Source organism: Phoca vitulina, unplaced genomic scaffold (genome assembly GCF_004348235.1).
Source record: "Phoca vitulina isolate PV1807 unplaced genomic scaffold, GSC_HSeal_1.0 scaffold26, whole genome shotgun sequence".
Taxonomy (NCBI): domain Eukaryota; kingdom Metazoa; phylum Chordata; class Mammalia; order Carnivora; family Phocidae; genus Phoca; species Phoca vitulina.
In genome coordinates this window covers 1508699-1580787 of record NW_022589729.1, presented here as the reverse complement: position 1 = coordinate 1580787, position 72089 = coordinate 1508699, and the positions used below count along the sequence as shown (strand labels likewise).

General features: G+C 39.4%; 1 protein-coding gene across 1 annotated transcript; it reads right to left on the bottom strand.

Moving 5' to 3' along the window:
• Window positions 1–29042: 29042 nt before the first annotated feature.
• NUF2 (NUF2 component of NDC80 kinetochore complex) lies at window positions 29043–59233 on the bottom strand. Its single transcript, XM_032422291.1, has 14 exons — window positions 59130–59233; window positions 55503–55642; window positions 54239–54313; window positions 53140–53216; window positions 52377–52438; window positions 47801–47898; window positions 46545–46618; window positions 45097–45193; window positions 43600–43662; window positions 40882–41019; window positions 38709–38849; window positions 37618–37793; window positions 36572–36707; window positions 29043–29432 (listed from the first exon to the last, which is right to left on the bottom strand). Exons 2-14 carry the CDS (start codon window positions 55623–55625, stop codon window positions 29298–29300), a joined length of 1395 nt encoding a protein of 464 aa, XP_032278182.1. The 5' UTR covers window positions 55626–55642; window positions 59130–59233; the 3' UTR covers window positions 29043–29297.
• Window positions 59234–72089: the final 12856 nt, after the last annotated feature.

Below are 72089 nucleotides of genomic sequence, written 5' to 3'. Positions count from 1 at the left end.
TAACCAGATGACTTTGCCCAATCAGATTAGACAATTACCCATGATACCTGGATCTTGGAAGCAATCTCTGGGTTGGTGATCACTGTAGTGGGTATCCTGGTGTTGGTGATATTCTAGAGGTGGCTGAGCATAGCAGTATGGCATCCAGATTACTCTCTTTACTAAATCAAAATTTGCTCTGGTGACATATGCAGTAAGACATCAAAATTCAACTAATGGAAATATTACTATAAAGTCAATCAACATTATTGCTATCGCTATTCATTTTTTCAGAAGTATGTCTGTTGAGTGTGTTCAACTAGGCAACTGAGGAGACACAAAGATGGATTAAAACATGAATTACACTCAAGAACATTATGGATTTTTCTTTTACTAGGAGGGATAAAACAGACTAGGCAGGAAATAAGTGAATTAATATATGTGAAGTTTTTAGAATAGTGCCTGACCAATTAAAATTCAGTAAGTGCTAAGTAAGTTTCAAGTATTAGGTATTATTAAGAAGTGATACATATATGTGACTTAAATGAGAGATTATTTCCATATGAAGATATAAGGAAAATTTTGTGGGGAAAATGGCATTGCAGTAAGGCTTTGAAGTATGTTTTCAGCTTAATAAATAGAAATGGTCAGAAAGTATAATTCAGGGAGAAATGCAAAACCTTCTCTTTGGCATGGGCAGAAAAGAGTAAATTTTCTGGGTGTCTGTAAGAAAATGGAGGGGAGGAGCTCATATTGCAAAGAGGAGAAAGCCTATTAAGCCAGGCTGAAGGGTCTAAAACTTCTCAGGAGAAGTGACACATCTGGTAAGTTGCTGACTATTTGTGATGCATCACAGTGTGCTCTGCATCCCAAATTCAGGGTGGCTCTACCCCAAGAACCCTCCTAGACAGAGCTTGGTCTTCCTGTAGAATGAACCCACAAGAGAAAAAGGAGAGCAAATATGGGAAAGTGGTGTTGGGAGGACCAACTGATCTCCCCAGGTCCTGAGAATCTGCAGAAGTATCTGGCATCTAAGTTTAAAGAACTGAGATATGGGCAGGGGATGACCTGCTGGCCACTGTGCCACTGGCCCATGCCTATCGACATCACTATTTCAGCTTCATCACGGACACTGACTCCGACCCTGTGTAGAGCGCATGGCAGCTGAGCCTGAGCCCAAAGAGCTAATGGAGCAATGTCCCGAGGAAGGAATAAAATAAATAGCCAAAAAGAGGAATAACATGGCAAGTGCAAAGCACAAAGTTCCTACTGGTGAAGAAGTCTTGGAGAAGATGGCAATGTGAACAAAATAATGATGATGGTGATATTATAAGTACTTAAGGAAAGTGAATTAAAGCACAGACACTTTCTAGAACTTGAAATACAGGTTTCAAATTTTGAAATTCAGTAGATGCAACCCAAGAATTCTATATCCAGCCAAGGAAGAACTCATCTATCTATTAAGAGAACGAGGGGCAACTGGGTGGCTGAGTCGGTTAAGCAGCTGCCTTCAACTCAGGTCATGATCCCAGGGGCCTGGGACTGAGCCCCGTGTCAGGCTCCCTGCTCAGCCAGGAGTCTGCTTCTCCCTCTCCCTCTGCCCATATCCCCACCCCTGCCCATGCTCTCTCTCTCTCACTCTCACTCTCTCAGTGTATAGATAAATAAAATCTTTTTTTAAAAAAGTTAAGAGAAGGATATACAACAAGTTAGAAAATACACCATTCACATACTCTGAGAAAAATATTAATGGAAAGGGCTTTAAACAGCAAACGAATCCCAAGGAAGAATTTAAGTTAGGGGAAGATACCTTTGAGATTTCCTTTGAGAGTAAAAAGAAGCAAGGGATAAACCTGGCAATATGTATAATTGAGTCCAAAAAAATAATGACAGAACGATTGATCAGGAGCAGCGTCACTGTGAGACTAGAATCCCTAGAATAGAAAGCACATCTTGCAAAGAAAAACCTAAATATAGTTTGAAATTAAAGGTATAACACGACTTCAGCAATACCTGGGGGTTGTAAATCTTGGGGATGGGTGAATGAATTATGAAGATATCACCTACTCGGGAAAGAGAGGAAAAGAAAAAACAGTTTAAAGATCTCATTTTTCTGGGGTGGGGGAATCAGCAGATGAACAGCGTCTTGGAAGGAAGAAATAGTTGGCATTTTGTTTTCAAAGAATAGCGAAGAAATACACTCAACAAATAAGTGTAGGCACTTATTAAATATTTGTTGAAGCAATAAATTGTAGGTGTTGAAAAAGAGAAAATCACCATGAGTTGAACAGAAAACGATTTTAGAACTTCCAAACAAGAGGAAAAAGTGAATAAATAGTAACTTCATTCAATTAGCATAAAAAATGAAATGCTAAATTAAATATAAAGTAGAATGGAAAGATTAAAACCAAGTATACACATTGTTTTCGCTGAATGTGAATATGCTGAGTTCTCTTATTAAATTACAGGGACTAAGACTTTCTTGGTGAAAAAACAAAGCTCAAATTAAAAAAGCAAATAAACAAAGCTCAGCTATATATTGTTTACAACCTTGTTATTCAAAGTGGGGGGAGCAGGCAGCATCAGCATCACCTGGAGCCTGTTAGAAATGCAGAATCCTAGGTTCGACCCAAGACCCACCGAACAAGAACAGTAGCTTAATAAGATCCTCATGTCATTCATCTGCACATTAAAGTTTGAGGAACATCCTTTTACAAGACACATATTTAAAACAAATTTAGAAAAGAACACTGAAAACACAGAGGTACGCAAAGAAGTACCAGACGAATGCAAACAAATAAAAAAATAATGTCAATATTAATATCAAACAAGGTGATGTTTAAAGTTAATTAACAAATGATCAAAGAGGAAAATTGTATGTCAATTGTTTTAAAGCCCAATTATTAAGTTATTGATGTAATACTATTATTAAAATTATTTTTATTTGACCTCAGGCTCCCAAAAGTGGATTATTTATAATTCCTAGTTCTCATCATTGGTCCATTCACAGCCTACTTTTATTTAATTAGTTGGATATTTCATTCATTATTTTTAATTATATTACAAACCCCTGAGAATTCCTACACACAATTACTGGTAAGAAAGCAACAATCACCTACATCTAACCATATGTCCCTCCTCTAGCCCACCTCCTGTTTTCACCCACCTGACATAAATATCACTCTGAGTCCTGAACTTATCACACATTTGCTTCCCTTTTTACATAATCTCCTCCTATTTATATTTTCCTAAATCACATGCACACACACTCATCCTTAGTTTTATACAAATGAATTCCATGTATGAAATCTTTGAGGAATTTACTTTGTCACTGCTATCTTATTGCTAAGATTCACCCCTTTTGCTGTGTGTCCTTACAGTTTTCATTGTCATAGAATATTCTACCCAAACATAGTTCATCCTTCCATTCTCCCGTTGGTGATTTTGGGGATTTTAGAAGTGTTGATTTTATCAACCAGTGCTGCTATGAACATTTTGTACGTGTGTCCTGTTAGAGCGATGGCAAGAGTGTCTATTGCCTACATATACATGGTACGTGACTATTTAACTTTCGAAGATGATACCAAACTGGTTTTCAAAGTACAGAGCACCATGTGAGAGGTCCTGCCCATATCCTCTCCCACACTTGATGTTGTAGACTTTTAAATGTTTGTCGGTACAACAGGTATAAAATGGTAAGTCATTGTGATCTTGATTTGCACGTATGATGGTAAACATTTCTCCATATTTGTATTGGCTCTATGAGTCCCTCTTGGGTAAAAGCCTGTTCATGACCTTTACCTATTTTTCTATTGGTTGTTTGTACAAAAAGCACATAATCAAACAGATCTGGTGGATAAAAGTATATAAGGCCATGGGAACAGCATGATACAATAAAAAGTTAAGTTTCACCCATACACAACTCGTGTGTGTGTGTGTGTGTGTGTGTGTGTGTGGAGAGAGAGAGCAAGAAAGAAATTTACATCTTTAAAAAAAGGAAAATGTAAATTTATTTCATATTTCCATGGAATATTTACAAAAATCTACCATGTAACTGTCATAAAACAATTTTAACAATTCTCATAAGAGAAATTTTTATAATTTATTTCAATAAAATTAGCATAGAGATTTTAACTCTTAAGAAATTAAGAAAAGTAGTCCTACAAAGCCACTGATCCAAAAGGTGGTCAAAATTGAAATTCTGAGTAAAAAACTAGAGTATGATTCATATTATAACCCATAATAGCTAAAAGGAAACTTTTAGTAAATGTTATTTAAATATTTATTTTAAATTTAATAAAAATAAAAACTTTTATTTTTAAATAAGAAATAATAGTGACAGGGGCACCTGGGTGGCTCAGTCATTAAGTGTCTGCCTTCGGCTCAGGTCATGATCCCAGGTCCGCCGAGCAGGGATCCCACTTCTCCCTCTCCCACTCCCCCTGCTTGTGTTCCTTCTTTCACTGTGTCTCTCTCTCTCTGTCAAATAAATAAATAAAAATCTTAAAAAAAAAAAAAAAAAGAAAGAATAGTGACAAAGGAGCTTAGGATTCAACTTAAGAACTTTAAAAAAGGAAAAAAAAGGGCGGTGCCTAGGTGGCAGTTAAGCATCCAACTCTTGGTTTCAGCTCAGGTCGTGATCTCAGGGCCATGAGATTGAGCCCCGCATCGGGATCCATGCTCAGTGGCAGAATTTGCTTGAGATTCTCCTCTCCCTCTGTCCCCCACTCTGCCTCTCTCTCTAAAATAAATAAATAAATCTTTTTAAAAAAGGAACAAATGGATTCAAAAGAAAGTAGGAGATAATTAATACAGATAAATGCCACAATTAAATTAAAACCAAAAAGTTAGAGAGGATTCATAACTCCAAAATCTGTTTGAAAGAACTATTTTTAAAAACTCAGCTTCCTGAAATCCTATTTAATGGGAAAAGAAGGAGAAAGTAAAAATATGAAAATCAGAAAATGAAAAAAAGACAAGAGATTTTGAAAATTAGGAAAGAACACAATCTGTGCCCTGTGGAGCCTATTTGAAAACCTAGAGAAAACACATAATTTACTAATAAAATATAAATGAATAAAAAAAGACCTGTGAAGAAATAATTTGAATAGTACCAGATGTCACAGAAGAATTTGGAAAATGATTAAATTCTATCCTTTATATTCAGTATTATTTAAGGTATTTTAAACAATAAAAAAAATGGGAAGCTCTGTAATTTATTTTAAGGAGACAGTATAACTTTAATACTAAAATCTGAAAAAATATTACAGAAATCAAGACCTGCATACATTGTTGTAACTTTTGGAATTTTGTGAAGAAATAACCCCATGAGCTTCCAGTCAGGAAAAAAACAAACAACAAAAAACTATAACAACAACCAAAAAACATAAATACATAAAGCCAACAAACTGTTGACTACAGAGCGTGGGTGGGGGAAAGAACTTGGCATATTCGCAGAACAAATCAAGTCTGACAGAACAAATCAACCTATCTGGTTGGTAGGAACCAGATTGTAGGAGTTCACAGGCTTTGCTAAGGGTCTGGGATTTGGTCTAAAAGCAATGGGAAACCATTGGAGAGTATTAAGCAGGACTCCTCAGAGCCCTTAAAATACTAATACAAATTGTAATTCTCTAAGAAGATGCATTTCTTCAATTTATTTGATTACAAAAACTACTTTTTGTACAGTATCTCAATAGGGCTATTATTCTATAGAACATATTTTGGGAAATGCTACAATAGGGGAAAAAGTTATTAAGGAAAACATCTAAGTAGAAAAATAAGAAGGAAGCATATAAAAATAAAATAAGACTTTATAGATTAGTTGGGTCCATAAATATATATGGATTAAGTTTTATCATTAAAGGAAAAAATTCATATATTGGTTCCAACCCCCAAATCCAGTGTTGTGCTGTCTATAAAGATTAATCTAATAAAGCTCCCAGAGGATACAGCCTCTCCACTCCTAATTATTTACCCAAAAGGAATGAGAACATATGTCCACACAACCACTTGTACATGAAAGTTCATAGCAACTTTATCTGTAATAGCAAAAACTGGAAATAACCCAGATGTCCATTAGGGGGTGAATCAATAAGCAAACTGTGATGTATCCATACAATAGAATATCACATAGCAATAAATAGGAATTAACTACTGACATATACAGAAACTTGGATGAATCTCAAAAATCATTATGCTGGGGGCGCCTGGGTGGCTCAGCCGTTAAGCGTCTGCCTTCGGCTCAGGTCGTGATCTCAGGGTCCTGGGATCGAGCCCCACATCGGGCTCCCTGCTCGGTGGGAGGCCTGCTTCTCCCTCTCCACTCCCCCTGCTTGTGTTCCCTCTCTCGCTGTGTCTCTTTCTGTCAAATAAATAAATAAAATCTTTAAAAAAAAAAAAAATCATTATGCTGAATGAAAGAAGCTAAACACAAAACAGTATATACTGCATGATTTCATTAATAGAAAATTCTAGAAGATGCAAAATAATTTACAGTGTCAAAATAGAGATCAGTGGTTGCCTGGGGCCAGAGCAGAAGAAGAGATGGAGGGCAAAGAGGCACAAGGAAGCTCTAGGGAAGGATAAAATGTCCCGTATCATGACTGGGATTGTGGTTTCTTGAGTACACACATTTGCCAAAATTCATCTAACTGTGTGCTTTAAGTGGGAACAGTTTATTTTATGTAAAGTTTATCTCATTAAAACTATTAAAAATTGAAGAGGAAAAAAAAGATAACTCTAAAGCAGGGAGCGTAACTGTTTGGTTGCCACTGTGAACCTGGTACTTCGTATATGCCCAGCACATGGTAGATGCTCAGTAAATAAGGAAACAATTGGTTAACACATATAGTGCATTTGTTTTAATGGATATATAGAAATTTATATCTTACAGAAGGAGAACACATATTTGTGCAGTTGGCCCCAAAGAAAGTAGACTCCAAGACTCTCTTAAGAACAATGCCATGAAACTAGGAAATAACAAAAAGACACAGGCAAAGCTGTAACAATTTGAAAAAAGTTTGAACACTTATTTCAAAAAGGAAATAAATGAGAAAAAAGAAGGGGAACAAAAAGATACAAATTCAGAAGCAAGAAAGGTTTACAATTACAGTTAAAACTAAAATATTTTTAAAAATATATAAATGATGTAATCTAACAATTTGAAAAACGTACCTGAAATGGACATATTTCCAGAAAAAACTAAATTATCAAAACAGTCCAGATGAGATAGGAAATTTGAATAGACCAGTATCAGGAGAGGATATTGTGTACATTGTCAAAGATTAGAAAAGGTACAAGCAAGCACAAAATAGAACTTATAGCCCAATATCACTTACAAATTTAGATACAAAAATTCCACCTAAAACATTAACAAAGAGTCATATAATGCATTAAAAATTATTCATGATCAAGTGGAGTTTGTTCCAAGGTTAAGTGGGAGGAAAAGCAGCAATAAATGATATTAGTTGTGTTATTTTTGTTAAGTGCATTAAAAAAAAGCTATTGTTCAGTGGTTTTTCACCTTAAATATGTTCATGTTATTTAAAAGAGAAAAAACATTGAACAATGATTGTAAAAAAAAATATCTAATTCATAACAAAAATTCTAATTAAAATAGGATAGGATGAAAATTTATAAAAACAGTAAGAAGCATGAAACAGAAGTTCATAACAAATGTAAAATTATATGATGAGCCAGTGGATGTATTTCTCTAAAGCCAGAAATGAAAGAAATGCCTGCAGCCATCACCAGCTAAACAGTATTCTGGGATTAATAGCTAATGAAATAAAATAAAAAAGATATATTTTTTTTCAAGAGATTCAACTGAAATAAAAATAACTATTAGAACTACTGAAGAATTCAGCAAGTGGCTGGATACAAGATTAACATTAAACGACTTTCTCTGATACTAACAAATCAGCTGGAAACTGTAATTGAAAAAGATATCCAGTGCTTACACATCAGCAGAAAAAGTATAAAGTATCCAGAAATAAATATGTAAGGAAATGTGTAGGATTAATGAAGAACAGAAGATTGTATCATATTTTTGTAATTCTGACATTTATGCTTAGTTCTTTTGGCATTTACTTTTATCCAAGGTACAAGGAAGGAATTTAGCTTCTATAGGTAAGTAGCCTCTGATATCTACACTGTCCATTTCCCATCATTTTAAAACATCACAGTGATCATCTAATACATTCATATATATTTGACCCTTTTTTCTAGGCTACTTACACTATGCCACCAAGTTGATTTATTTACATATTTCTGAAACCTGATAATATAAATACTTTGAAGAGAAAATAATATTTGCTAGAAAATTCCAATCTATTGGTTAATAACACCTCTTGTAAAACATAAATGAAAAATTATTGGATTGTCATTAAACAGACTTCAGAATTCTGGAGCCAGGTGGTTTTCCATTTGAGAAATCCTGTGTGCATTATTCTAAGAAAGTGGATTCTTTCACTGTCAGCATGCCCCCCCACTTCATCTTTGAAACCGTTATTAAATATAATGAGAAGTTGATCTTAACAGAAAGTTCCCACCTTCTCTGTTCACTGACCTAGTTTGGAGCCCAGCAAGTTGTTGCTCAGCTTTTAAAAGAACTGGTGATTCTCTCCGGGGGGTTTTAAAATACTGGCCAGGTGCTGCACATTCATACAAAGGCATGGCTCAGCATTTCCAGGCGATTCCAACCCTTCCCTAGGCTGAAGCTAGCAGTTCTGTCAGTCTGTCCCCAAGGTAGCTAGGGATCCCACCAGGAAAGAAAAGAGTCTTGCTTATTTAATTTTCATTTGCTTTAAAAAGCAAATACACACAAATTTTAGTACGGGCCTATGAGGACTCATTTGTTAACCTGGTAACTATTTCATTGTGTAAATATATGTGGGCATCATCCTTCCTGTTTCCAAGGAGATTTAACTGTACCCACAGACAAAAACACAGGCGGATCAGAAAGACTCCCTTTTATGAATCTGATCAGAACTTTTTCTGTTTTGACCAAGGATTTCCAAAACCTTCCACAGAAATAACGGGTATAATCTGGCCTTCTGAAAAGTTACAAAGGTCAAAATTGGACCAACTTATGGTGAATTTAAAAGCAGGGGAATCACATACAATTTTTAAATGGGCATGGTAAAATGAATCACCAGTTTAATGTATCATTATGTTAGCTTGATGTTCTCTGAAACATAGCTTTGGACCTTATTTTCTAAGCGACCAACGGATCAAGAAACTTGGACATAGGTCTTGTCTTCAGTAACTAAATTTAGTTTTTTTTTCCAGAACAATTTTTCAAGGAATAGTTGGATTGATCATTAACAGTTTTTGAGGGGTGGGGAAAGGAACCATCAATGTACTTTTGGCCAAATTCCTGTCATATGGAATAGGGTTCAAAAGTATTGTGAATGACTTTCTACTTCAGGGGTTCAAGATCATAGGCTTTTGGGGGATGATGAAACCCGGTGATATTTATTTTCAATCATGATTATAGACCATGGATCTGGCATCAGTTGCTCCCTCATTCTGGGAAAACAAATTGACAAAGTAAAATAATCTAATGTAATGAGCCTGCTTACTGTATAACATCTGGTTGGGGAAGGGGATATTCTAATATATGTAACAGCCCATCCGACAAAAATTTTGGCCATCAGGTTATCAGTGTTAATGTGAGAGCAAAGAATTGAGATTGACAAGTGTTTATGGGATGTATATCATGTCCAAGAACCACGTTAGGTGCAGGAGGTATAAGGCTATGATGCAACCATAAGAAGTTTTACAGTCAAGTGGGAAAGACAGATGAACCTGTAAAGAAAGAATCTCTATGATGTGGTAACAAACAAGTTAGGACAAAACAAAATAAAACAAAACAAAACAAGAAACACCTTGCAAAACTGTGATGAACAAGTGAAGTAGTAGTACCCAAGGATAAAAACCAGACTCTAGAACCTGGGCCTCCTCTGTGTAAACTTGAATTTCTCCAGGCCTCAGTTTTCCCATCTGTAAAAAGGGGAATACTACAATTTGCCTTGAAAGACTTTTTTTGTGAGGATTTAGATGAGATATTTTATGTGTAATGTTAGCTTCTTAGTAGTCATTAAATAAATAGTAGCTATTGCAATATATGCTGTTAATATAGGGGACGTGCAAATCAATGCCCAGCTACCAAAAAAAAAGAAAAACAAAAAACATGCAGGAAGAGCCCACTCACAAAAGAACAAAGTCAAATAGCTAATAAAAAAAGAATAGCATTCCAACTTCCCACATAAAAAAATAAAAAAGAATGAGATGCATTTCTTGACCACCAAATTGACAATTTATTTCAAAGTAACACTTGACTGGGGCAAGATTGGGGTAAAATAAGCTGTTTGGGGCAGCGCCAGTGACTGCACAGAGCTGTAATCTTTCTGCAAAGGAATTGGTCAATATGTATCCGAGGCCTTCAAAATGTTCATATGGCTCTTAGCCTGGTACTTCTACCTCTACTTTAAAGATGTCCATTATGCTGCTTTCTATTATAAAGATTTTTAAAAACAATCTAGATATAAAAAATAGGGAAATAGTAAGATTTCATTCTACATCCATAGAGTAGATTATCATATAGTGATAAACATAATGCTTGGCCAGAAATTTTCTATTATGATTATGATTAAAATGTTAAGGGGAAAGAAAGCTATAAATTTATTGTAATCGTGTAATCTCTACCATGTAAAAATATGTATCAGTAAGCTAATGCTGCATAACAAACAGCCCCTCAAAATTTAGTGACTTAAAATAACCATTTATTTAGCTCATAATTTTGCAGGCAATTCAGGCTGGGCTCACCTGGGCAATTCTTCTCATCTGGGTTAGCTGGTCAGTTGGGAGCTGGCCGGTGTAGGATGGCCTCCACTGGAATAATTCATCCATTCTCCAAATGTCTTTTATTCTTCACCAGGCCAGCCTGGGGTTGTTCTCATGGTGTATTGAGGTTCCAAGAGAGAAAAGGGAAGGGTACAAGGCTCAGAACTGGCACATTATCACGTCTGCCATAGTCCGCTTTCCATATAAGTTCACAAGTTCAACCCAGACAAAAGGGAGGGAAAGTCGACCCCCCCTCCTGATGGAAGGAGCCACAAAGACATATTGCAAATGACCAGAATACAGACAGAGGTGGAGAACTGAGGAAATGTTTTATAATTAACCTATCACCATAAACATAGAAAAAGGTTTGAAAAGTAATACTAACAATATATTAACATTGTATTTCTGAGTGGTGGAATGACTGGTGATTTTTAGTTTTTTACAATTTTCCCTTTTCTGAAAGCAAACTTTGCTTTTAGAAGCAGATAGAAATTAATATGAGAAATGTATTATCTAGTGTACATGCATCTAGCGCTGTAGACACATCAAAGCAGGTGTGGGATCACAGCCTCGGGTGGAGGTCAGAGCAGGCTTCTAGAGGGAGTGGCATTTGAGCTGGAGGTTGATGGAAGTATAAAGAGGATTTGGCCAAGCAAAGGAGGGAGGGACTTTGAAGGCAAGAGAATGGGTCAAGAAGAAAACCCTTCGCGGGTGGGGGGAAAGAGTACCGAAATGAGGAGGGGGATCAGGTGGGAAGGTGGTACACGGAGGGGGCTTATTTTTTACTGTCTGGACACAAGCTATGAACATTTAAACCCAGTCCTTATAAACTCAGAGCTGGATCATTTTGAAAGGCAGTCCTCTTTTAAGGTTTCAAAAATATTAAATTATAGTCATGGGGACACTGGTGCTGAGGAAGAGAGGTTGCTTTCAGCTGAGATCAAAACTCCTAAAGAACAAGGGTGCAGAAGTAAAAAGGACGACAATCTATTTTCTCAGCAGTGCTGACCAACCCCCCCCACCCCCTTCCCCTTTTGAAGTGTAGGGAATCTGGGCAACTGCCTGCTAAGGAAGCTTTTTAAAGCAGGATTAATCAGCACCTGCTGATTAAATTTTGGGCTATAAAATTGCAATATAGCTGTCACAGTTCTAGTGACAGTAGTCTATGTTATGTGTTTTCCAATGAAGTGCTTAATTAAAACGAATGCTTAGATATTTAAATTCCTAGAGCCAATCAATCAGCTCGTTGTTTATGACTTCTCAAGGGACCCCTCATGGTCCCAGTGTAATGTGGGCTATTGCCCCGCCACCGAGAGACGTCACCTGTTCCGAAAATCGAGTTCACAGCCTCATCAGTGCCTGACTTACCAAAGGAGAAAAAAAATGCAACAAAACACAGCAAACTGCCACACTAGCAGAGATATAAATGGAAGGTCATGTGTGGAAATCCAGTCGCCACCTCGACAGACACCACCTCACGCAGGAGGCTGTCAATTCTTTTCCCTTCTTAAGAAGCCCAAGGAATGTAACGTGTGTGTGTTGCCTGTGACAGCTTTTACCTTAGTAAAAGCTCAGGGAAGTTTCTTTACTTCCCTGTCTAACTTTCCGTGGCTTTCTGTGATGGTGAGTAGAGACAACCGGGAGAAACGTTATTCTTCTTGTAATGATGAATGAATTTTAATTAGGATTGCTACATTTAGCAAATAAAAACTACAGGATGCCCAATTACATTTGAATTTCAGATACACAACAAATATAAATGTAAGACATACTTATACTAAAAAAATTACTTGTAGTGTATCTGAAATTCAAATGTAATTGGGCATCCTGTATTTCATGTGCCAACCCTGATGTTAAGTGTTTGCTGGGAGGGCAAAGGCCCTTCTTCAGAGAAACAGCGGGACTCTGAATGGGCACAGGAGAACCCAGACGGGAGGCCAGGTGTCTGAGTCAGCACAACTATGGAGGAACTCCTGGTCTCCCCGAGCCGCCGCTGGAGTCTCTTTCCTCACAATACCCTGGTGCGCTTTGGTTGGGGAAGTCATTTTGTGGATTTCATTATCTTCCAAATGACTCCATCGAATTTTATGTAGCTTACCCGGAGAGAAATAAGCTTCTTTAAGCACAATTACCTAATTTGCTGTGTTGAGAGCCAAAAGTTTGACTGTTGGAGTCACTGTAGCAGCTACCCAGTCCAAATGTGCAAGGATATTGGAGTTTAGGAAAAAATGAAGACTTTATGAAAACCCTAAAGTATGAACTGCAAATGAACATATTCACTTCGAGGGATCTGACCATCCGAGGAAGGACTCCCTGTACATCAGCTACAGCAACTATAAAATAGGGCTTGGACACTCCTCTTCAATTCCTTCCTCATTAAGAAATTAGAAAAATGGGGCGCCTGGGTGGCTCAGTCGGTTAAGCGTCTGCCTTCGGCTCAGGTCATGATCCCAGGGTCCTGGGATAGAGCCCCGCGTCGGGCTCTCTGCTCAGCGGGAGCCTGCTTCTCCCTCTCCCTGCCACTTCCCCGGCTTGTACTGTCTCTCTCTCTCTGTGTCAAATAAATAAAATCTTTTTTTTTTTTTAAAGATTTTATTTATTTATTCATGAGAGACAGAGAGAGCGAGCGAGGCAGAGGGAGAAGCAGGCTTCCCGCGGAGCAGGGAGCCCGATGTGGGACTCGATTCCAGGACCCTGGGATCATGACCTGAGCCGAAGGCAGACGCTTAACCATCTGAGCCACCCAGGCGCCCAAATAAATAAAATCTTAAAAAAAAAAGAAATTAGAAAAAAAATGCCCTTCAGCTTGATGTGGCCAAGAAAAAAAACAACAACATAGAAAACCCTCTGTTTTAGAGACAGCCAAATTCCTCTCCCATGTAGCCCTAATTTAGGAGATTCTGCCATATTATTATTATATTACCCTCTGTCCTCACCCCCACACTGGTCTCTCCGGAGTGATGCTTCCAAATAGCAAGGTCCTCATGGCGCTGTGAAGATTTTTCTTAGTATCTGTCTGCAGTTGGGCATTGTTTGTTCTCAGCTCCAAGTCCTGAGTGTTTTCCAAGAGTACTGCGAAGGATGTTTGCTCCTTCCAATACACTCTGCCAAACGTGCGCTAATTACTTACCACCCTAGGAATAGTTTCTCTTGGTGCTGCAGCTCAGCGTTCTGCCCCATGGGATCACCGGCATGCTGCGGTGACAGAGGATGTTTGGCCCCCATCTTGGGAGAAAGTGCCGTTGCTATTTGGGGTCCGATCTGAAAATGAATTCCCCACAGAGCAGAGACATTGATTTCGTTCATGCATTCTTCCACAAATTATTCCTGAGCACCGATTATGTACCAGGCACTACACAAGGCTGTGGGAATAGAAATGAAAAAAAAAATTCCCCCTATAGTCTAATGCAGAAGGCAGATATTTATTAATAATTTCAATAATGTTGCGTGTTTTGATAGGAAAAGTATGGCATACATGAGGCTGCCACAGGGGGCTTCATCTCAGTTAGGTTTTTTTCTTTTTTTTTGTCTTGTGCAACTGGGTAGCTGGTGGTACCATTTGCTAAAAAGGGGAGAAGAAAATGATGAATTATATTTTGGATGTGTTGGAATGGGGTCCCTATAGTACATCTAAGTGGGGCTGCTCAGAGGAAAGGCACATGCATGGGTCTGGGCTCAGAAGAAAGGTCTGTGTTGGACATGTAACTATCATGGAAGAGCAGACAACAAAGCTGAGGGAAAGAGTAGACCACAGATGGAGAACCTCAGACACAGCGCTGAGGAGGGCCAGCTTCAGGCGCTCAGGGGCATGACGATTTTCCATGTCCAATATTAAGCATGCTGGACATCCTTGAAACATGTCTCCTGGCAGTTGCTGAAAGGCCTGGCGCAGCTCAGGATGATTTGCATTTTGCAAAATTTATTATATATCTAGCATGATAAAGGTCCTTTGTGAAGCACGGTGAAACACATGAAATACACCTCTTGATGAGAATTGCATATAGGAGGCCAGGGACCTGACGAGGATGCCATGGGGGCCAAGGATGTGAGTGACTTCCCCCACCCCTGTATTGGTAATAACAACAATAATGAGTCATGGACTGTCTATACTCCAGACACGGTGCTGGATGTTGGAGATCAAACAGTGAATGAGTCCAAAAGCTCACAGATGGGGGTGGAGTTTCTCATGTAGGAAAGTAATAGCAAACCACTGTGACACGCAAAGAGACAGGGAAAGGATTTTGTGGGACATAGAAGAGGGAGGGGGTAGTAGTGGTCTGGAACACCAAGGAGAGGAGGTGATGCACTTGACCCGTGGTTGCGGCCAAATGCCTAATGCTAGCACGGAGACAGGTCGTACCAAGTAATGGTAATAACCCTTATTAGGACTCACAAAGATAAAGCCTTTAAAACTCTTGATGGTTCATAAAATACTTGTGGGCTGGTGGGTATTTTTAACCTATTTTCAAACATTACAAAAATAAAAGCCTTCTATGGCAAAATAATTGAATTAAACATCACTCTTACCTGGTCCACATCGGGAGACTGATTGGGAATTAAAGTAGGACAGCCAGAGGCTGCTATCAGAAACTGTTGGCAATTTACTTCTTGTGTGTGGGCTACACATGGGATATCACACTTCTCTGACCCTAAGTTCCTTCTTTGGTAATCTGGGGGGGGAGGGGTGTATGATACACTCTCCACATGATGAGGATGGATGTCATGATGTCCCCAAATCAGACCACGCACTCAGGAGATGGCCCAGGATGTCCTAAGTCTTCTAGCTAGACCTGGTAACACTGATGGATACTTCCAGATGTATCTTCAGGACAGGCATCACATTTGAAGGACCTGGGTGTTGCATCTTGAGATATCCCTTGATCCATTCAATTAGCAACATTATCTGTGCCACCCGTGAGTAAACTTACTGAATAGAAAGTATACTTACTGTAGAAGATAGAATGACCAAAACCACAGTACTAGGGGAGCAAGTCAGAATCTCCACCTGACTAATGTGGGTTAAGAAAAACAATATACAGAACAGGACCCGAATTGCCTAAAGTTGGGATTAATTAGCAGAGATGATTCAAAATCGGGTGATAAGTTTGAAACTGCTCCAGAGTAAGAGCTGTTTCTAATCCTAACAATGTAATAGTATTTAGAGTCCATAACAATTTTGGCTGAAACCATCGTTTTAATGCTCAATATGTCCTCCACATTAATTTTTCAGTCTAGACTTCCCAAATAAATCAGAGCATTTGTTGATTAACTTCACATTAATTTTTAGTTATTTTTGCTGTGTTGATGTCCTGCTCAAGTCAATGGTTTTAGTGACAAAGACTAGGCATAGGGAAGGAGATAATGCCAGTTTTTGTTTTTGTTTTTTGTTTTTTTTGAGCACACTGAAAGGGTGACAAGGACCAGCCAGTGGGTCGAGGTGCCTGGCAGTGAGCCAAGGGGAAGAATTTGAGACCAAAAGTTGTGGCGTTAGGTGACAAGTCTAGCAGGCATTTGGGACCTGAGGGCTGGACCCTGCTCTCAAAGCCCGATCCAAGTGTCCATCACAGCAACTGCCCTGGTCCAGACGGGAATCTTTTTGATTTTTAGGCAGAAGGCGCTCGGATCCAATGGTTCTGTCCTGGGGAGTGAATGTGGGGTGCAGAGGTGTCTAGATAGTCTTCCTCACTGTCCAGCCTGTCAGGAAGATCTTCAGGGAGCAGTGGAAATCATGCAGGAAGATTTCATTTCCCTGAGCACTGGGCTGATTTTCTCCTCCAGCTGCCTTCTCAGGAGCCAGGAATTCAGATAAACGGTGGTGTACTTCTTTTTTTTTTATTGTTATGTTAATCACCATACATTACATCATTAGTTTTTGATGTAGTGTTCCATGATTCATTGTTTGTGCATAACACCTAGTGCTCCATGCAGAACGTGCCCTCTTTAATACCCATCACCAGGCTGGGGCGCCTGGGTGGCTCAGTCGTTAAGCGTCTGCCTTCAGCTCAGGTCATGATCCCAGGGTCCTGGGATCGAGCCCCGCAAAGGGGCTCCCTGCTCTGCGGGGAGCCTGCTTCTCCCTATCCCGTTCCCCCTGCTTGTGTTCCTGCTCTCGCTGTCTCTCTGTCAAATAAGTAAATTAAAAATCTTTAAAAAAAAAAAAAATACCCATCACCAGGCTAACCCATCCTCCCACCCCCCTCCCCTCTAGAACCCTGTAACAGGTCAATAATGTAAACCTCCAACAGCCGCACAGAACATTGTATCCAGTGTAAAAATGAATCTGAGCATTTCACAACACTCTGTTCTCCTTTAAGAAAGGTATTTATCTTTCAGAAATATGTAATGTTGCTACATTGTGAATAATAGTGGACATACATGTACCATCCTCTAACTGAAGAAAGAAAGCATTAGCAATCCAACCGAAGCCTTTACTCTAGCCCTCCGCGAGGACAAGGCGCCTCACCATTCTCCAGTAACCACTAACCTGAAAGTGATTGAAATTTAAAATGGAAAGAGGGGCACCTGCCCCTGGGAGGCTTGGACGTGGTGTGAGAACTTCCAGGGCAGCTGTAGCTCTGGGACATGGTTCTCCAGGAGCCCAGGCCCCCTGAAGGCTGATGGGATTCCCTCCCACCACCGCACAAATCCCTGTTGCCAAGGAATGCCAAGGAACTTTAAAACTCTGCAGCAAGCAAGTAGGGTTTAGTACATTTTTTAAAAAATTCAAATTCATTACCATAAAAATGAGCCTCTTCTCTGTCACAGCTTGCAATTCTCTCTGACATTCAATTGACTGATCAGCAGACCTGTGCTTTATAGTAGGAGACTTTCTGCATTCTTCTTTGATCTGATTTCCCCCTATTTAATAGACAATTATAGGCTCTTTAAATCCCAAAGGTTCAGAGACAGCAAATAATTACTAGTAGCAATTTTAGAATAAAGCCAATCTAAATGAGTTCAGTTAAATTATGCAATACTAAGTAGTGGCGTTTTTTATTTTAAATAAAGACAGCCCCAAACAATCGTTATACTGCCTCAAATTCCTCCTGACAGCTGCCTGTTAAACTTCTGACCTGTTTGTAAAAATCTGCACACCATCTACCAAAGGGATATACACATGATTGCAAACTTCTGTTCTAAGGACATTAAATAAATTATTTCTTTAAGATCATACGGCAGATCTATAATTAATTAAACCCACCATGATATTACGGCAAAATAATTTAGCTTTTCTAAAAAGGTAAATGTAATTTGCCGATCCGGTATTTGGAAGAAAGCTTTGCCCAAAATCAATTCCTTTAGTTTCTTGAGAATAGAAACTAGAGGCAATCTCATTTTAATTATATCTCTTTATTGCTAACAAAGGAATGATTTATGCAATTAAATTAACTGGCTAGAAAATTATTCTCAGCTGGGCTGTCCTAATTCTTTGCTTTCTGAATTGCAGGCTCTCACACTTTCCTACGTAGATTAATTTTCCTGATATGCAAACAATGCTTCTGTGTTCGTCTTGTCCTTTTTTTTTTTTAAATTCAAAAGTACCCTTTTCTTCTTGCCAACGACATGAGTAATATTTGTTGAACTGCTGGGCTTTGACTAGTATTTTTTTTAATGTTAAAAAGATGAAAAAGATCTTTTCTTTCCAATCTCATTATTACAGAACAGAGCGAGGTTTGAGGGTTTCTTATCTGCGGTCCTGGAACCGCAGCAAAGACACGGAAAAATTGCAGAAATGTCAAAGGCTGCAAAATCCGAAAGTGGTTTCAGCAGCCCCAGAAGCTGTAAATTAGCAAATGCTTTCAGGACCATCGTTCTTCATTGCTTCCCTCTGTCCCTTGGCCCCCAGCCCCCATCCTCGGCCCCCTCTCTCTGCCCCAATTATTTCCTACAAAGTGCAACCAGGTAAATAACGTGCTATACTATCAGCAGCCCTAAGTCCACGCTTATGGAGTGACCTTCGTACACAGCACTGACTGTGGTGCGGGGGGGGGGGGGGGGGGTGGGGGGGGGAAGGCAGGGGAGGGTGGTGACAAAGGAATTCAAAGACACTTTCTCTGTTCCTAAGTAGTTGGTGACCCTGGAGGCAATTTTTGGTAGGAATTTTTTTGAAATAATATCCATTTCTGTATTGATGGGTTAAAGATAGAATGATGGCATCATCATGGGCCTACATTAATTTAGACTATTTTTACTTTATTTTATTTTTTTAAGATTTTATTTATTTATTTGAGAGAGAGAGAGAGCACAAGCGGAGGGAGGGCCAGAGGGAAAGGGAGAAGCAGACTCCCCGCTGAGCTGGGAGCCTCCTGCAGGGGCTCCATCCCAGGACCCTGAGATTGTGACCTGAGCCGAAAGCAGATGTTTAACCCACTGAGCCACCCAGGCACCCCTAGATTATTTTAAAATATTCTGTATATTTTGTTATTGAACTTTTAAAATAGGATGAGGTAAGGAGTTGTGACATATATAGGCTGGTAATGTTAGGAAAATGACAGAAGAGATTAGGTGCACTTTTTCTTTTGAAGCCGTAAGTATGTCATCATCACATGCTTCCCACTACATCACCTTTATCTGCTGGACCAAGGGTTACAACCTTCCTCTGTAAAGGGCCACATAATGGAGTTCAAGCTTGTCTTGCTCGCTGCATAATAGGCCAATAAGTTAAGAGGCAAGTTGGGGTAAGGACAGTGACCTTACTGGGAAAGCCAGCAAACCGGGAAGATGGTAGACCATTGTCCCAAAGATCATCTCCTCTGGGCATGAAATTTGAGCTTCTTCTATGTCAGGAAAAGGGGGACGCGGGAGGGGGTTGGTGTCAAAAGGTGACTGATCTCTGTAGATACCTGAGGAAGGTTGTGATTTCTTTGTCCTTGGTCAGTTGATCTTTGCATATGGGAATATGGTCACGTCGTTCCCATAAATCTTAGACATACTTAGTCATTTCTGCACCCACTTCCTTAACTCCTCAAGCAAGGTAGTTCTGGGTAAAAAGTCGTTTTTGCAAATCTCAGCTGTAACATGCCAATGTGCAGCCTAAACTTCCACTTAGGAAGTTTCTAAGCTCTAGGTCACAGCAGCAAGGGAAATAGAAGCAATATGGAGTCAGACATGCTAAGTTTCTCCCTGGTACACCCAGACATTAAGTATTTTTGGGCCTGTGGGCCATGTGGTCTTTGTCCCCACTACTGAATTCTGCCATTGTAACAAGAAAGCAGCCGTAGACAATCTATAAGCAATAAGTGTGACTGTGTTCTAATATAACTTTATTTCCAAAAGCAGGGAGCGGTCTGGTCTGGCTCATGGGCTGTGGTTTACCAACCCCTGGACTACTTCCTAATTGCTGCTTTTCACTTTGTCTGAGGGCAGAGCCCTATCCATTTCAAAACCCCAAATCAAAAGTATTTACTAGGCCCCAACACGTGCAAGGCACAATGAATGACAGTTGGCCTTCAAGAACTCCACAATCTGGTGGATGAAGTATTTTTAATGGATTTAATGGGTATAATGGATTAAAAAATTACGATTCAGTGGAATAACTACTACAGTGCAAGTTTTTAAAAATGCTGTGGGGGAAAAGAAAATGAAAAGACAAGCCACAAATGGAATAAGACATTTGTAAACTGACAAAGGCTGGTACCCAAAATTAAAAATACGTATATTCTTGAAAGCAGTAAGGGAAAAAAAATAGGTATCCAAACAGAAATGCGGTCAAAAAATATGAACAGGTAATTAACCAAAGAAGAAAGATGAATGGCCAATAAACATATGAGAAGATGTTTATCCTCAACAGTAAACAGGAAGATAACAAATGAAAAACACAGTGAAATGTCATTTCACATTCACCCCAATGACCAACATTAAGACTTCTGATTATACCTAGTGTGAAAAAGGTAGGAAATCTTCAGAAGGCACAAATGTCACTGGCACTAAGATAAAATGGCAAGCCACTTTGGAGAGTCCATCATTCTACTCCTTGATATATATCCCAGAAATGTCACTATGTGCATAGAAAGGTAAACAAATTTTCATAGTGCATAGCACATCTATAATAGCAAAAAAAAAAAAAAAAAGGAAATGCTCTAAATGTCCTTTGATGGGAGTATGTGATATAACCATGCAGTAAAATGCTACACAGAAGTAAAAATGAAACAAGAGATATCCATATAAATATAGACATAGCTCACAAATAAAATGCTGATTTGGTCCAGGAATACTTGAGTACCCACTATGTGTTGGGCACATAGTTCTAGGTGCTATGGATATACCAGTGAACAAAACAAAGCCATCACTTGTAATTTGTTCCCAGTAAGTGAAAAAAAGCAAGTTGCAGAAGAACATACAGAGCATGCCATTCAGCATTGCCCACGTATTGTTAGTGATGCTTCATATAAGCAGTAAAAGTATAAAGAAATTCATGGAAATAATAAACTACAATTTCAGGATAATGGTTACTTGAGAGCAGTGAGGGGGTTGGTCATCGTGGGGCTATGGAAAGGGCTTTAATTGCATTCGTGTTTTCTCTTTTAAGTTAGGGGATGGTACAGGGATGTTTATTAATATTTGCCATGTAGTAGCCTTGTATATTTCTGAAATATAATACCTTTCTTTTAGGAAAACAGTAATGTCTTCACATTCAATCATTACATAAAGATTTCGATTATTAAGTATTACAACCAAATATTTTAAACACTAAAGAGTCTGCTTGATATTCTGAATATCCAGAATAGATTCAACTAGCTCTTGAGAAATTAACATTATAGAGTTTTCATTACATTGAAACTAGTGATGTGGTTTGGTAGCATTATCAATTAAAACATAGCCTGTTGTTTCAGGGTTTCTGGGCTAGGATCCCATGTCAGATGTTTATAATTCCTTAGTAGAAATTCCCTTGTAACCAGGAAAAAAAAAAAAAAAAAAAAAAGATGGCAGCCTTCAGGGAAGTAGAAAATGAGGAGTAATTTTATCTGTAAGAGTCAGGGAAAACTTCTCAGTGGGTACTCCAAATCTGACCTGGATTCCTAGCCCTGTTCCATTTATAGCAGTGCTGCCTACCCATGCATGCCAATGATCTACTTCAAAGACTTCGAGGGGACATTTCTCCTGGGGTTGATGGAGGCAGAACTGACTTAGTGGGCCTGTTTTACTCTGAAATCACATTTGGAAAGTAAGTCAACTATTTGGGACATGCTTGGTAACTGTCAAATCACTGGGACTAGGGTAGGATGGGCTGGTCTTGAGTTTCAAAGAAAAATTGAAGTGAACCAAGATGCATATGGGGCATGGGGTTGGTGGCAATCCCAGAGGGCCACAATAGAAACAGAAGTTGGAAAAGAGCTGTATTTGTATTTCTTATAAGGGAACCCCAACTAGGGAGCCAAACCATGCTTCCCAGAACCTACAGATCTAACTCTCTGGAATCACATCTGGCTGTAGAGCTCATCCTGCAGGCTCCAAAATTCTGGAAATGTGGCTAATAGATATCTGATTGTTTTTGTTAAAAGTTAAAAAAGTCAGATCCTATATGGAAGAAAATATTTTTTTCAAATAACTAACTAAATCTTTAATATTTTTATATTTTTAGTTGCAGATATAGAGAAATTATAGTTGCACAGAGTCCTAGAACACCACCAACTTTCTTGGTACATCGCTGCATGGTTAAAAGTCACAGCAGGAGGGAGAAGCTCTAACTAAAACTCCAACGTTTGCATTTTTTTCCCCTTTCCATTTGCTTAACAAAAGAGGGGAGCTGGGATGTGTTGCCAGGGCTGGGGGGACTCTGTGTAGAAAAGAGGAGCTTTCTTCCTTGAACGCCTAGATCCCACAAATGGACAGGTGTGAGGGAGTGCAGTGTACCCCCAGGCATATGCTTTGTAGGGAGGGCACGTGGGGCTCTGACCTGGCTTCCCCACCCACCTTTCTGGGCAGTTGGAAAAAGAATCTTCACTCATAGGAACTTTGGCAGTTTCCCTTCCCCTGAACATAAAACTTAAGCAAAAAAAAGTCACCCTTCTCTGCGTTGGCAGAGGATGGGCTAGCTCTCTCCAGGAGAATCTGGGGCCTGCTGACCTAATGTGTTACACAGCCATGGATTACTAATACAAGGATTGGAGCAAAAGGAAGACTAGCAACATTTGGATGGAAAGAAAGTCTTTAAGAGTTGACAATGTCAGGGCACCTGGGTGGCTCAGTTGGTTAAGTGTCCAACTCTTGATTTTGGCTCAGGTTATGATCTCAGGGTCAGGAGATCGAGCCCCACTTCAGGCTCCATGCTCGGTGCAGAGTCTGCTTGAGATTCTCTCTCTCCTTCTGCCCTTCTTCCGAATCCTGCTCTCTTCCTCTCTCTGAAATAAATAAAATCTTAAAAAAAAAAAAAAGAGTTGACAATGTCCATGGATACTTCTGGAGAGCAGAAATTATGCTTTCACTTCTTTCCATGCAGTCTGATTGGACCTGGAATAAGGTGGACTCTTGGTAGATGTCGCTTGAATTATTGAGTGAAGGTTGGGGGGCTAAATTTTGTGAAAGTAAAGAGAGTCCAACCACAGACAGGAGCATGGGTGACTAGGGCTTCAGGGATAAGACATGTCTAGGGAGACTAACCATTCTGGCTTGCCCAGGACACAGGGGTTTCCTGAAGGTGGGACATGAGTGCTAAAATTACAACAGTGAGAGCCCCATTAGAGGAACCTTCCAGGGAAAGCAGGGAATTCATGGAAAACCTAATGAGGAGCAGTCTATTATCCCCTTGAAGACAGTGAAGTTTCTTCACCAAATATTATTTCACTTCCTTTATGTGCTAAGTTCTAACGATGAAAACATGAATTCTGGCCTCTGGAGGAGAACTGATATAAAGTTGCCTTGGTGACAATGGACAGCTTTGCCCTCCTGGAAAAATGCAGCTGATTTCTGAGAACTTTTAGGAAGATATTGACGTTCCCATAACATTTTTTTTTCCCTTCAAATCTCGTCGAAAGGATGGCTTTAAGCATCTCAGTAGTTTCTGAATCCTCTCTCCTCTGCCTGGCGAGAGACCCCATAGCCATAAATGAACGTTGGTGTGGGTAGTGGGTAGTCAGAGTCCCGAGTACAGCAGGACTTATTTTTCTGCTTCGATTTTATTTCTTTCAACTGTAAAAGCTGACCTCGCACGGCCACAGCTAGTTTTATCACCTCAACTTCTTGAGCTTTACCAGTAACAATAGCCACTTACAAAGAGTGCTAAGTAGTTCACATTTATTATCTGACTTAATCCTCACAGCAACTTAAAGACACTATAATCCCTGATTCACACTTGAGAAACCGAAGGCTCAGGGCCATTCCAGGATGCGCCCCAGTTCGCTCGGCTGGTCAGTTGTAAACATGGATTTCGAAGGTCTTTCCTAAACCTGCGTCCTGAACCACTGTGCTAAATGCCTTGTCTTCATGATGGTCAACACACCTAAAGTGCCTGACGATGGCCCAGCCGCTGCACCAAGCATTCCACGTACGTCATCTCAGCCTTGAAGGGCAAAGAACCCGGCAGTATGAAGACAGAACCAATGATGAGAGGCTGTTAATTTCATATTCCAAGTGTGGTCTGTGGTCCAGCCACACCAGTATCACCTATGAGCTTTTTAGAAATGCAGGTTATCAAGTCTCACCCAGACCGAGTGAGTGAGTATCTTCATTTTAACAAGAGCTCTCAGTGACTTGAACACATAGGAGATCTGTAAAAACCCTAACCCGGCTATGGGTGGATTCCCCTACAGCAGTGGTTCTCTAACTGGGATCCTGAACCAGCAACATCAGCTTCCCCTGGGAACTTGACTGAAAGGCACATTCCAGAGCCCCACCCCAGCCCTTCTGAATCAGAAACTCTGGAGCGGTAAGCTGGTGGAGCGTCCAGGTGATTTCAGTGCGGTCTGAGACCTGCTAATGCCTTCCTTACCTCTGCTCAACCTGGAAAGAAGAGCCAGCAGCGACACCCTGTGGAGCCAAGGGAAGTTTGCACCTTTTCTATGAATGTACCTGCTGCTTTTCCCTGGTAAGGTCAAACTGTCGTGATCTTTGTTCTTTGCACTAAAAATACAAAGCTAATGTCTTTCCCTATGAACTGTTTACTTTGAGGTCTTGTGCCCATTGTGATCAAGCAGACTAGATCCTTTAATTCAGCGAACATTTACTCATTCATCACCAAGTAAGTGTAAAAGATTGCAGTCGAAGTAGTGCAGAAGGTAGAAAGCATATCAGATTGGTCCCCGGAGCAGTGTACTAACAGTTATATTTATAACGGCACCTGCTACCCCTGGAATATTTACTATGTGGCAGGATCTGTGCTAATTGTTTTCCCAAACTCCCTCAGTCCTTACAAGCTAGAGATGTAGTTACTATTGCCATTTTATAATAAAGAAAGTAATGTGAGGGCTGATTCTGATGCCAAGGCTCTTAATCACATAGCAGCACTTCTTAAAGTGATCCCTGAGGATCAGTGTTGTAAGAGTCACTTAATGTGCTTGTTTCAAGTGTAGGTTCCCAGAGACCCACCACATCAAGGCATGTGTGACAGGCACCCCAGGCAAATGTTACACTCCCACAGTCTGAGGACTGCTGCGCTACACTGAACTCCCTCCATCGCAACATTGTCCTTCAAAGAGGACAATGGACTGTTCCTGAAATGGTGAGGTGAGCAGCAAAGATTCGTAGAGCAGTGGGGAAGAGATGACCAAAGGGGACCTCCAAAGGGAGATCTGTGGGGCGGCAGTATGAATGGATTAGAGGAGGATGCAGTGGTAGAGACTGAATTTATCATCTTATCAGAAAAAAGCTTGTCCCCCAGAGTCCTCAATGCCAGTCCTCGAGCTTCTTTTCCTAAGTGACTTGCTAATCGTTGTATGGGGTTTCTCAAATTCTTGTCTCGGGAAAATTCAGTTTTAAGAGTTGCATGAAATCTGAGCTGGAAATCCAGCACCAAGCACTAGGAGGATGATTTAGATAAAATAATCTTAAAAAGATAATAAAATAGGGTCAGATATCGGAGCTTTGTGTTGAGTCATCCTTGTAAGCAGACTTTTAAATAATTTTAAGTTACTGTTTAGAACCTATTTTGACTCTAAATAGATTGTCTCCGGGTTCCTTCTGATGCTTTTTTCGAGTTGTAACTATCACTTTAAATTTTTCAGCTTTCAAATCTTAAAATCAAGTTATTCCGGCATTGGTCATGCAAGCTATGTTATGCCCCCTGGTGGCAATATGGGTAGGAAGATGAGAGGCCAGTCTCAATCAAAGGGAGAGAGCCAACTTAATTGAAGTCGGTGGCGGGCCCTGAATTTGAAATGGAATTTCATATAAAACTTTTCTGGTCTTACCAAAAATAGGAAACATCCCATTAAGCTAAAATCAGATGTATTAACTTCAGCCTGCAAGGTACATATTTCAATTTCCCTTGCTTTGTCATAAAATGGATTAGCTCCTTGAAATATGCCAGTTAAATTTGAAATTAAATATTTGCTCTACATATAGCTAAGTAGCTGGACTCATAAAAGATGCCTAGAGTCTAAATATGGGCAGAATTTCCTTCGAGATCAGGCCTCAGCCTACGTCACATACACACACTGCTCTTTCCTTCCTTCAGAGCAGTCGTTGTTCTGTTAATACATTTTAAAATGCTACACAGCCCAAGGAAGTCAAATATATTCAAGGAGGCTTTGGGAAAAAATTTCAGATTTTGTAATGTAGTCTTCAGTTGAAACAGCCAAACATAGGTTTTAGTGTGGATTATACTCAGGGCTTCTTGAAGGTGGATTTTTTATCTGTCTGGGAAGGGAGAGTGAAGCTAGCAAACTAGTGGTTTGGTGCGAAAAAATGCATGGAAGATACAAGTTTCTTGCTGGATTTAGATAAACCTGACCTCAATGGACAAATTATTTGGTCATGGGAGAGAAAAATGGCAGTTCCTTAAGGAAACAGAGTAAGTGACTACCAGGTGCCTGGCTCTATGCTATCCTAGAAGTATGGGAGAGAGAGAGAGAGAGAGAAAACAACAGAGAGAGACACACAGCCCCAAGAAACAGTAAGTCTAGCAAGTGAAGATGTGTAAAAAATTAGTGATATAAATTAATGAAAATTGTAACAGACATAAAGGAAAACCTGACAAAGTTTAAAAGGGCATTTCAGCTGTAGTTTGGATGGAGACTTGAAAAATGAGTATTTTCCAGTTGAACATACAAAGGAAAAACAGAAACTAAAGGAGGAAACAGGTGTAAACGCATGCAGGTGTGATGTGCCCGGGACCGCTCCAGGATAAAGCTCTGACGAGAAGCAGCAAGAGACAAGGCAGGAGTCTGGATTAAGATGGGTCTTAAAACTCAGGCACAGTTACTTTGTCCTTGAGAGGTTCCATGAGGTTCTCAGTTCATGAAGCCCTTTCTGTTTAGGAAATTCTTCCACTGTGCCCCTTGGCCAAAAAAAAAACAACAAACACTTAACAGGTCCATTATTAAGTAGTTAGATTAAAACAACTTCTTGGGCATTTTTGTCCTAACAATGTGTGTTTAGGAAGAATAACACAAAAACTGAAAGTATTTTTATTCTACTCTTAAATAACCAATTATTAATTGGATGTGTGTACCTACTGGGCAGTGCCCAAGTTCTCAAACTTTGCAGTCAGATTGGACATCACCACCCTCATTTCTTATTCCATAAGAATGTGATACTTATTGGGGCGCCTGGGTGGCTCAGTTGGTTAAGCGACTGCCTTCGGCTCGGGTCATGATCCTGGAGTCCCGGGATCGAGTCCCGCATCGGGCTCCCTGCTCAGCGGGGGGTCTGCTTCTCCCTCTGACCTTCTTCCCTCTCGTGCTCTCATTCTCTCTCTCAAATAAATAAATAAAATCTTTAAAAAAAAAAAAAAAAAAGAATGTGATACTTATTATCACAGCAAAGGCCAGAAACCCATTTCATCAAGATGTTATCATTGAAAGGAATGCAGTGGGATCTAACTTTGAAACTGTGAGCTACCTTGGGCTAGCAGTTTGCAGTGGTGTCGAATAGAAAGTCACCATCTCTATGCTTCCCTTGCAAATTTCAACTATTCCATGGTTCCCCTGTGAGGTCACCATCACACCCCAGCAGCAGTTTGAAAATCTAAAAAAACTGCAAATCACTGACATAATCTAACTTGCAAGTTTAGAACGCCCTGATGCCTTTGGGGGTAGAGGTGGGTAGAGACCAGGAGCCTGGTGAGGTGGTCATCACAAGCTTCTCAGGTAGGAAAGGACAATGCAAACTGCAGCACGGGGGAAGACATGAGAAGAAGCAGAGTTGGGTACACTGATCCACAGTTCTTGCTAACTAAATGTTATAAAAAAGGAGTGAGGTGCACAAGAGGGAAAACGGAGGGGTTCCAACTATGTGTAGTTAGCGATACTATTTAGCAGAACATGTGTTAAGTATTTTGATAATCTTACTTGAATCTCATTGGTTCCCCTTGCAATCCTGTCTTTTATTTCATGCACGAAAAACATTATTTTGAGTGGGTCCTTTAGGCTCGGCCAGAATGCCAAAAGGTTAAAAACATCTACTGACTATTGGACATGCAAGTGTGAAATTCAGGAGAAATAAGCAAAATGTAATTAAATGTACATAATGCAGTAAAAGTTGCATGGATGTCTCGATTGTGATTGGAGCTGTGGGTGTAGATACAAGTTTTCAAACAGGAGTAAGAGGCTGAGGATCAAGGGCAGAAGCCCACACTCAAACTTTCTTTCAAATGATTACATTAGACAGTGTGGTATGGGGGGGACATTCCAGGCTCCCGCACCACACAGAGCACAGCCCAAACTCTGGCTCAGCCGTTTAATCTCAGGACCCTCATGGTTACTTCACCCATAAGGCAGTAATAAAAATATGCACCCAGGGGCGCCTGGGGGGTCAGTTGTTAAGTGTCTGCCTTCAGCTCAGGTCGTGATCCCAGGGCCCTGGGATCGAGCCCCCGCATTGGGCTCCCTGCTCAGCAGGGAGTCTGCTTCTCCTTCTGCCTCTCCCTCTGCTCCCTCTCTCGCTGTGTCTCTCTCTGTCAAATAAATAAATAAAATCTTAAAAAGAAAAAAAATGCATCCAGAGTTGCCCAAGTGAGGATCAAACGAGATCCCAACCACAATGATCAGAAATACTACACCCCCTGATGTCCACAAACAAAGCACCAACAGCCGGGAAAACAATAGAAAAATTACATCTTTCAAATGCACCTATTTTGGTTTTATTCCAACTACTTTCAAGGGGCAGAGACATGAATCACTACACAAGTTATTTGAATTATAAGTTAATAAACGTTTACGTTAAATGCATTATCTTACAAAGTAACAACCTATGAGAGGATATAGAACATTATGTGTTGCTTCTGATACTTCTGTTGACTTCAATTTAACTGTTCCCTTTCCAAAGGTAAAATGAAGGCGGTGAGCTGTTTACAGGAAGCCAAGTGACTGTGTCCATCAGGTCGACGTTCTGAACATCCTCTTCTTCAGTTCACCTGTCTTCCGCTCTAACTGAGCACCAGCGTCCTCTGTGGCCTTTTCAATGCCTTCATGGTATTTCTCCAAAGCAGCTTTCAAACTCAGAAATATTTCCTAAGCGGAAAATGAAATGGAGTAAGAATTATCCCGTGCATCAACCTAAACTGATAAGAGTTACAAGAATTCTAACCATCTCGTTAATATTTATTAATAACATTTTAAAGCCTAAATGATCTCATGCGCACACCCATGCACACACACATGGACCTACTCGTTTTAAAAATTCCTTCTTTAGGCGGAACAGACACATCAAAAAGGTCTGCTGCTTAGAAAGAACAGAGCAGAGAGACATGTAACAAAGACTTGGATTTGAAGATATGAAGAATGTATTTGTAATTGTCAAGGAAAAGCTTTTACTTTGGAGCTTTTCATCTCCAGGCAAGTCCCTGGGTTACTCGGGACAACTAGACCCTCTGTGTCTGGCCCCAATCACCAATGAAAGATAGGTCAACAGATTTTTTTTTTTAAAGATTTTTTATTTATTTATTTGAGAGAGAGAATGCGAGACAGATAGCATGAGAGGGGAAGGGTCAGAGGGAGAAGCAGACCCCCCACTGAGCAGGGAGCCCGATGTGGGACTCGATCCCGGGACTCCAGAATCATGACCTGAGCCGAAGGCAGTTGCTTAACCAACTGAGCCACCCAGGCGCCCAGGTCAACAGATTTCATAAGTCATCTGTATGACTGAAAAATACACGTTAGAGACACTTTAATAAACTTATCGGGTAATTCTACTATAAGCAATAATAAGTTTTCTAATAAACCTATGTGGATGTGCTAAGAATTAAAAAAAAAATGAGAGAACAATGTTTATAGATGGGATAAAATAATAAAAGAAGCCAGTTGGCCTGCAAACACTCACACTCATCCAGTGCAATTTTGATCCTTGTATTATTCATTTTTCTTGAACAAAACAATTCTCAAATCCAGACACAAGAAGTGGTATTCTAAGTTGATGGTTTTTCATCACTGAAATAAAACAGCAGTTCTCTTCCAATGGGAGGAAGAAGTAGTAAATGGGTACAATGTTCTCAATTTTAATCATCCCTGCCATTAAATTTTTCTTAAACCTATAGTTTGGTACTACTTAGCTTAGTTTAAATTTTAGTGTAGATACTATCTGATTTTGAACGAACTATACAGATTATAATTTAATATATTACAATTCATAGTGTTTCATAAAAGAATGAAACTATTTCCAGACTCTGTCATCTATGCAAGTTTGAGAGCTATTGCTCAAGATTCAGTGAATATAAACAGATGCTTAAGGCTAAACACTTTCCAAAAATCCAAACACAGATATTTATTAAATCCTAATACAAAAATAGAAGAGTCTATTTAGATTTCTAAGATCTAATTGGGCATCAAATTACTACAACTGTGATGGAATATGAATCATTAAGAAAATAAATTAAACATTTTTGAAAGCTTTATTTCTTCAATCTTAAAGGAAAAACAAGGTGAAATTAGTTGCTAGCTTGTGTAAACACCATTTAAAAAAAAAAAAAACTCAGCACATTCAGCAGCTATAGATCAATTTAACTTCCTAGTTCCATAGGAGTGTATATTTATTCTTACTAAAAAGGAAGCTGAATAAATTTGGTAGAAAGATAGTACTCATAAGAAACTATTAAGACTAAGTGTGGTTAAATAAAGATACACAATCTAAATATCTGAACCAACCACTTCAACACACCTAAAGAAACCATTTCCTTCCAAGAACAAAGATACTCTCATGGAGGAACCAAACCCCACAGGTTGAGCCACCATATATGACATGTTAAAGCCCATTCCAGGGGTGCCTGGTGGCTCGGGGTGGGGGTTGAGCATCCGACTCTTGATCTCAGCTCAGGTCTTGATCTCAGGGTCATGAGTTCGAGCCCCATGTTGGGCTCCACGCTGGATATGGAGCCTACTTAAAAAAAAAAAGAAAAAAAAAGCCCACTCCAGGGCACATCAACAGAAGGCAGCAAGCACACATCTGAAGTAACAAGGCAACCCTCAGAGGATGTTAATGGCAACAAGCACAGCCCTCACAAATGCTATTTCAGTTTCCAATTAAATTCTGTATCCAAGTGGAACTTTAGATTATTAATCCACATCTAATCCACAAAATAAGTACATCTTACGGTGATGACTTCACTAAAGTGAAATATTTTTAAATTCAGTCTGGTTCTGTGGTGTCTCTGTGGTAACCACCAGGTGCCTGTGGCTAGAAAACGGACATTTAAATACCTCCGGGCTCCTGAGCTGCTGCCCAGACACAGGGACCCAGTGGCTCCCGTACGGAACAGGACAGAAGAACATCCCCATCACTGCAGAAAGTTCTACTGGCCGGCACTGGTCCAGGGAACTGTCTCACTTTTACATCAGATAAATTGAAGAGGACAGTTGACCCTTGAGCAACATGGGTTTGAACTGCACGGGTCCACTTATACACAGATTTTTATACAGTATGGGATTATAAATGTATTTTCTCTTCCTCATGATTTTCTTCCTAACATTTTCTTTTCTCTGGCCTACATAATGTAAGAATACAGTACACAATATATATAGCATACAGAACACGTGTTAATTGGCTGTTTATCTTACCAGTAGGCTATTAGTCAACAGCAGGCTATTAGTAGTTAAGGTTTTAGCAAGTAAGAAGTTACATGTGGATTTTCAACTGCATGCGGTTGGCACCCTGAGTCCCTGGGTTGTTCAAGGTTCAATTGTATATAATATACATGGGGTTTTACAGCCAATCATTACCCAACAAGTACATATTTAATTCATCAACAAAATACATTATTGAGTACCTTCTAGAAGTAGCACTGTGCATAAGTACACTAGAAAATGCAGATGTGCTTTCTACCCTGAAGGAACATATAATCCAGACCAGACTGGACACCAAGCGCTTACAGGATGGCTAAATTTTGTACTATATTTTAAATATTTTACATTTTAAATATTATTTCATTATAATTAATTTAAATGTAAATATAAATAGCCATATGTTGCCAGTAGCTACCTACTGGACAGCACAAATCCAGATTATCTGGAATCAACTAAAAGCACTAGTAGTATTTGAGAGAGAGAGATCGAAGATATGTCACAGGAATCAGAGACTATACTTTCTAGTAAATTGTAAATAACTGAAATGATTAGCTTAGATCTAAAGCTTTAAAAGTCCTAGAAGGCAGGGATCATGTCTTCCTTATTCACTACTGACTCCAAGTCAGGTGGCGCCCCTGGCGCCCAGAAGATGCACAGGCCATAGGTGAACAAGGGACTGAGTGAATGCACTACAGGGAAACCGGGAGTTCCCGTTTTAAGCAGGAAAGTATAGCAACAGGGATAGTTTAGCAGGATAAATTTGGCAGTACTTAGCATTCAGGGTAGATCTGATGCAGAGAATCTCAAGTCAAGGAAGAAATTTAGCAGATTTTTGCCACAATCCATGAGCATTACAAAATTAGGTGACAGAAGCAGAACAGAAAGGGGTTGTGATGAACAGTATCAATGACGTTTAAAAAAATCTGAACACTAACCGGGTGCTTGTCTGGATGTCAGGATTATCTACAGAAAGTCCAAAATTTCAACTCCTTGCAATGGAAAAATGATGATGCCATCAAAGCATAAGAAGAAATTTGTGAAGAAATGGAGTAAAAGGGAAAGAGAGAGAGGCAGAGGGGAAGGAGAGAGACAGTGAGGAGGAGAGATGCTGGAAGCTGCTAGAAATCATTCTATAAATGTTATTCTTGTTGTGATGAGCGAGCCCACTGAAAACATCCGGCAGGCAGCTCCACTAAGGAGCAGGGATGGGGTGACTGGACAGAACAGGACACCAGTTTAGAAACCGATCTAAATAAAGGTGTTAACTGAAAGCAGCAGAGATAAGGATCTCTGGGAAAGAATATTTAATGAAAAAAGGGATGTGAAGATCATTAGGATCTTAGAGAAACTGCATCCAGAACAAATGGGCAACTGTAGCCTGTCTTTTCCTTCTCATGGAGGGTGATTATGAAGGAAGCTAAAAGGAGCTCTTTGGAAAAATGCATCATGATTCGCCATAGGATTTAGACTCTCCCATGCTGCTCAGGACACATGGGTATCACAATGCAGACTGGGAAAAGCTACAACAACTTAGCAACTTCAACAACTGTATCCAAAGTTCTGCTCAGTGGCTCTACGCCACTCTGAAGGAAGAAATATCTACTGTAGCAAAGGGCCCAATTCTACTCAACATTTTTATTTTGGAGAATATGCATGTTGATCAAATGTGCAGGTGGCGCTAAGCCATGAAATAAATGTGAATGATACAAAGATTTAAAATGACCTTGATACTTTGACATCTGCATAAAAGTAAATAGATGGAAGCCTTAACGAAATACTAGTAAAATTCTGACTTAAAAGTCCCATGAAATGGTTGCATTCATGTACGGGGAAGCAATTCAACTAGGCAGAACTACATGCGGAACGGATAGGGGTCATTTAATTGATCAGCAGCTCCGTATGAGCTAAGTGGGCGAGATGCTGCTGCTAGAATCCAAGCCAGTATTACACTTCAGTACCAGAAGCATTGTGCTTTGGGACTGGTCCCAGCATTATCTGGAAGGCTATGTTTAGTCCTGGGTCCTACATTTTACACAGAATAATGACAAACAGGAAACAGAGGGGAGAAGACAGTAAACAGGATAGTAATGAATCTGAAAATTAAGCTATATAAAGAATGGCTGGAAAACTGGGGCTCATTAACCCAGATGAGAAGGCTGGAGGAACCCATGATCATTATCCTCAAATGTCTGAAGTGATATTAAGCAGAGGATGATACAGATTTGTTCCAGAGAGATCTTGGTTCACTTGAGTACAGAAATTATATTTTAAATTCGAAATAACATTTTAACCACTAAAGCGGTCCTAGCAGAACAGCCTGGGTGGTTATGAGCTCGATGATATTGAAAACAATGAAGCAGAACCTATCAATGGTTCTCAAAAGCCACAGTAAAAAATTCCAGTTCATGAACCCCGTTGCTGATGATTCTAATTCAGGACATTTGCGGGGGGGGTTGTTTGTTCATTTTTGAATTCTAATACGCAGCTGGTTTTAAGAAACACCATGCTAGATGACCATCCAAGTTTACAAATATTGATGAAAAACTACTACATATAAGGTGCCATTCCAGGCATGGTTTGACAGGACATACTAAGGTAGAAAATACATGATTGCTACTGTTGAGAAACTGAACATGTTCTTGGCGAGACACAGACATTAAACACAGTGACGTGAGGCTGGCAGGGGCACCTTTACGACTGATGGGCTGGAAGTGCTGAGGCACATAGTAGCTGGTTCGCTAACTGGGCCTGACCATGTGATAACAAATAAATATTCACTGATTGGGGCGCCTGGATGGCTCAGTCGTTGGGCGTCTGCCTTTGGCTCAGGTCATGGTCCCAGGGTCCTGGGATCGAGCCCCGCTTCGGGCTCCCTGCTCCGCAGGAAGTCTGCTTCTCCCTCTCCCGCTCCCCCTGCTTGTGTTCCCTCTCTCGCTGTCTCTGTCAAAAAATAAAATCTTAAAAAATATATATATATATTCACTGATTGATTGCCCTGATTAAGAAGTAGGATTAAATATCTCCTACAATCTTTCTAACCTGCATTCTAGAGAGAAACAGAGAGCTGGGCGTTGGTGAATATCTCGTTCAGGGGCAGGAGAAAGAGAAGCAGTTGAAATGTGGAAAGAAAGGGAAGAACACAGAAAGTCAGGACAGCAGACTGGGCCGACCACAGTAGGGAAGATGGCCATTCTCTTTTCTTTTCCTTCGTTCCGACCGTCCTTCCTTCCTCCCTTCCCAGCAGCCTTGAGACAGCACTTGGGGTACGTCTACGCATGCTTCCATGTGCACGGGTAGCGATGCCATCTTTCGAGAGGATACAGGTTCCTGAGAACGGGTGAGGGGATTGTCTGCAGTGGCTTTTAGTTTTAGGACTCCTTGCAAATTGGATGTGGGTGGTGGAAGGTAGAGACAGCAAGTATTTAAATATTTCTCAGGTATCAGAGTTTTAGGAAACCTGGATCCAATATGTCAATAAAGTGAAGGTGAAAAAGAATGAGGGGAAAAAAGAAAGAGGCCGTGGGATTTTACACGATAAAAAGTTGTTTTTAGTGATTTCTAGTAGAGCATTTTGGGGCAATCTGGAAGATACAGGTCAAACTTCAAAAGTTAAGAGAAAATGAGGTATAATACATGTATCAGGAATAGACGACTTCTTGGAGACACTGGCAGTTAAGAAAAGGACAGAAAGAGGTAAACATTTGATGTTTGGCGCTGTACTAACATTTTGGAAGGACAAAAATGTAGACAATGTCTGTCCTCATTAAACTTAGAACTGTTTATGAAACGATAAAATAAATACACTGAAACAAGCCAAGAATAGAAGCAGCAAGTAACGTTAGGCAATTATGATAAAGATATCATGAAAATTCTCATCACATAGGGACCACCCTCAGCTATTCTGTTTCAGGTAATAGCTCAAACACATTTAACACTGATGGTGAGAAACATTTTTTTTTTAATATTTTATTTATTTAGTCAGAGAGAGGGAACACAAGCAGGGGGAGTGGGAGAGGGAGAAGCAGGCTCTGATCCCAGGACCCTGGATCATGACCTGAGCCGAAGGCAGACACTTAACCGACTGAGCCACTCAGGAACCCCTAGAAATACTTCTGAGATCCTTTTATAAGGACGAAAAAATGCAGAAACTTTTTAAAGGACATTACTTAAAATCACTATCCAAGTTCATCTATCAAAAAAGTTCAGAATGAGCACTGGGTATTATATAGGACTGCTGAATCACTGACCTCTACCTCTGAAACCAATAATACATTATACACTAATTGAATTTAAGTTAAAAAATAAATTAATTAAAAAAAAAATTTCAGAACCTTTATGGAGCATGCACTCTTACAGCAGAGCACGGATGCTCGGCTAGGTCAGGGGAAAGGACATGGGGGGAAAAATGTATGAAGGAGGCATAAATCCAAACAAACAGTGGTAATGGAAAAGGGGCTGTAAATGGAATCAGAACCAAGGAACTGGGGATCAATCTCTACTTCACAGAGCCAGCAATATCCTGAACATGAGGGCGGCAGAGTCGCCACGGTAAGCTGGTGAGACCGTTAAAAAGGCACCTGTGGGCACCCACTCACCTGAGACTTCAGCCTCTCCCTCTCAGTGGCATCTTTCAGTTGCTGAATTCCGAATTTGATTTTCTGGATTTCTTGATTAATTGTGGTTACTCGCTCGTAGACAGCTCCTCTTTTTTCCTGAACTTTATTGCAATCTCTAAAGGAAAACAGACAGCTAAATTTTAATTCCGCTCAAGCATCTGAAAAGGAAAACATGAAACTCTAATTTTGATTCCAAAGAGATCACGTATATTTGTTTGACAAACCTAAACCGCTTCTCGGGACATACAAGCAAAGAGCTGCAAACCCCAGAGGGTGCTGGAGCCGAGGGCTGTTATTTACGCCGGAGACTTTAAGGTGACTCCCCAGCTGTGCTCACGTACGTACTACTGGGAGGAATGTGAACTCAGGACAACTCTTCTGCAAGGCAGTTTGGCAGCAAATACAAAATCCGCCTGTTCTGCCCTTTGTCTTCATCCGCATGAGGAAGAACAAAGGAAATTTTCACCACGTGCAGACTGAAACAAGGACATCTCATAGACGTATCTGGGGGTGTATTCTAAAAATATATTCTGAGAACTGACGGGAAGAAGGCTCTACCACGGGAACACCCCAGCATGCTGGCTAACGGCCATAAAACGCTTAGTGAAATATTACTTCTTACCTGGATTTAAAAAATAAATAAATAAATAGGACCTTTTCTCAAAACATGGATGCTACAATGCCGGAGCCCAGCTGGACCGTAAGATGGACCAGGTGACTCATCTGATGCAGCCCTAGCCCACTCCTCTGAGTGCACTGAAATGGGCAGGGGCACCAGAACCCTTTTGGAGAATCCTGCAAAGGATGTGGAAGCGTGATATCTGGAAAGGGAAAAAACTAGGACCTAAAACAGCTCTAAATCTAGACCCAGCATTATAAAATTCATAATTAATTCATCTTTTTTTATTCACCCAAAGGTGGAATACCCTGTTGAAATTATAGGAGTTTCGGGATCTTAGGGGGGAAAAGTGGACTAGCTTTTCCCAATTATTTTCTAACACATTAAACTGAAAACAAGTTCGTACTCAATCACTGTGCGTTTGTACTGCTTGACATCCTCGTGCTTCTTATTTATTTTGAATTGCGCCGTGGCGAGTTTTTCCTTCTTCACGATCATTAGTCTTTTGAAGGAATTTTCTTCCGTCTTCAATTTCTTCAACTCTGACTCATCACTCTCAATTTGGTCCTCCAAGTTCAGGCTCTATAGTCGACAGGAAGTACTTAAAGTCGATACAACCAATTAGGATTTATAAACAAAACAAACATCTATTTCCTGGGATGAGCTATAAGAAGATACAATTTGAAGATGAGATAGAACTATTTCAGGCCTAAAGCCGAGGAGAAGAAGGCAAAGTGTTGGGAGGGGACCACAGCAAGGCACTGGGGACGCTGGGAAGGAACAGGACCCTGGGCAGGGCTACATGAAGGGGGTTTGGGTCTGTATTAAAGTAGGAGGAATAAAGAGAAAAGGGGAAACCCTAGAACCATTAAAAGCAGTGAACCTCAACCTTCTTTTGCTGACTCTGGATGGCAGACAAGGGAGTGTATGGTTGGGATAGAATACCTCAGGTCACCTCGCCTTCTAACCCCTACTTCCCTCAAAAAAAGAAATCCTTTATCAAATGCAGTGTTAGTGATCCTGGGGACAGCGTGGGTTACTATGATCAAGTTAAGAAGTAAAAAAGGATTTTCAAGCTTCTAGCCTGGGAAAATTAATGTTGGCATTCACTCTCCATCTTCAGGGCAGGCACTAAGGGCATAAACTTAAATCGCAGGTATGATGTGAGACCGTGAGTTGGGACTTTGGGCTTACTGGTGAGATCATTTCCAACTGTTAGAACAGGTTTAAAATTCCATTACTTTCCTCCAAAATATACACAGCAACGTGCCATGTTAATTAATCATTCATTTCATCTGAAGGCTAACAGAGGTCTTACCACTGCTGTGTTTAAGAAGAAAACTGTTGTATTGCTCAGCGAACACTGCCACATCTATTATACTCTAGAATGATCCTGCCTTTCTTTAGGAAAAATAGTAACACAAAGTAAAAGCAAAGCCAAGGAACTATAGTAAACTATTCCATAATAAAAACATTAAAATTCCACACAATACAAACCTCTTTTAAGATGCTGGTTAATTTTTCCCTGTTATCTGCCAGGTCCTGTATTTTCTTCTGATGTAACTGCACCTCCAGCTGACATGAAGGCAAGCAGTCGACGGAGTCTCTATAGATTTCATACTTTTCCATCACTTCTTGCTTTCAAAGAAAGAAAACATAAAAACCAGTTTGATAGTCTCCTTTATGAAACTGCAGTACTGTCAATTTGTTTGCTCTTAAATAATTTCTGCACTTAATACTGAAAGCTTAAGAGCAGAGAACAATTAAGTTTCTAGGTCAGTAAGAAAGCGCTATTACTGACATGTGTCTAAGTACATATAATTATGCTTCTTAATTGCCAAATATCCTTACACAAAGGAAAACTGCCACAATTTTACTAAATCACTCACTGAAGTACCTTCCAAAGGTTATTCATGATGATTTGAAAAGAGTTCATGTCTGCTAATATTCAAACTGCTCCTAATTACTCCTGGGCAAATTGTATTACCAATTATGATCTTCCTATTCATCTGTATAATAACTATTACTACAGCTGATTCTTTTTAAAAGATTAATTCCTCTTCTAAAATTAGAAAATGAACATGTAACAATACCGACTTACTTTTCTTCTCCCCACTAGCCTATCCCTCCAACCACCTTCTTAACCAATTGGATTTTGTCTTCAGTGAAATGCTTAATCATATCATTACTCATTTTTGTTGTCTTTTTTCTTACCAATCTGTAACCACTCTGCATCTTTGCATGTTATGGATATAATCCCTTTACCTCTCATATGCATTATAAACATGATCCATAGGTCTCCTTTTCTCTAACTTAATTAAAAAAAAAAAAAATCTATCCCGGTTCAAGATTATACAAATGTTCTCCTAAAATTTCTAAAATTGTTGAAGTTTTAATCCACATAGAATTTATTTTTGTAAATGGTGCAAGGTATAGACCCAGCTCCCTTTTCTTCTATGTGAACAACCAACTGAACCAGAACTGTTTTTTATTAAATAAACTACACTTTTCTCATAAATACTCAGATCTAGTTTTTGGCTCTCATTTCTGTTCTCGTAATCATTGTCTATTCCTGGGTGATAATTCTTAATTATCAGGAATGACTAGAATAGCAAATTCAGAGGTAAACCAGAAACATTCTGTTAATTGATGGCTTAAAAGCTCTGCCCCACAAAGGATGCTAACTTGTCTGCCCCCTTCTACTTCTGTCACACCGTGCCTCTATCCATCTCCCACAACAACCCATCACCTTGTTAAACATAAATTACATCATGTTCCGACATCCCCCTTTAAACTAATCAGTGGTGTACCCTTGCCCCTAAAGTAAAATCCAGCTCCCTGAATAATCTGCCTATTGCTTATTTTCCTATGGTCACCTCATGACCCTTGCCCCTAAAGTAAAATCCAGCTCCCTGAATAATCTGCCTATTGCTTATTTTCCTATGGTCACCTCATGCCACTCCCCTTCTTATGCATGAGGCTTTGTTCCTGGAACATACCTCGCTTCCTCCTACCTCAAAGAATTTGCATATGCTGTTCCCTCTGCCTCCAATGGTCTTCCATGTACAAATTTAGTAGGATAACCACGGTTTATTCTTCAGATGTCAGCATCAATTTCTACTTCCTTCCCCTCTCCACCCCAGATTTCCAAAATTTAAATTAGGCTACCCTCATTATTTCAAAGAACCCTATACTATTTTTTGTTTCTCTTTTTGGTGTTTCTTAAAAAAATATTTTTAGAGCAGTGTTAGGTTCACAGCAGAACTGCGCAGAAGGTACACGGATTTCCCATGTACTTCCTACCCCAACATGTGCACACCCTATACGTATTCATAATATATAACCTGTAATTATATCACTGATTATAAACTTAATACTTTTCTCCATCATATAAAGTAAGTCTCAGGAGGACAGAGAATTTCTGTTCTGCTCACACAGGGTAAAGTCTCAAAAATTTGTTGCATCATTGAACAAATGTCTTGAAATTGTACTTCTTTTCCCTACACCTACTTTAGAGGAGAGCAACATATCAGAGACAAGGGCAAAAAGCTTAAGAGGAAAAGAAGTGTAGATAAACTGGAAATCACAAAATGTACCCACGATTAAACAAAAGTTGCTAAAAAGAAAAAAATATATAGAAAAGCATTAAAATCAAAAAAAGGAAATTCACCCTGGAATTTTTAAGTTTCTGGACTGTATCTTTCATTTTTTCTTTATAATTCTTTAGCTTCTCTGGAGAATCCACAATTTTTGTTTTCAAACTCTCTTGTACTTCTTTCAAAGAAACTACTGACAATTTTAGTTCATTCTGTTGAGAAAACATATTTATATATTAGATACAGTAATAAAATTGTTAACTTACCATTACAATAATGGAAAAGAACAAAGAAATTGGGTCTGTGCTCTTTGTAGTGGGGGAACAATTAAATTATGATCACCTGCTTATTTGCTCCCTTTTGTCTATGGGCCAAAGACCAAGCCCCTAAAAGCAGGACATTCAAGGTCCTTCCCTGTGTACTTCTCCTGTCCTTGCAAGGTCCCCTGCTGCCAGTGCCCCACCATACCTACAGCCTGCTAATACCAGTCCTAGGTTTGAACAGATGCAAGTGATGTCTCTTTGATCAGTACGGTCCTCCTGAATACCATCATCCCACCCCTGTACCGCCTCTGAGTTTCATTAATCCTTGGAAATCCTGCTCCCACTTCCCCTGCATTCCTTCTATGAACAGTACAATCACTGTACATGCAATGCTGTAATTATGTACTTAATCTGTGTGGCTGAATTTGACTGAGCAGCTTGGGGTTGTGAGAAGTTATCTTTGTTCTCCCAGAACACAGACAAAGCCATAGCACTGAGCAGGCGCTCAATACATGCCTGCTGAATTAAAACAAATTTCCTTCCTCTCCTGAATTTCAAACCATTTGCAGAATAGAGGTGAAGGGCATCGGAGATTTTTGTGAAAACTTTTCTGCAAGTCTAAAATTATATAAAGATAAAAAATATTCATATGAACTTCCTCCCCAAGTATTAGTTGATAAATTATGTTTACATTGTTTTGAGATACTCTCTATGTATCGATATGGGAAGATCTCCAAGAAATATTAAGTGAAAGAATCAATTATAGATCAACAAACAACACAGGCCCATTTCTAGGAACACTGAATAATGAAATGGCAATAGATAACTGTATGTGTCTATGTAAGTGCATGCAACGTCATGGAAAGGAATGGGAAGGTGCAACCTGGGGGAAGCAGGCCCAGAGAAGAGGGCCTTCTGTGTCTGACTCTCTGTCTCTCTCACGATACACACACACACACACACACACACACACACACACACAGAGGCACGTCATTTGAGTCTTTTATAACAGGAATGTATTATTGGATGGCTTCTGTAATTTGTCTACAAATTACTTTCAACTAAAAAGAACCACAAATGATCTTACATTTTGATCAACTCAGAGCCCAAAATTGAATGTTTGACACCATATGTCTGTTATTCTAGCAAACAGTCACAACGTCTACTCTACTCTCGCATGCTCTACAAAACCAGAGCCCAACCTCCTTACGACTGACGTTGACTTTCATCGCGTTTCTTCCCTTTATAAGAAGCCTAAACCCGATACTATAATTACAAAATGATTTTGTTTTAAGGTAGATTTAAATGGGACAGAAAAAAATGAATAATAAAATAACCAGTCAATACTACTCAGAAGAAAGCACTTGCTAATAAAAAGAGTGACAGAAAAATACAGAATATATTACACCAAAGTAAATTTCAGGTGGTTCTATATAGCGTGTTAATAGAGAAGACATAAAAGTACAATGAGACAAGCTGGGATTAAAAACATGAGAAATGGGACAGGGTTTTCTATGTATAGAACTAAGGCCACAAACCATAAAGGCCATGTCTATAAATTTTACATTAAAAACATAAGCCTTCTAATGGAAAAAAAATCACGAATTTAAAAGACAAGTAGTTAATATCCCTAATTCATAAAGTTTCTTTAAAAAAAAAATGAAAGAAGCCAGGAACACACATAGTTTACAAAATAAGACATAACAACAAACCATTGAAGAGGATGTCAAAATCACTAAGAATCAAAAAAATCAAAATGAAAATGAGGTGTTTTTTTCCTATAAAAGCGACAAAGACAGAGAAAGCAAACTAAAAACCTCCCATTTTGGCAAGACAGTAGGGAAAAGAACACTCTCATATTCTACTGGTAGGAAAGTAAATGGGTATCTTTTTAGAAGCCAGCTTGGCAAGGTGGGTCAGTTTTAAATGTGCATTCCCTTTAACCCAGAAATCCTACAAGCAGGAATCTGGTCTAAGATGAAAAGCAGCCTGGTACACAGATCTCGGTGTGTGAGTACGTGAGTGGGTGTGCAGCATACACACGCTGCTGTCTAGTAGCAGAAACATTAGAAGCCAGTGAATGTCCACCAACAGGACACCAGAAGGATCTACATCAGTGTGACGTACAACCATAAGCAGCCATTAAGATAATGAGGCTCTATGGTGGCGTGGTAAGTATTCATACTCTTTTGTTCAGTGAAAAAAGGCAGGTTTGTGGCATGAAGAGTCTCACAGCTCTGAGGTAACATTACACATGGCTCTCTGCATAGAGAAATATCGTCTATGCACACACCAGACTGTGTGGTGAGCCACCGGGTGATTTTTACTCTCGTCACACATTTCCATGTTTCCATTTAAAAAAAAAAAAAAAAAGGTAGTCAGCTATTATATTTAAACTGAAAAAAGTTAAACTAGTTTCATTTTAAGGAAAAAGGGAGAAACATTTACTGTAACAATGCACACAGTTAAGATACTCCACCACACAAAATATCCAAACCTTAAATGCTGGTTATATGCAAAGACGCTTACCAAACGCTTGGTTTTCTCTGAAATATCAGACTTCTTTTGGGAATTTCCGTCCTGGAGCACTATCTAAGGAAAAACGCCAATAAACTGTTTTCTGTGATGATTCAAAACAGATTTAAATTTAGCCACTCAGTGCGTTCTCATAAAATAAAGGTAAGGAAGGAGAGAAGTTAAATGGATTAGACCAGATATTCTCAAACTTCCTCTGTTTACGATGCCCCCAGGCCAGAAGAAATACCTAACGGTTTCTTTACTAAGTAAGAGAGTCCAAATAACTGCATAAGTATTTACATCCTAACAACTTAGTAGCCCTTTGAAAAAATTATGCATACAAATTGGAAAAAAATAATGTTTATTTTATTCTTAAATAACCACAACTACTTCCAAATTGGATGTGTGTACCTATTGGACCCTGCACAAATTCACACACGTTGGAATCAGATTGGACACAGACATTCTCATTTCCTGTTCTGTGAGGTTGTTCACGTAGTACTGGTTTTTCACCACGACAAATGCCAGAACCCAGGTTCACAAAGATATGAATGGAAGGCAATGTGCCTTGAGCTAGGAGTTCAAGCAGGGTACAAGAGATGCTAACAATCACTGTTTCCCATAAAATTTTAAAATATCCCAAAGCCCCTGAAGTCCAGGGTGCCTCCGTAGAGTTTGGGAACAGCAAGTTTAGAAAAAGGCAAATCCTAAAAAATTCTAGTCAACAAGACAGCACAGGACTTGGGCAACACAAATTGATAACCATGGTTGACAGAAATATATATCCATTATAAGGAGCACAAGTGGGCACAGCAATATACCCTAGATCTTTTGTAACTGAAAGTAACGTCCTCTTACGTCCTCCACAGCCAAAAGAAAAAAAAACAAAGTTGTTTTTAATTTATGTGAACTGTGAAAATAAAATGAAACCTCGCTCACATGGAGTCGGGAGGCCAGGAGGGGGAGCTCTCACCCCCCACGAAGCCGTGTCAACTCCAAGAAGCCTCATCAACTAGGCCCCACACCAGGGCAAGAGGTCCACTGAGTCTCTACAGGAAAGCCTCTTTCCCTGCAACTCCCCCAATGAGAAACCATCACCACCCTCATGCTAGGTTAGTCTTTTCTGAGCCCAAGAAAGGTGGTTCTCTTAGCGTTCTCAAAGTTCCTGCATAGCAATTACTTTGCCGTGCTTTCTGCTTTTATTCCCTAGCTGTGAGCAAAAACAAAACCAAAGTGCCCAAAAAGAAGAATTTTTTGTCATATAATGAATCAAACTCTGTGTTTAGACTCCTGCTTTTCTTCCAAGGACTCTGATTCCAAACAACCCCTCCCAACCTCCTCCTTCTTCTCCATAAAATAACATTTCTCTCCTTTGTTTGTTGGACGAGCCTATGGTTTTTGCTGCAGTTTACTTGTACCAAATTGCAATTCTCTGCTATTCCCAAATAAACCCATTTTTGCTGATAAGATAACTGGCTGTTTAATTTTTAAGGTCAACACAGCTGATACCGTTTTTTGACGAAACTCTTGATTCAGTGACTGCTGCAGCTCCTGAATATCATCTGAAAGCTGTTTGAACTCTGCTTGTTCTTCAACTGGAACAGAACTAAACACAGCAAAATAGATGAAAATAACATATATCAAGTTCTTAACTTTGCAAGGCCAAAATAGTCTCTGTCCTCAAATGACTCAAATGGAAAAAAACAAAACAAAACAAAAAAACTATCTGCTTTCGTGTTTCTGAATTCTCATCCTTCCATGTGACAGAGATTTAAAATAGATGACCTGGCCTCTACAACACAGAAAATAAAGATCAGATGGGCTCCTTTAGCCTTCCACCACCGAATCTGCGTATGGACTCATCTGCATTCATACCCGCCTTTTCTAACTCAGCTCCTAATACAAGAAGCGCGACATTCCCTTCCCTGTTCAGTGCCGGCTCCTGCCTGGCTCCTCTCCTCGCCTCCCACCCCTGGATCATCCATTCCCTTTGCTCTGCCTGTCCTTCCTAACAGCACCTGCCCATGTAAAACTCTCTGCCATGCGCACCATTCTCAACTTCTGCTTTTGAGACATGGTACAGAATTATAGTTTTAATGATCATTTCCCTGACTGCTAGTGAGTTTAATAATCTTTACATATTGTTAATTAGCTATTTGTATTTATTCCTCTGTAAATCCCCTGTTCTTGGCCTTTGCCCATTTTCCTATTATCCTTTTGCCCTTGGTTTGTAGGAGTTCTTCGTATTTTAGGAGTATTACACAGGTTTTCTTACTAGGGACGGTGCTGCTCTGCTGGGTAGGCTGCAGATACCCGCCCCCAGTTTGTCATTTATCTCTTAACTTAGTTTGCACTAAATTTACCTGTGAAATTTTAGTATCTGCCTCCTATTCCCAGTCTTTGCAGCCTACTGCTGTCTCTAAGACAGTCTATACCAGGGCAGGTTAGGAAAGCTCTCCCGTGAAACAAAGAAACTCAAAGCTATCAAGAAATGAGAAGGGATAGGAAATCTTTCTGCTCAAAATCTATCTATCTATCTGGCCAAGAACTCTAACTCCCGAATGACTCTCCAATGGGACCGATGAGGCAAAACAAAACAAAGCTCTCTTAACAGAATTAACTGGCTTTAAGGAAGAAAGAGAGTCCACTTAGTTACTACTCACCTATACAAGATAAATACTTCCAGACATAATTTAGGAGGCAAGTTAATGGCTTTAAACATCTCAGGCTAATTCACTAACAACAAGAATAAAGTAAAAGAATATATTATGTACTAAGAGTTAGAAAGGAGGAGAACGAGTTTTTCTTTTTTTTGGAACAGGTAAACTTAAATAGTCTGCTATTTAGTGAGGAAGGTGAAGGAGACTTGAGGTAGACTGCAGGGTTGTCAAATACTACTCATGATTCATTCTGCCTCTTGAAATTACATTTATTTTATTTGTAAATCTCCTACTTACTCAAGTCTCTCCAATTTCATTAACGCTTCCTGGTGAGCAGTATTTAACTGGTGCATTTTGTCCAGAGATGATTTCTATTAAAGCAATTTTCATATTAGTGCTTTTCAACACAAACAGTGATGTGTTTAAAAAAAAAACATCTACCGGTACACACTGCAAAATGCTTACTCCTCAGCTTTCACTATCAGAAATAAGACATTTTTAAGAGAGAACAGGCATTCATGATGAGTGAATTAGGAATTTACTTATTCACGCATAAATGCTGAGTTCTTACCATAGTCAGGCACTGTGCTAAGTGCCAAGAATAATACCCAAGAAGAAGTAGTTATAGTTGGGATTTAAGTAGCTCATTCTCCTTGAAGGGTCAGATACATGCATGTAAGTCTACAAACAACTTGCTACAGGACTAAATATAACGACATCCAGCCCAACCTGGGTAATGGCGGGGAGGAGCATCACAGGGCGCTTTGTAAAAATGTCTGAGCTATGTCTTAAAAAATGAGGAGAAATCAGCCAAGCAAAATTGTATGTTTCTGTGTGTATATTAGCAAATCTACGCGAAGTTTTGGAGAGTGTGTGATGTTTGGGAAGTATAAGCTTGACATGATTTGTGCAAGGAAGCTTCTATCTATACAGCTCAGTGTCGCTGGAGCTGAAGTTCTAATTATCTGGTGTTACTCTGGCACTTTTCTAAGAATATGATAACCCAAAACTGAGGACAGATGGAAACAAATCACATGAATGACCCATAATCTTTCCAAATTCTCTAAATTGTTGATGAAATGAGTTTCCATCTGTTAAAGTGATTTACTTGGACTGGATCTTATAATGCACTGTTGGGCAAGCATGATAAAACATCATTTTAGGCCATTTTTTAGAAAGCAAACATAAACCTCAAATATCTCAATTAAATAAAGAACACTGCACTATCTATTAAACTCCAAAGGAAAAAAATGTGAATTCGTCACTATTTCTCTTCCCTTACATTTCCTAATATAGGAAAAGGAGCCTCAGCTGTAAGATTAGAACAAAAAACCCAGCCTTTCCCTAATGTTATCCAATAGCAAAGAAAATCTCATTCTGATACATGCTTTCCAGTAACGAAAATCTGCAACTTACATAAATATTAAAATAAATTTGATTCTAACAGCCATCTGACAATTAGGTATCTGTGACAACTAATTCAAAACAGATCAGCACTTTGTAAGTGATATTACTGATCTGCTACGTGACTCAAAAATATGTATAAATCTTACATATTGCCAAAGAAATTCCATATATGTCTCACGGCATGCTTCTCTGAAGTGAATGAAGTTGATAATGCCACTTAAAAATCGACTTGTCCGTTTTGCCTCTAAAATAGAAAGCAAGACTCCTTAAGTAAATCTTTCAAACAAATGTAAAAATAAAAATTCATTCTCTCCCACAATATACTCTGCTCATAGCACATAGAATAAAACTGCATGCATGCTATAATGAACCAAAGTGCAAAAAATGTGCTCTAATATAAAGATCAGAATTATCTTTGCATTAATAACTTAAAAAAAAAAAGGTAAATCATTTTTGGTCAAGAGAGAATAATAAGGAACAGATTTACTCTCCCATTTTAAACTAGAAAACCAGATAAAATATACAAGGCAACCAATTTTAGACACCAGACAACAGGGAATACAGGACAGCCATCCCTAAGAGAAACAAACGAGGTGAACCCTATTAATGCACCAGCCCAGTACTTGGGCGTTTTCAGGCTGTACTGCAAGGAGGGAGAACACAAACAACTCGCGGGTTTTGCTAAGTCACAAAGATCGAGTTTCGAGTTTGGAGAGGTCAAAGCAACTAGAATTTATGAGTTCTAGAGGTCTTGGCCTCTCCCAACTAAACTCTATCTTCCTGACAGCCTCTATAAATATATTCTATAAATATATTCTGTTTGTTCAGGAAGACAGAGCAATGTATCAGCATTAAAAGAGAAGGGGAAGATTTTTTAAAAAGACCCAAATCAAACTTTTGTACTTAAAAAATAAAATATCTGCAAAAATAAATACACTAGGTGGGATTAATAGCAGATCGACCTGACAGATGAATGCATTAGGGACAATGAAGACACAACAATAAAAGCTATCTAAAAGGCCAGAGAGAAAAAATGGATAGAACACCTATGTGCTGAGGGACAACATCAAGGTAGCATAACAAATGTGTTAATTGGAGTCCCACAAAAGAGCCTGGCAGAAAAAACTTGTATAAAATATCTAAATATTTTCTAAATTTGATGGACACTATAGACATAGCCAAGGAGATGAGTGAGTCTTAGTGGGGGTGGGCGGGGGGAGAGGAACACAACAACAAACGGAAAGAAAATCCCCCAAAAGCACATTATAATAAAACTGCTAAAAACTTGTGATAAGGAGAAAGTCTTACAAGCAACTAGACCGGGGGAGAACCAAAAGAAAATAAGTCCAGGCTAAGTAAGCAAGTGGTTTGGATTATTAACTTTCATGTAGGAATCGTTGCTGATGCCTTAGGGGCTTGGCGCTGAGCACCCTAGCAGACGGGGGACTCTAGGAAGGCTGCATCCTTAGTGAAGAGGTAGATTGGGGCAAGAAAAATCTCTCATGCCAGTGAGGGAAATGACAAAGCTCCTAGTGTCTCCTAGCCTTGTCTCTGGGGAGCAAAGGATCTCGAGAATTCCAAAGCTTGAACCTACTGCCATAAGGATTTTTAGTTTGAATTAAACTGTATATGTGGTCCAAGAACTCCCAAAATTTGGAATTAAAAAGTGATCTTTAGCCAATGATAACCCGGGAACAACTGCCAAAAGCAGAAGGTATCCCAGGAGGGATGTGGCCTCAACCCCAGCAGCAGAAGACCATAGGACGACTCTGCTGAAGACAAGCTTAGATTTATAATCCAAAGGCAGGTGTGCATATGCACGCACACACGCGGAAGACACATCTGTCATCAGTTTGTGGTATGCAGCTAAAGCAGGACGAAAGGGAAATTTATAGCACTAAACAGGTATATTAGGAAAGAAGAAAGGTCTCAAATTAACGTCCTCACCTTCTACCTTAAAAAAAAAAATAGGGGAAAAAAACAGCAAATCCAAACTACGCATGGAAAAAAAGAAGGAATAACAATAAGTACAGAAACCAATAGAACAAAAACATAAATAAAATACAGAAAAATCAATGAAACCAAAAGCTGGTTCTTTGAAAAGATAAACAAAATTGATAAGCCTCTGGCCAGACTGGTCCAGGAAAACGACAAGAGTGAAAAAACAAATGACAAATGTCAAAATGAGAGAGGGGACATCACTACTGACCCCAAAGACTGTTAAAAATGATACAGGAAAATTATGAACAACTTTATGTTAATAAATTTTCCAGCTTAAATGAAGTGGATAAATTCCCTGAAAAGGGGAAACACCAAAGCTCACTCAGGGGCGTTGGCAATAAACCACCAGCATTTGATATTACCAGTGTTCTGGATTTGTGCTATTCTAATAGGTGTGTGGTGGTTGGTCAATTGATTTTTGACAAAAAGCGCCAAGGTAATTCAATGGGAAAAGAATAATCTTTTCTGGGGCACCTGGGTGGCTCAGTCGTTAAGCGTCTGCCTTCGGCTCAGGTCATGATCCCAGGGTCTGGGATAGAGCCCTGCGTTGGGCTCCCTGCTCAGCGGGAAGCCTGCTTCTCCCTCTCCCACTCCCCCTGCTTGTGTTCCCTCTCTCGCTGTCTCTCTCTGTCTAATAAATAAATCTTTAAAAAAAAAGAAGAATCTTTTCAATAAGTGGTGCTGAAATAATTTGATAACTATATGCAAAAAAGAAAAAACCTGAACTTTGACCCTGACCTTACATCATGTATAAAAATTCAAGCATTAAATAACAAAAGCTAGAACCATAATATGCTTGGAGTGCCTGGGTGGCTCAGTCAGTTAAGCGTTCGACACTTGATTTTGGCTCAGGTCATGATCTCAGGGCTCTGAGATCTAACCCATAGCACCCCGAGGAGGAGATTCTCCCTCCCTCCCTCCCTTTCCCCCTTCACACGCGCACTCTGGCTCTCTCTCTCTTTCTCTCATAAATAAATAAATAATAAATAAAACTATAATATGCTTAAAATATACGAGTAAAATCTTAGCATCTCTGAAACCAAGATTTCTTAATAGTACACACAAAAAAATGGTTTTATGAATCATTTTTATGAAAAAAAATTGATAAATTAGAATCTTCAAAATGGAAATATATTTTGCTCTTCAAAAGACACTGTTATAATACTAAAAAGTCAAGTAATGGATTGGGAGAAAATATTTGCATAATACATATCTGATAAACTATGTGTTTTTATAATATCTGAAGAAGATTTACAATTCAATAATAAGACAAACGATTAAAAAAAAAAAAAGACAGGGGTGCCTGGCTGCCTCAGTTGGTGGAGCATGTGACTCTTAATCTCGGGATTGGGTTTGAGCCCCACATTGGGTGCAGAGATTACGTAAAAAAATTATTCAAAAAGACACTCCACCAAAGAAGATATATGGACAGCAAATAAGCATATGAAAATATGCTGCTATTAGTCCTTAGGGAAATGAAAATTAAAACCATGAGATACAGCTATATAGCCACTAGAAGGGCTAAGATTAAAAATTTCCAATATCAAGTCCAGGGGAGGAAATGAAGCAATTGAAACTACAGATGCTGTTGATGGTTATGATGCCGCCACGTTAGAAAACAGTTCGGCAGTTTCTTAAAACGTTAAGTGTGTACTTAACACATGAACCAGCATTTCTACTGCTAGGTGTTTACCCAGAGAAATGAAAACACATGACCTTACGAAGACTTGTAACCTACGTTCAGAGCAGCCTTGCTCATAATGGCCAAAAACTGTAAACATCCAAATGTCTATCAGCTGGGTAAATAAATTGCAGTTTATATTTACAATAGAATACTATTCCAAAATAAAAAGAAACAAAGAACTAATAAATGTAACTAACATGGATGAATCTCAAAAGCATTCTGCTAAATTAAAGACACCAGACACAAAAGAATACAGACTATTATTTCATTTATATCAAATATCAGACAAGTCAAGAAACTACAGTGACAGAAAGCAAATCAGTGGTTGCCAGGGAAGAGGGGTCGGCCAGAAGTAATCAACTTCAAGGGGACCCGAGGCAACTTTTGTAGGGCTACCGAAATTTCCATACATGATCATGGTGGTGGTTATACAACTATGTACCTTTGTTAAAATTCTAGTTATACATTTAAAATTGGTGAATTTTTATTTTGTGTAAATTATAGACCAATAACAAAACAAAAAGGTAGAACAGAAAGAGGAAAAAAACATTTTTAAATAGCACATTGAATCTCTTGCAACATAAAATAATTTGATGTATAAATATCAGAGTCAAATGAATTAAGGGACATTTAAATAAAGTTAAGAGAAATTGACATGTTAATATAATATCAAGACTATTCTTATCAGTGCTAAAAGATATTTTCTTCATAGTAAAAAGTAATTGCTACATTTGAGAAAATTAGTGTGATGAATCCACTATGCAGTATCACAGCTTGCATATTACTCATATCCGTGTTTTCAAATTTACAGGATATCTTTTAAATGTAAGGAGTTAAGAAAAATGGATCAGAAAAACAGCTTTCCTATGGACCTACAAAGGAAAACAATTCCAGTAAAAGGATATAAAAAAATTCATCCTTAAAAATGGGATAAACTTTCTAAAACCAATTATCTGTAGTTTTTATTTTTACATTTATTGACAGAGAAGTAAAATATTAAAGTCAGACATTAAAAATTGTTTTAAATTCTCACTTACTTGGATATAGAATATCAGCAATCTCAAAGTCATTCACCCGACAGATGGGCAGAAATGAATCCCTTAAAGATGAAGTGGAGAAAGAATATTTTAAGTTATATATAAACCATACACTATAAACATTTTATTTTCCAAGAGATTTCTGGATATGTTTCTCAATGTCCAAAGACCAAGTCAGAAGTCAACTACCACGCATAATCCTGTAGCACAGAAATCTATGTTTTCTGTACACTACACAAGTATTCAAGCAATACCAAGGTAAAGTTATAAATTCTAATAAACAACACACACTTTTGGAGGTACTAGGACTCTTTAAAAACTCAAAACCTCCAAACAATTTTAGATTCACAACATCTTAAAACCCCACTGAAAGCAGAATTGATAGTGCCACAGAGGGAAGCAGTTTGTTCTATTTGAAGAAGTCTACAATTTTCAATGTACTGATGGAGTGGAGAGGGAGATGATAGAAATTCTCCAAGAAAATCCTGTCATTAAGAAAGCTTAATGCAGGCGCCTGGGTGGCTCAGTTGGTTAAGCAGCTGCCTTTGGCTCAGGCCATGATCCTGGAATCCCAGGATCGAGTCCCGCATCCGGCTCCCTGATTGGCGGGGGTCTGCTTCTCCCTCTGACCTCTCCCCTCTCATGCTCTCTCTCTCTCTCACACACAAATAATAAAATCTCAAAAAAAAAAAAAAAAAAGAAAGCTTAATGTAATGAGAAAATAAATGTATGTAGTCTCAGAAAATAAAACCACTTTACTCACAGATGGATAAATAAATTGCTGACCGGTAAGAAGCCTTCCATGATATGTGGATACATGACTTCTAAGTTCACTGGCATCTAAATGTAATATATCACAAAATCTAAGTTACACATTGATTAGACAAAATGAGAAAAGTCTTCAACCTCAAAATAACTTTTTTTTTTTAAGTAGGCTCCATACCCAATGCGGGGCTTGAATTCATGACCCCTAGATCAAGAGTCATACACTCCATTGAGCCAACCTCGTGCCCCCTGTTAATCATAAATTAAGATCAAAATAACCTTATTATCATTAAATGTTTAAAACTTAGTAAACAATAACGATCCTAGCACAAAACCAGAGTTGTTACTAATAATGCTAGGTTCACAGCAGGTCCTCAGTAAAGATTTTTTAAATGAATGAATGAAGAGGTCAAGTCAGCATTTATTAAATCAGGAGCTATGCTCAGCATTTTACATGTATTCTTCTTTAATTTTCATAACTACCCTAAAACCGTGTGCTATCCCTATTTTATACACAAAGAAAGTAAGCCTTAGCAAGGTTTCATAGCAAATATGTGGCAAAGCCTTTGATTTTTAAACAATATGTAATCATATTGGTGAGATTCTAAAGATAGTACATTTTTAGTAAAACTTCAGATCATGCCCGGAGGATTTAACAGCAACAACAAAATTAAGAAAAATGACTTCTCCTACTAGCAATACCTAATTTGCTAAAAGCTCAGATGCCTTATTTCAATTGTTTTCAATCTTAGTGTACATCACATACTCTAATTTGGGAGTCTTTTCTCAGAAGAGAGAGTATGTGCGAAGACTGTGCTGTTGCTCATTAGCCTCTGAAGACAAACCTGTAAATCTGTGAATAACTACACAGCACCAATAATTTCTGTCATTTAAGTCTTTTACTACTGTTGTCTTACTAAAGCTATCAATATAAGCCACTATTATACCTAAGATTCTTTTGCCAGTGACATTAATTTTATATAAGCCTTTGATTTTGTTAAAAATAAAGTCAAGAACTTCCTGTCCTGAAACCAGTATGCAATATGAACAAGGGAAATGCAGCAAAAGAAAGTAATTTTGCCTCATCTTAAACCCACCATGTAAAAATGCTCCAGTCGAATTCCATATACTATTTGTAAGGCTCTCATATAGATCATGTGCAAGACTTCAGGCTACAACAGAAAAACAACTTTTAATACTCTGATGCATGACTCGACAGCTGAATCACCATCATCTGATATTGTAGACAATGGATGCAAAGAGAAGAGTAACAAAGTTACTCTATTTCTCTTGAAATATTTCTTAATTTTTCCAAATCTTAAAACACATATATACTTATCAGTTTGCTCAGATATAATAAGTGGTCAATAAGATCAGTTGTTTAAACTTATATACAGAATCCAATCCAAGCAATCCATCCACATTAGGGAAGATGGGTTAGTCTTTCAAAATAGATTGCAGGCGTGGGGCAAACATAACAGCACACTGAGGGTGTATTTTTTTTTTTTTTTAAAGACCATGGGCAAACTTATTTCACACTTTAGATGTTAAGGTTTCCTGAGAGGTTAAAGTTTAAGTGAACACTATTATCCTGGGGGTATAAATTTATTGGGTAGCATGGAATTTTCAAAAGTTTTATCTTTTAATTCAGCAGCTGCCAAATACTGGCCTGTAGAACCTGTTCTGACCCATATACAAGTTAATTTATTCTGAGATTATTCCTTCCATTTTAAAGAATTACAAAGGGACTGAGATCAAGAAGTTTGAGTTCTACATCATTAAACCAGGTTTTATTATGTTATTACTTCAAGACCAATGCAGGAAAAATGGAAGGAGACTTTGGGATTTTCTATGACACATAAATAGTTCATTTTTGCATTTAATAACTAAAGAAATAAGAACAAAGCCTGTCAAAACAAGTCAATCCCCCCCTTGGGGCATAATGCAAGAAAATTAATCTGTAAGTTTCCAAAGAGAATTGTTTCTAAGCACTTTTTATGGTTGGAAACCACTTGGAATAGGTTCCTTCAAGCCCTACCAATAAATGATACACTCAGACCACCACTACAATAATAAAAAAAATTTAATATACTTTAATAAGTCTATGATTTAGAAGTGTTCTTTTTTTTTAAGGAAACAACCATATTAAGGAACTGAATTCCTAATGGAAATGTAGATGTCACCTCACATATAAACTTAACATTATTTTAAAATTACACTTGGTGAGAGATTGCTTCTGGATTAAAATGACTGGCCCACATCAAGTAGTAGGGTACATGCCCTTTTGCAAATACTATAGGCCAAGTAGTTTCATTTCTTTTTAAATACCATCATCCACATGGAAACACAATCACATTGTACCTTTGGATTTGGATAAAGATCATTCTTGGAGAGGTTTTTACCATCAGCTCCTGTTAAGATTTTGTTGCGAATATGAATCACAATCTCAGCCACATTATATCTGGGGAAAGACAAAGTTTCCATCTTGGGAATCTCCTAGTCTGAAGGAAGAAAAAGCAAAGATCAGAAACATGGACAACTAGCTGTTCTCTTTATCTGGAAGCTGATAAATATAAGCAAAATTAACAAGCTAACGTTGAACTATTCATAGTAGTATTAACTATCATCAAACATCCTAGTAAGATAACACAAATTACATACACATGTATATCCTAGATTATAAATGTGTATATACATGTATGTATTCTGAAATATCTTTTATTCTGAAATGGTTTTCTTTCTCTAATTTCCTAATGCTCTTCTCTTTCATATGGGAAAGAGGACTTTGCTCGAATATACGTGAAAATCCCTGTTTTTTCTTTGTTAAATTTGGGGGACTTAAGGTTTAACAAGATTGGTCTTGAGAATTAATCCTCAAGGCAAGATATATAGGCAACACTATCAGCAGAAGCTATATATAAACAGTATCAACATAAGGATAATAAAACTGTACTCTGATCTAACATCCTATTTGATGTACACATAGTGAGATGGGCAATAAGATTTAAGATGCACGTAGGAAGAGAGAGGGGAAAAAATACAGTAAAAATAGAATGCTGTAATTGGTAGGAATTCCAATCACCAGATAGATAACTTAAAACAACAACCACCACCACTTTCCCCTAATGTCCTCAGATGTGAGATACTCCCACCTGTGTCCCCCTACAGCAGTCGTTGTCACAATTTTGCACCCCTCCTGCGGGGGGATATCTGGGTATGTGTGGCGACATCTTTGGCTGTCAGGACTGGAATGGGGGTGCTACTGGAATCTAGTGGTTCGAGGCTCATGCTGCTAAACAACCTACAATGCACAGGATAGCCCCCCCACCTCCACTGTAGCAAAGAATTATTCAGTCCAAAAGTCAATAACGCTGAGGTTAAGAAATCCTGTCCTAGAGCCTTGCCTTTAACTGTTATAATACCTGCCACAGTGTATTGTGAGGTTTCTAGAACTCTGACACTACATTCTGAGCCCCCGTAAGCTGACACCTTTGCATTTTCTTCTTATTTCTAGCCGTGCCCGGCAGGATAGCAGTAGTAACAGCAGGAGCACCAGCCATTGCAGCCACCGCCTCTGCGTCTCAGTTGACAATATCGGATTTATTACATACAGATCACCTGTTCTGTGAGGAAGCAGCATAATTCAAGAGCCCCAATGTGAATATACTCAACGTTGCAAACAAACTGAAATGACCCACAATTCTGGAAATCCATTTCTTTAGGTGCCTAATATTTCTTAGAATATTATAGTTAAAAGAAGCTTCGGCAACTTTCCTAACCTCTGATAAATGTAGAAAGCCATTCTGAAAGATGACCGACAAACAACTTGGCACTTCTGCGTGAACACGTGCAAACATCACAAAGTTCACTAACTCTCAAGGCAACTTTTTTCCACTTCAGTATGGCTTTAATAATTAAATAACTCTTCCTCACACTGTGTAGAAATCTGTTTATTGTAATCTTTACCCATTGGTCAACGCAACTACAAAGAAAGTATTAATTTCTGTTTACATGACACCACTTTTGAAAATGTGAAGAAAGTTATCACATCTCTGCTTAGCCATCTCTTCTCTAAGGTTAAGTATAATTTAAGTAGAACCACTGCTTATATGACATTATTTTAGAAACTTTACCAGCCTACTCAATTTCCTCTAAAACAATTTTGTCCATGTCTTCTTAAAATGTAATGCTCAAAGTGAACACAATACTCCTGGTACGGTTTGCCTAGGGCAGAATATTAATATAGTAGACATTGGCCACGCTAATCTAGTCTACAACTGTAGCACTTACTGACTCTGTCTCTGTTTCTCTCTCTCACACACACACTCACACAATCAACTAAAACTCACAGAACTTCTTCAATGTGACCCATTGATATCAAGCCAGGACTTCTCCATGTTTTTCTTAACATAATTATTTGAACCTTAAGCAAGGATTTGCACTTCCCATTACTGAATTTTATAATTTTATACTTTCATTCCATAGTCAGCATCTTTCTGACTCCAGATCCTGATGCCTCACATATTAAATGAACTTTTCAGCATAAATACACATTCCACATTTTCATCTAAGTCATAGATTTAAAAACCACTGATAGAAATACTTGGCCAAAAGATTGTAGAAAAAGTCACTTTTCCAAAACAAGCTACATCTGGATCAAAGATTATGACAGTAAGGGTGCAGCTGGTTAAGCAACGGACTCCTGGTTTGGGCTCCAGTGATGATCTCAGGTTGTGAGATGAAGCCCCAGGTCAGGCTCTGCGCTCAGCATGGAGTCTGCATGGGATTCCCTCTCCCTCTTCCCCTCCCATTCGTGCTCACTCTCTCTCTCCCAAATAAATAAATAAATCTTAAAAAAAAAAAAAAAGATTATAAGAGAGAAAGAGTAGGTGTAAAATACCTTCATAATCATTATCGCACATCCTTCTCTAATGTGTCTTGCACACTCTATCAGATTAATCCTTATAAACACCGAATGCATCATGAAATATCTTTACAAAAATACTTCAATTACCCTACCCACCACATCAAATTCAATTTTTTCTGTTGGTTTCTAAAACACTCCAATATTTAATAAATCAATGAATTTTCTGTTTCAAGTTAGTCTCCTCCAAGATGTTTCCCAAACTCCCAATGCTTCTTTTTGGAATCATCTCCCATATCCAATTTCTATCTTTCTTTGATAGTACAATTTCAATTCCAATTCATCTTTGGGAGGTGGGGAGAAAGGCCTTCCAACTGAACAGTGTGAGGTCTCTAGTGGGATAAAGCATATAAACAACCTAATAACATGTAGAGTGACCCTCAGACCGTCTAGCAAATAGCAGGTATTAACTGCTAATTATCCCTCTGATTTCTTTATATTTCCAACACTGAGAAGCTGAACAGAGTAGATGTTGAGAGAATATCTGTTAAATCGTACACACTTCGTTTTACTAAAACTAGTTCATGAAAGCAAAATTCCAGGAGGCAAAGACTAAACAAAAACAACCTCAATAAATTAAGTAAAAAGTTTCCTGAACTCATTCAGGGAAAATGAACATGCTATGCATGCATAGTGCCATATATTCACCGCTCTTTTCCTTTGATTCTTAGATTAAGTATATTTTTGCTCTGGCTAAGCGATGTGTGAGCAACGGAGATCTGTAGAAAGTTGACGAGCGTCTCAAACCTATTGCCTTCTAAATAAATGGGTTAAAAAATATAAATCCAAGCTTCAACTGGCCAGCTTCAGCCCAAGTTTCTTCTCACACAGTCTACGTGGCAACAAACACTCATCATTTCGCAGGAACTAAGCTCAGGTTGTTTCTGGGACCAACACCAAGTTAAAAGAACCCTATCTCCCGGGGGCTGGCTTCTCCAGCCTCCACCCCAGCGCTACGCGCAACGAAAACACTGCCAGGCCCGGCGTCCAGGCTCCTGCCCGCGCCTCCGGAGGGACGGCGCACTCAGGCTCCCGTCCTCCCGTGTTTGGTCGCGTTCACTTACCGCGCCAGCCAGCCGCCCGCAGGAGGGCGAAGAGCTCCGGAACTGGGGCAAGCGAAGTTTGAAGTCAACAGACATCAGCCGTCAACCGTTGTGTCTTTTCAAACTTGCCGCCTCCTACTGGAAGTCCCGCCCCCTCCACCCAGCCCACTTCCTGCGCGGCCGCGGCGCCGGGTGCCGGTAAGGCTCAACAGACTCGAGGCGGGTGGGGCTTGTGCGGCGAGAGAAGGCGCCGGGCTCTAGGCGGAACTGTTTTTTGCGGCGTTGGCGTCTAGTCGGACCTGGATTCCACAGGAAGTGGGAACGCGGCGGTTTGCCGAAAGGGCTGGGAGTTCCGGAAACGGGGTTGCTGCAGGGTTCCTCCACATCGTGGAGGGCTCGCCGGGCCCGAGGTTGAGAGCAAAAGCGAATGGGCAGTTTCTAGAGACTTGAGCTAAGTTCAAAGTGAGAAGGGAGAGAGGGTGTGGGGCTCTCCGTGGGGCAGCGTAAGTCCTCGAGTCCCAGAGTGATGATACTAATACCGATATTTTGACATCGAGTATGAGCGCACGGCTTCTGTTTTAGGCTTCATTAAAAGGGGAAGGAAGAGGGGGCGAGTAGATACTGTCGTCAAATGAGGGATCTAAGTCAGAGAGACCATGCAGCTGGCCAAGGACGCTCACAGTGTTCACAAGTAGCACAACCAGTATCCAGACACAAATCCCCTGATTCTGCGTTGGTAAACACGACTCCGAGAGGTGAAAGGAACCCAACGGTTCATCCGGCCAGAGCCTTTCACTTTTACAGGCAGGCAAACGGCGGCTTGGAAGTGATTTGTTCCCTACTGTGCAGTAAGCGGCACGGTCCAGAGTAGAAGCCAGTGTCCTCATTGTAGCTTTTCCCTCCCTCCGGGCATCTCTCCACAGTAGCCAGCAAGACAGGTGCTTCCCGACACGGACTGTTCCCCAAACGTGCACGTGCCCCAGTGAAGGGCGCTTCGTACATGATCGCAAGTCAGCGTCCTGCAGCGCAAGACATGAGCGAACTAGTGTCGGTGGAGAAGCCGTGAAGTTTAATTTGGGTTTTGGGCACGAGAGGCCATAATGGGACCTACATCTGACTGCAGGATGGAGTATTAGTTGGTGAGGGTTCTATGTTGGATGGGGAGTCTGGACTGAATAAAGTGAAACATCATGCTAGAAATATTGTGTTGGAAGTAGACAAACGTTGGTGCTTTTTTGTGCATATTGGTAGAGAAGTCTATACCCATTCTAACAAAAATACATTTCATATTAAATAGTTTAGGGCTTCTCTTGCCTTAAGTCCATGTTCTTAGGTCAATCTCAAAGTCAGAATAGTAAAACTCAAAAGTAGGTTAGGAAAGTAGAATTTTAAAGATCTCAGGCAGTCAGGAAAGGAGAGAAAAAAGACCTTTCATTGGCACTTAGCCAAATCAACTTTATTACTTGTGCATACTTATCCTCCACTGGAGCACATTTCCTTAGAGGCAGGGAAAGGGGGGACACCTAAGGGTGGAGGGCACAGCTCTGGAATCAGTAGCTGGATTTAAATCTCCAGTCACACTACTTACTGCCTATGTGGACTCGGGCAAGTTGCTTAACCTAAGCTGCTTTCCACTTCTGCAAAATGGAGAAATAGTCCTATTTGATTTATAGGTTGTCATGAAGATTAAATGAATTTGTTCATGTAAAGTGCCTGGCAGAATTGTGAGCACTCAATAAGTATTAGCTGTTATTTTGATTATTATTTGTATGAGGTCCCTATGCACATGGTAAGCGCTCAACAAATGTCTGAACTGTTGAGAGTTCAGACAAGAAAAGAGTGATCTATATGTGGGCCAAGAATAGAATGGACCCAATGGGAAGAAAAATAAGACAACTCTATAATATAATGGTTTAGTTGGGGGATAATTTTACCATCGATATGGCAATTTGATAGTTAAAAGTATGAAAGAACTAATGGATATTTATTGAAATTATCTCAGCTATAAGGGTAAGCGTGACTTAAAAATTCAGTTGCCTATTACAGGGCAGTGTGAGGTAGAGGGCGGAATGGCAGAAATTTCAACTTAGACTTTCTAGAGTTTTAATGATCATCCATGAAGACACTAACTGCAGCAGAAAATTGAACCTAGTATTCTTTATGACTGTGGCATCTAATTTTTCTGCACGTGTATACCCTCACATGCTCTGTATCTGCCTTCTATTTCATTTTCCCTGTCAGTCCCCAGTCCATTGCCTCCCTTCCCAGCCTGGACTGCAGGGTTTATCAGCATCCAAACTTCCTGTGTCCAAGGCCTCTGACCCAGGTGCCTGTCAAAACCGTGACCCTGAATGCATCCCATAAATCCCCAGCGTGGTGCCCTGGAGGAAACAGTGCACAGGGGCATATGACACATTTGTGGTCTCCAGCTTCATCTCACCTCCTGCTTCTTGACAATCCATTAATTTATCATCCATCACTTTCCTGTCTTAGAGCTTTCAGTGCCTTACAAACTAACCCTTCCCATCCTCAACTCCCGTCTTTATTAGAAGGTGCCCAGTGTAGTCTAAAAGGTGTTTTTCAAGCACGTAACACACATTCACATGCATCTGCAGTTTTTATGCCTGTTCCTGATCTCATTTTAATTTCATGTTCCCTTTTTAGATTGCACTTTAGAGGCTGGATGACAGACCTGTAAGGACTGAGCAGACCTTTGAGTGACATGATGCGGATGCTCAGTGAGACAATGACAGCCTGCAGCTGGGACTTTACCTTTAATGCAGGTGGTGCTCTGTGGTAGCTTGTGCTTTGGGTTAAAACAAATCTCTTTTTAAAGTGATGGGTTCCAGGGGCACCTGGGTGGTCATTAAGCATCTGCCTTCAGCTCAGGTCATGATCCCAGGATCTGGGATTGAGCCCCACATCGGGCTCCCTGCTCAGCGGGAAGCCTGCTGCTCCCTCTCCCACTCCCCCTGCTTGTGTTCCCTCTCTCGCTGTGTGTCTCTCTGTCAAATAAATAAAATCTTTAAAAAAAAATAAAGTGATGGGTTCCAAATTGTTGTTTCTGCTTTGTTTTTAGCAGATCAGTAAGGCTGAAAAGTTGATTCACTTGATCTAGGGTGGTAGGAATAGGTGAAAATACGAAGATGGATTTTACTCCCTATTTGCCATCAGGCACCCATGCATTGGAACAGAGATTCCCTAGGGGACACACATGTTTCCAGTAGCCTTGTTTCCAGTTAACTGAGAAAATTCAAGCCATCATGCAACATACACCTTAACGTCCTGCTTCCTCATGCCCCTCCCTGCCACGTGTACCTCCCTCTTACTTATTTCAGAAGATGAAATATACCTCCTTGGCCTGTGCTGCAGATCAGTGCTTCTCTTTCTTTCTAAACCTCTCAGCTGCATTTGCTACCACTGATCAAACCTTCCTTGAAACCTAACTCCCTTTGCTTCGCTCCTCTCTCTTCTATCTACCTCATACTTCTTAGCTGGCTTTTTCTCTCCCTGCCATTTAAATAGTGTAAGTTCCAACATTATTATTATTATTATTATTATTATTATTATTATTATTATTATTTTATTATTTTATTATTTTATTATTATTTTGTTATTTTGTCTTTATTTTCTCCTTGGGAGTATCATTCACTCATTGTTTTAATCTGTTTGCTCATGAAGCCTAAAACAACTGCTGTTCCTGATTTCTCCCTTGAGATTCAGGCTTTTACTTCTATTGCTTCACAAGCTCCTTGGGACCTTTCTGGGTGTAGTCTGAAACCAGGCCCATAGTTGGAGGGCAGGGAGAGGTGAAAGAAAGAGGTAGGCCACTCCAGATGGTAGGTAGCAGGTTGAATAAGCAAAGGAACTTGCATACAAGACTTGTCTTGGGTGGCCACAAGAGCAGATCTCTGCACTTGCCTGCCAAATCTTGAAAGTTTATATAGAATCCTTAATGGGGTTCAGTCACTGTATACAAACCAGACGCATCTCAGCACATCACTCTCAAGCCTGTGTCCTTGGAGCAGCCTCTGGGCACAGAGAAGGCAAGCTGGACACACATTCCAAGGACAGGGGAGGGAGTGAGGAGCCTCCAGTTGCTGGTGTCCAGCTCACAGGTCAACCAGCGGTCATGTCCTTTTGGTGACTCCAATAATTTCCTAGCCTTCTAGATAGAGCGACTTGGGAGGGTGCATGAGCCATTCCAACTTTAATTTGTCCCTTTCATTTCCACTATCTCAGTGCTGTCTCTAGCCTTACCACCCCTGCCCACACTCCCAAATTCATCTTGTAAGTAGCAGCCAGAATGATCAGTCCCAAATGTAAATCTGAACGTTTCACTTGTCTGCTTAGATTTCTTCCATCCATCTTTCTTATCACCTCCAAGATAAAGTCTGACTCCATAGCCTGGCATGCTAGGACCTCCATGATCTTGTCACTGTTTATGTTTCCAACCTCACCTCCCATCACACCCACTTCCCGTTCATGAGGCTGTTTTATACTTTGAGACCTTATTTTGTTGACTGTCTGGGCTATCCTGATTTTCTTTGCCTGACTCTTACCTATCCTTACTTATTTTTCAGAGAGTCTTTCAAGAAGTTTTTACCTATTCCATAGTCTGAATTAGTTGACTTTCCTCCTGGCTTTCTTGGCAATCATCTTTTCATTCAAAAAACTTTATTGAGCCCCTAATTTTGTGCCAGACAATGAGCTACGTACTAGAACATAATAGTGAACAAAAAAATGTGGTAGAAACCAATCTAACAATTGACCTGACATCTTATATTCTCATAGAGAAGGGGGGCAGGTAATAAAAATAAATTTTTAAAAAATGCAGTTCAGCCTGATTGGCTCCATGCTTGAGAATATCTAGGAATTGGCTAGGTTAAACGGGGTTGGGGGGACAAGTGCAGCAGATAGAGGTAACAACTCGTGTGAAGGCTCACGCAGGAGAGGAGAGCACAGTCTAGGAACACAGATTCTAGACAAGGGGATGAGGAGGTAAACAGGGACCAGATCATGAAGAATATTCTAGTCATGTTAAGGAGTTCTTCCTAAAGGTAATAGAAAGCTTGAAGGGTTTTGACATGACTAGGTTTATATTTTAGATGATGATTCTGGCTAGTGTAAGAAAAGTGGAATTCAAGAGTGGCAAGGAAACCAGTTCAAGAGGAAGGGAAACCAACTGGGACATCATTGTAGTAATCCAGAGGAAAGAAGATGGCGGCCCATACTATGGTGTTGCCAGTGTGATGGAAATCGATCCCAGAGGAATTTAAGTAGACATGGTGGAACTTGATAACTGATTGAACGAGGAGGGCAGAAGTAAGAGAAAGCAAGGATAGAGTCTTGTAAACAGGTTTTGGTGAAAACAGGAACTACCATATTTCCTATCATATATTCATAGTCTAGCACAAGTCCTTAGATGTTGTAGATGCTTGATAAATGTCTGTTTCGTGAGAGTTTTCTGACTCCCAGATAAATGGGGTGTCATTCTGATTTATAGAGGGAAACTCATTTTGGGTGGTGAGCAGTGGTTGAGTTTTAGACATGTCAAGCTCAAGACGCCTGTGGGAGATACACATGAAAATGTCCAGAGCCATGGCATTTGGAAGAGATCAGTGGATTCTTTGTATACTTAAAAAAAATAAAAGTTTATGTTATATTGAAATGATCTGTTTTATGTCTGTCTCAACTACTACACAGAGCTGGTTCTTAATGACTTGATTCCTGAGCACCTAACACCACGTCTGGCACAAACTGAGCACCCAGTTAATGTTTGTTGTTGGAATGAACTACTCCTTTTTAAAAATGATTCATCTGACAGGGAGAAATCAGTCATAGTAGTAGCCTCTGAAGAGGAAAACGGGGAGGGGGTGGGTCAGAGTGAAAGGAGATTTTGATTGTATATACTTTGGGTCTTTATGCTCTCCCCCTCAATGTGCTTTTATTTCTTAAGACAAAATAAAAGGATGACCAAAAAAGTGTTCTATTCAACTTTTGTGGACTTTAAACTGAAAACCACACTCTGACTGTGGTCTGATTGGTGTAAGGTAGGATAGTAATGCTGTCTGAAATCATGACAGCATTTTTGACACATCACATTGACTGATTCACAGATTTGTTGGTTGTATCATTGATGCCATTATTCAACTCACCTAATATTATTATTTTTTTTTAATTTTTTTATTGTTATGTTAATCCCCATACATTACATCATTAGTTTTAGATATAGTGTTCCATGATTCATTGTTTGTGCATAACACCCAGTGCTCCATGCAGAACGTGCCCTCCTCAATACCCATCACCAGGCTAACCCATCCTCCTCAACTCACCTAATATTATTAATAATATTCATTTCTTAAAAATGATGACTAACCATGAGTAGCAGGCTGAAGTAAAATTATGAACACACATTTCATATGAAGGGCATAAGAAAAAATCTTTGAAACTACATATGAGAGATGCAGATAACACCTAATGCAAAGAAGTGTCATAGTTTTATGCTTGCCTAACATTTTGTAAGAGAGAAAACAATTTGTCATCTAACATCTATTGCTTGGCAACATTACAAGTTATATCTAATATGCAAAACCCTTTATCACAAGTGTTGGAATATCCTTTGCACATTTTAACCATAGTTAATTATGAACGAATAAGTAAAAATGTATAATGCTTTTATAGATTTTTGAATTACTATTTTAGTTTGGGGCTATATATCTACTGGAAAATGCACCAATATTTAAAGAAAATAGCAAATTCTAGCAACATTTCTGTATGCACAGCATGTTCACTGGGTGGCATGCTTGTATTAACGTTACCCTTATGCCCCTTGAAAGTCAACAGAAGTAGAGTGATAAACATCGAACACAATGTTCTAGGTAGAAAAAATTAGATTCTAAATTTATTGGCTTTAAAATACATGTTTAGAGTTCAGGCTTAAGAAAAACAGCATTGAAGTCAAAGTAGCCGTCTGCTCTATCTTTTAATCATTCCAGACCTATTGATCTACTTCATTCCTCAGCTGTGTTCATCTTTGTTAGTGGATTTGGAAACTGAGCTCTACATTTGCAATGGTTTAAATATTATTTTTGTTATGGGCTCAAATGGAATTTTTAGTGTGAAGCCATAAAATACATGTCCTTTGCTCATTTTTGATGAGCTCTACACCAGATCCAAGGGAGAAAATACATGGTGTGTTATACTTGAACCCCTCTAGTATCCTCCCCCCAACCTTTCACACCAACACCTTCTTTTAACACAGTTAATTTAGAGCAGCTTAGGGATTAATTGGACATTGATAAAAATATTTGTCCAATGTGACTTTTTTTTTCAAATATAATCTTCATGCCCTGAGTATTTCCAATGTTGGCATTATAATATCCTGTTAGTGTTTCCAGTTATTTCAAGGGAGTTCATGAGAGTCACAAGAAAAAATATTAATGTTAATCAATTTAAGTAACAACACAGATGAACAGAGCGGGGAAAAAAGGAGAGGCATACCAGAAGAGAGACTCTCAATGGTAGGGAACAAAATTAGGGTCGATGGAGGGAAGTGGGTGGGGGATGGGCTAGATGTGATGAGCCCTGGGTGTTGTGTGTAAGTAATGAATTACTGAATTCTAACCCTGAAACTAATATTACACTGTGGGCTAACTAACTGGACTTTAAATAAAAACTTGAAAAAAATTGAAGAATAATAATGTTAAAATTAATCATTCATAACAAATTTTGGAAAAGAAAGTTACCCTGAAACCAATAATGACAGATGGCACAAATCAGAAAACTCTGGGGATAAATAGCTTTTGTCACAGTTCTAGTGTCATGTTGTCATTCCTATACGCCCCTTTATGTTACTGACTTCTATTATCTAGAGTTAGTCTAATAAATAGGCTGTTTAATGAACCCTGAGAGGGAAATCACTTCTAAGTTCCCAACATCTTTTCATAGACCCTAATTCTGTTTTCTCCCAAGAAAGAGACTGCATGTTTTATCCAAAAAATTTCGGTGTAATACTAAGTAATAGTATCTAATTTCATCCTTGGTATTTGAAAAAAGTTCAGGTCAATTTCCACCCACTACTTATTAAGCAGACTCAAACTGGTAAACAGTGTTTGGCCATATAAATTCAAAATTAATACTGAATATTGCTCCTACGATAGCCCACTATGATATATTCCATTTATATATCTTTTGCTTGTGGTGTTTTAATAATAAGAACTCACATTTATAAAAGATGACCCAGGTACCAGTTCCTCTGCATGCATTCCCTCTTTTTTTTTATTTTACATTTTATTATGTTATGTTAATCACCATACATTACATCATTAGTTTTTGATGTAGTGTTCCATGATTCACTGCGTATAACACCCAGTGCTCCATTCAGTATGTGCCCTCTTTAATACCCATCATCAGGCTAACCCATCCCCCCACCCCCCTCCCCTCTAGAACCCTCTCAGTTTGTTTCTCAGAGTCCATAGTCTCTCATGGTTCGTCTCCCCCTCCGATTTACCCCCCTTCATTTTTCCCTTCCTACTATCTTTTTTTTAACATATAATGTATTATTTATTTCAGAGGTACAGGTCTGTGATTCAACAGTCTTACACAGTTCACAGTGCTCACCATAGCACATACCCTCCCCTTTTCTTTTTCAACATTCCTCTGGCTATTCGGGGTCTTTTCTGGTTCCATACAAATTTTAGGATTATTTGTTCCATTTCTTTGAAAAAAGTGGATGGTATTTTGATGGGGATTGCATTGAATGTGTAGATTGCTCTAGGTAGCATTGACATCTTCACAATATTTGTTCTTCCAATCCATGAGCATGGAATGTTTTTCCATTTCTTTGTATTTTCCCCAATTTCTTTCATGAGTATTTTATAGTTTTCTGAGTACAGATCCTTTGCCTCTTTGGTTAGATTTATTCCCAGGTATCTTATGGTTTTGGGTGCAATTATAAATGGGATCAACTCCTTAATTTCTCTTTCTTCTCTCTTGCTGTTGGTGTATAGGAATGCCACTGATTTCTGTGCATTGATTTTATATCCTGCCACTTTACTTAACTCCTGTATGAGTTCTAGCAGTTTTGGGGTGGAGTCAAAGAAATACAAACAATTATAAGAACATATTATGAGCAACTATATGCCAGCAAATTAGATAATCTGAAAGAAATGGATGCATTCCTAGAGATGTATCAACTACCGAAACTGAACCAGGAAGAAGTAGAAAACCTGAAAAGACCTATAACCACTAAGGAAACTGAAGCGGTAATCAAAAATCTCCCAACAAATAAAAGCCCAGGGCCAGATGGCTTCCCAGGGGAATTCTACCAAACATTTAAAGAAGAATTAATACCTATTCTTCTGAAACTGTTCCAAAAAATAGAAATGGAAGGAAAATTTCCAAACTAATTTTATGAGGCCACCATTACCTTGATCCCCAAACCAGACAAAGACCCCATCAAAAAGGAGAATTACAGACCAATATCCTTGATGAACATGGATGCAAAAATTCTCACCAAAATACTAGCCAATAGGATCCTACAGTACATTAAAAGGATTATTCACTACGACCAAGTGGGATTTATCCCTGGGCTGCAAGGTTGGTTCAACATCTACAAATCAATCAATGTGATACAATGCATTAATAAAAGAAAGAACAAGAACCATATGATCCTCTCAATAGATGCAGAAAAAGCATTTGACAAAGTACAGCATTCTTTCTTGATCAAAACTCTTTAGAGTATAGGGATAGAGGGTACATACCTCAATATCATAAAAGTCATCTATGAAAAACCCACAGCAAATATCATTCTCAATGGGGAAAAACTGAGAGCTTTCCCCCTAAGGTCAGGAACACGGCAGGGATGTCCACTATCACCACTGCCATTCAACGTAGTATTAGAAGTCCTAGCCACAGCAATCAGACAACAAAAAGAAATAAAAGGCATCCAAATCAGCAAAGAAGAAGTCAAACTCTCACTGTTTGCAGATGATATGATACTTCATATGGAAAACCCAAAAGCATTCCCTCTTTAATGTTAACAGCTGCATGAAGTAGTCTCTATGCCCATTTTCGGATGAAAAACCGGAAGTATAAATCACCAAAGAAACTTTAACAATTTACCGATAGTCACGTAGCTACAAAAGCAGGGAGCCAAAAGTTGAACCCAAGTAATCTAATGGTAGAAGACCTGCACTTTGCTACTCCACCGCACTACCTAATGAACTCCTACAGCACAGCGGTAGGATCAGTGCTGAGTTCTGTAGCCTGTGCAGCAGACCCCTTCTCTTTATGTTCCGCAGCTTGTATCCCTGGGTCCTTGTAGCAAGACCTGTATCCCTAGATACCTTCTACCCTTTCCCACTTCCCCGCAATACACACAAAAAAAACCAATGAGAGAGACCTATGGGACATTGCGTGGCTCCTTTGGGAAGGGTTTAGTTGATGGATCCTTTGACCTAACTACTTTGCTTCCTTGTGTTGTTCTAGGGATCAAGACCCTCTGAAGGCTTAGGGGTGGGTTGGCAGCCTCACAAGATTTTAGGCCTTCAGATATGTCCTAAGTAGATATTCTCTCATACCTAACCCTCTTCTTCCACAATTTGGCAGCTTCAAAGTCTCTCCCAACCCCTATTTCTCTAGGACCTACCATCACTCCAAAGGGAGTAAAGTCCCAGGCTCTCCCAGTTTCTTCCTTTGTCTTAAAAGGAAATCTCACTACTTTTGCCATTTGTTGATTGTCACTTGCTTCTGGTTCTGCTCATTGACATCCTCTCCTCTGGAGGTTTTTCTCCTGGGGTTAATATTAACTAAAACAAAACACATTTAATAATTTATCCCACTCCAAGAATTAATTTCCTTAAGAAAACCACTATTTGCTCTTCATGAGAAATTCGTAATCATAATGTTTACATAATTTTGACCTTATTTCATAGGAATAAACCAACTGTCTTATGCTAAGAGATTTCCTACCCTGACTGACAAGGAATTATTTATCTTGAAATGACTTTCTTTCTCCCCTAACCACAGCAAGGGTGTAGTTGTGTGGGGGAATGAGGACATTCTATTTTACCCTCTCACATTTTCATTTCAAGCTTGAAGACAGAAAGCAGAGTGGCAAACCACCTGGCTAGAACTAAGCTTCTAACCCCAGGATAAACCAGACTCGACAAGCATTGAAAAGATTTTGTATAGACTATAAATATACTGGCCATCACTTTGTCCCCACGAATTCATTGAAAACTTGTATGTGTCTGACACTATATTCTCAGAACCAAAAATTAGGACATATTACCAGTGAAAAACAATGTTTTAACTTTCTATTCTTTTCCAGGCGGGTAAAAAGAAAAGACTCTGTTTCTCCTCTCAACATTCTATTGCAGTTCCAGTCACCAAATGTGTGGGATTTTCCCCCACACTGACCAATTCTCCAATGCCAGCTGGGTGTCCTACAATTCAGTTCAGTTCTGACACTATCTACCATGGGTTAGCATCAGATCCCACAAGTTAAGAACCCAGCCCACAAGACTGCCCTACTTCAGATACCAATCACAAGTCCAAGGTTTGACACCTGTGCTTTTGACCAATAGCTATAAATTGGAGTTTCCATGACCCCTTTGTCAGGTTCAATAATTTTTAAAATGGCTCAAAGAACCCAGGGTAACACATTTACCCATTTATTATGTAATAAAAGATATGATAATAGATACAGATGAGCAGTCAGATGAAGAGACACACAGAGTGAGGTCTGGGAGGGTCCTGAGTGCAGGAGTTTCTGTCCCCATGAGGTTGGGGTGCCACCTCCTGATATGTGAATGTGTTCACTGACCAGAAGCTCTCTGAACCCCGTCGTATTGGAATTTTTACGGAGGCTCCATCCCATAGGCATGATTGATGATTAACTCAATTTCCATCCCCTCTCCCTGCCCTGAGAATGGGGGAAGGGATGAAGAGTTCTAAGCTTCTAATCATGGCTTGGTCTTTCTGATGATCAGCCCCATTCTGAAGCCATCAAGAGCCCACCCAGAGTCACCTCTTTAGAACAAAAGATACTCCTGTCACCCAAGAAATTCCAAGGAATTTAGGAGCCCTGTGTCAGGAACTAGGGTCAAAAATCAAATATTAGAACAAAAGATACTCCTAGTGTTCTCATTGCTTAGGATATTACAAGGGTTTTAGAAGTTCTGTGCCAGGAACCGGGGGTGGAGAGGGTATGGAGAGGAAGACAGAGACCATATATTTTGCCTATTATTTCAGTTTCCTTCTTAGTGAAATAGAGGCTTTTTCTAGATAGGAAAAAAAAAGACAAAGATTCTTATTTTTATTTCACAAATAATATTGCAAAGACTTTATTAAGTTCCCCAACTGTTTACCACTTTGCCAATGTAGAATTCTACATTTATGTTAGGGAAAACAATTTCATTTCAGGGGAAAGAATAAAGGATATACTAGAATTAATTTTTCCTGGATGATGACATGTCTTTGGCTCAGAAAGGGGATGAGGTAAAGAGAGGAAGCAGCGGCTGGAGAGGTAAGGGCGGGCAGACCACACGTTGGGCATCCTGGCCACAGAATCCCAGTAGCTCTGCCCTCTGCTTTAGTCTCGCCTCCTATAGGTGTTGCTCCCAAATGGGAGGTGAGTGTTCTTGGTATATGAGTTCAGAAATTAAGAGATTAAGAAAAAGGAGTTATGTATTAGGGCTGCCATAACTAGTGCAACAAACAGGGTGGCTACAACACCAGAAATCCATTGTCTCACACCATCTGGAGATCAGAAGTCCAAGATCAAGGTGTCAGCAGAGTTGATTCCTTCTCAGGCTGTGAAGATCTGTTCCGTGCCTCTCCCCAACTGCTGGTGGTTTGCTGGCAGTCTCTGATTCTCCTTGGCTTGTAGATGTACCACCCCAACCTCTGCCTTTATCTTCACATGACATTCTTTGTGTATGTGTGTCTGTGTCCAAATTTCCCATTCTTTTATGG

Coding starts and splice junctions, on each gene's coding strand:
- NUF2 (XM_032422291.1), bottom strand. CDS start 55,625: ATGGAAACTTTGTCTTTCCCCAGATATAATGTGGCTGAGATTGTGATT. Junction 53,217..54,238: donor GACTGGAGCATTTTTACATG/GTGGGTTTAAGA, acceptor TATTACATTTAG/ATGCCAGTGAACTTAGAAGT. Junction 52,439..53,139: donor AGCAATTTATTTATCCATCT/GTGAGTAAAGTG, acceptor TTCATCTTTAAG/GGATTCATTTCTGCCCATCT.